This window comes from Camarhynchus parvulus, chromosome 6, assembly GCF_901933205.1.
Source record: "Camarhynchus parvulus chromosome 6, STF_HiC, whole genome shotgun sequence".
Classification (NCBI taxonomy): Eukaryota; Metazoa; Chordata; class Aves; order Passeriformes; family Thraupidae; genus Camarhynchus; species Camarhynchus parvulus.
The window spans coordinates 14,214,956-14,267,872 of NC_044576.1; the positions used below are offsets into that span (position 1 = coordinate 14,214,956).

A 52,917-nucleotide genomic window follows, 5' to 3' on the forward strand; every position below is an offset into this window, starting at 1 on the left:
GGTGGAATTAAATCACGTGGGTGAAGAGTGGCCTAATCTCTACATAGGCAATATGTAAGTGTTATTTGAGGCTGAGCTGTTCTGAAGGGCTGGGAAATACAGTGCTCATTAACATATGCTGTCCAACTACTTATAATTAGCATTGGTAAACTTCATGCCTTAAAATAGATAAGATTAGCACAGAAGAAAGCAAAAGGACTATCCATTAAAGAAAGAACCTACTGCACAGAAAAACAATTAAAAAGAGAATTTGACTCTCTTTATTGCTTTGTATTAATTTATAATTGTGCAACATACGGATTTTATAAATGCTACAGCATTTACCATACAAAGCACAAGACAGGCTCATGATCCTAAGCAGCCTTAAAATTGAACAATTGTTTTTTACCTTTTTTGGTGTAATTTTAACTAGAATGGAAATTTTCACATTAAAAAGTATTCTGATTTTGGCTGTTTATATGACAATTTGATTTGCAGTTGAAATTTTGACAAATCTATGGATATTCTGAATGACAGCAGACTTCACTATTTCTGAAAACTGTGCAGATGGGTGTTTCACTCTGAAGACAGAGAAAGCATGCAGTCATCTGCACTCAACAGGCCTAGTGCCCAGTGTTATGCCAAAACAAGGGGTTTTTCACCATCATCAGGTTGCAAACTTGTTGAAATACCTAGAAATTACAATAATTCCTACAGGAGAGAAACAGGGGATACTAAAAACCCTGCCGATTGCCCACTGATTACAGCTAAAGTGGCCATTCTTTTAGCTATGAAACAGTGAAGCCAAAAAATGAGCTAGGTGACACTGGGGGAATAATCTGCATTTACAAAACTTGGTTTTACAGATGGCTGCCTGCTTCCCGATGTGCCTGGCTGGAGCGTGGCAGCCGGCAGGTGGCTCTGTGCCTCGCGGCTGGGGACAGCCAGCAGCGCGGGGCCCTGGCCGGAGCCTGGCTGTGCTCAGGCAGAAGCCACAACCATGTGCAGCGCTTCGCTGAACTCCTGCCTTGGCCAGGAGAGTGCGAAACCGACCCTTGCCTTTCCGGTTAAACCTTGTAACTACACTTGGAAATTAACTCTTTTACTTATTAGAACTATGTGCAGAAACAGGGATTTGTAGAATTGAGCCTGACAGGTAGTACAGGCAAAGATTTAAGACAAACATCCCTGAAATGGTGTTCTCTTAACAGCAACATTTGATTTTAGACAGCCTTTTATGTGCAGTCTCAAGGCCTCCTTTTAATGCCTGTGAATATACATGTTCCAAACTACGCTCAACTGTTTCTTTCAATCAGGTTCTGTCTTGTAGGGGGAAAGAATTGGTAGAGAATATAACGAAAAAAAATGTGTATAACAACAGTGCGTATGTGTAGTAAGGAAAAGATGAATTTTGAGAACATTCAGCTAACAGAAATAAAAATGTAAACAGGTTTCTTTGTTAATGGAACAGCTGATCACTAATATCAGCTTAAATACAGGTTACAGAGTCCAAACAGTGAAACTGGAAGTTGATCAAGTACTACAGATGGAATTTTCTTGATTGTGCCAACATCAATAAAACAAATAGGAACAACACCTGAGAATGAGGTTTCATGGGTTCTTCATGAGATAGGAATGGAGAGAGTATGTGCATTTAGGGCCCAACCCAGTACTCAGTGAAGTTAGTAAACAATGGATGTTTCTGTTACTGAGCAAACCCATGCCAGCATCAGGACTTGTGCCAGAGGTAAAATAACCCAGAGCAGTACCATATACTGTCACTTCTTGTTTCTGTGGAACCATTTATGTGCAGTTTCTGAGCAGCTACTTGGAAATCAAAGATCAATCTAGAATTAATGCTGTATTTTATAAGAAATATTTCTCCATATGCCTTTATCAGAAATCTGATGTTCAGCATCTTTAAATAAGTTAAATATATAATAAAATAAAGTAAGGATGGCTGACTTAACATGATGACTTTCATCCTGGAGGACTTTGAAGTTGTCAACAAACTGATTATTAAATATTTGTCTGGATGTCAGCCATTGCTGATAAACAAGGCCAAGGCCAAGACCCTTTGGGTTTAAAGGTACAATGTTTTCTGAAGTGCTATATAAGCTGCTGAGGGCACAATATGTAAAATATCCTGCAGAAGTCAAACTTTATGCTGATCTTAAGCAGGTAGGTTTATTAACTGGAGTTTAACTGGATCAGCAAAGCTAATATCACTTCAGCAAAGAAACAGTACAGTTACAAGCTATGCTAAAACCTCAGTGTGTTCAACATACATATTTCAAATCCAGTTATAGAGCTACCTCCTGAGGTGAATTTTTGTATGGTGTTTGGGCTAGCAGACCTCAATGTGATTGTGGCCAACTGAAGTCAGTAAAACTTGTTAAACTTATTTCTTTTCAGAAGTGAAATAACTTGGAATTCTGCATTTCCAGATATGAGTATATATAGAAATTGCAACCTTGTATAGTTCTTCTACTACTTAACTTTTTCTTACACTTCTCAAAGGGGAAAAAATGTCTCAGAGTGTGGTGGACACTGGGCTCTACAGACAGGAATACATTACAAGGCAACAAAATAACTTGAGCTGCTTGTAATCATGAGCCTTCATAGTGGATACAATCGACTTTGACTTTGTTGCACATTTCTGTACATTCTGTGTGCATTAACAAGGGCAAATGGCGAATCTCTATCCCAAAGGTAAACTGCTGCTCTTACACAGCACTCACATTAAGCAATCACAAATTACTTTAGCAGCATTAACTAAATGTCACTCAACCACTCAGGTAAGCCTAATTATCCACTTACAGACATTGTCTTCATTGGCACGTGGGAAAACAGCAGGATCCTGAGAGATTAGGAGTGACCAACAAAACCATATTCACATCAGTGGCAAGGATCACACATGGTGTACTAGTAATCATCAGAATGTATCCTCTGTCACAGGAGAGAGAAAAGAAAAGCAATTATAAAAGGGAAGACAGTTTTGAGCTCTCAGTCAGAAATCAAAAATTGTTTTTCAGTTTTTCTGTATTGATTTGTCAGAATGCACAACAAAAATAACTAAAAATAGTTACTTTCTCATTTGAGAAATAGCCAAAAGCTGCAAAGAGCTATTGCAGAGACATGCCAGTTGGCCATTTACAAAGCCTCATGCCATGTGTTTTCCTCTGTTTCTGGACTCAGATCTCTAGTAACAAAAGGCAGTTCTTGATTTATGAAAGGGCAGTATGTAATACCCTGGAGGCTCCTTTATCTCAGCTGCTGTAAATTGGATCTCTCAGAGATGAGATGAGATGCGAGTGAGGCAAAAGTACAAACTTATGCAATCTGTGACCATAGCACTATTCTCTGAAGCCTGCAACAGCACTATGTGTATTCCTTTCTGTTCTGAAAGGAGAAGTTTTTATTTGCTGTATTCTTAGAAAAAGCAGATCTGCTTCCTTTATGCTGGCTTACTTTATGCTATTCTACCACTTTCCTCTAGGCAGTGCTATCCAAAGAGTTACCCAGTTGTGAGCAATTCCATCAAGCTGCAGGATTTATACACTGAACTCAGATACAGTATACACCTATGTAAACTCTAAACTCATGAAATTAAAAGAACACAAAGCAATAAAGAGAAATGTGAGACAAACAATCTGAATATGAGATAAAGATGAAAGGAACATGACCTAAAGCTTTAACATCAAATCTATTTTTCCTCTCTGTTTAGGGTATAGAATGTTTCTGAATTTTGCATGCTCATTTTATTCCTCAATCTGTTTGTTAAATGAAGGCAGCAAATATGCTAGGTACTCCTCTGGGATACTTTCCTTATTTGCTGTCCATTCTGCTCATTAAAACTCTCAAAACTCAACTCCAAGAGAAAATAGGCCTCTGTTTAAAATTAAAGCTCTTAAGTATGTCCCTGGACACAAAAAGATGCTAACCTGTTTTGCTGATTTGGATCAGCAAATGAAAAGGGGAAAATATTGCCCAACCTGTACAAGTCACCCAAATGGGAGACAGTTTTCTACACTGGTGACAATAGATGCTCAATGGCTGAGGACTTTCCAGAGGTAACTTCTTCCTGCCATGCCCTCTGCCCAGCTCTGTCCCAGCTTTATGGACCTGAGAATTATTGCAAATACAATAAATTTTCAGCCATAAATTAGACATTTCTCTCATGCTCAAAATTTCCCGTTCCCACCAAAATTCTTGTTACTTCAACATTGCTGTGCCTCTAGCACTAGTGTACACGGGAAGAGACAAGTTATTTAATTTTAATGGAATATTTCATAAATGTACTGCTCTTTAAAGCCTATTCTGCTGGCTCAGAAGGCAGATTTCTCCCAGTACCCTGTCTTATGTCAATGTCTTGCCAAGGAGAGGGGACTGTAAAGAAAAAATTGAAACTTTTTTTGAACCGTTGAAATGACTACCCAAATTGGCACGCTAAGATAGACCACCCCAGGGCAGTTCTCATCTTAGAGCATTTGTTTGGAAAATAAATTGTAGTTTTAGACTGAAGTCCTAAACAATCAGAGGTAAAATAGCTGGGGAAAGTTGCTGGTGGCAATTCAGCATCTCAGCAGAATTCCATAGCATTTGCCCAGAGTTCTCTTGCCACATGCATGCATTTCTGGAGAAGGTAATGCAGTGCTGCATCAGAACACCAAAGTTGGGGCCACACCAGCCCTTGTGGACACTCCCACCCCAAACCAGCAGTGTAACCCAGGGGTGAGTTTGCCCTCCTGTTTCCAAAAGGAGACGTGTGCCAAGGACAGTATGGCCTAAGAGGCACGCATTGCTGGCAGGCTCTCAAGTGTCAAAATAGAGCCAGCGCTGCCAGCCGCACGGATCCTGCACTACGCAGGCAGCACACAGACAAGGAGAACAATCCAGTTGTTGGGTGGAAAAAGAGGCTTCCCAGGATTGCTCTGACCATGGTGTGATTGTGATCGATCCACATTGGCAAGTATCACCTTTCCACGTGTGTTTCGCCTCCCGCAGGCTGCCTGCGGAGAGCAGCCCAGGCAGGCTGATGCATGCTTGTTATTGCCGGCGTAAATATCTCTGCCTTGTGCTATTGTGGCACAAAGCAGCTGGACCATTTGAAAATCATTTAAAAAGCACTATAAAATTAGGGCTCCAGTGCTCTTATTTTATGGCTTTCACGAGCAGCCATTGCCTAGAGAGAAATTATCCTCTTTATTTTCAAGGCTAAAGGTTCTTTTAACATTCATCAAAATCAAAGTGCACCCTTGGTAACACATAGAGCTGTTACTTATTTAGTACAGACTCTACTTTCTGCATAATATCACATTTGAGATCTCAGTTCTTCATATACAACTCATTTCATTGTGTCTGCTGTTGTTTTCACCAAGTGAATTTGCACAGTTTCAAGAGAGGCTGGATGATGCCCTGAAACATATTCTTTCCATAATTTTTTTTTTAATGTTTAGAACAACAGCCTGGAGTGTTTTTGTTTCTGATCTTTCTATAAAAATGTCCAATTACCTTTAAGCAATGGATTTGCATAGACCAATTAAGCACTGTAAGTGAATGATTTTCAAGGGCAGAAATAATACTTAGGTGCATAACCTGATAGACTCACTGTAAAACATCTCTTCCCTGTGTATATTAAAAATCTGTCTTTAATAATTTTATTTTTTTTCCATTCTTGTTTTCACAGACAGTTTCTTTACCAAACTGAAGAAAAGGGTGAGTGAACCAAAGCAGCATGAAAAAATGCAAACAGTACAAAAAGAAAGCCATTTTTTTTAGAAAAAAACCCCACAGCTGTATCAACCATACTTACAGCTCATCTCTGAAGGGCTTAGGAAGAAACACAGCATGAAAGCATCCATTGGCCACAAAGGTGGCAAGTGGGAATGGCAAGGCCCTGCACATGCTCTGTGCTGCAGCTCAAGAGAACCACTGTGTGCCCTCTGTTGTTTAACCTGCCTTACATTTCTGTAAGAGACCGGGTCACCTTATTATCCAGACATCAAATACAGACTGAAGATAAACATTTACAAAGTCATAACCTTAGCTCTGTTCTCATGGTTCCCTCTTTGTCCAGGATTTTGTCTTTATGTTCTCTAGGGACAGCAGGCTCATTCCTGTGAAAAAGGCAGTACTCTTTCAGATCCCTGCAAGGGGCATGGTTGGTGCCGATAGATCCTGCTGTGAAAGCATGTGTAGCCACCCAGAGCAGCTGTAAAGTCAAGATGCACCATCCTGCCTGGAGGAGATGTAACCAGACAGAAGGCAAGGCTGCCTGTGTGCAAGGGGAGCTCCATCACCATACCAGCACCTCTGAGAGCAGAGGGAGTTTGAGTTTTTAATGACAGAGATTTTGCCTGTCATCACCCAGTCTGTGATCCATCAAGGGAATGGTTAATCTAATAGAGAGATGGGATGAAGTTACTTGGTAATCAGTATTGTTTATGACCCTAGAAAGGCAGAAAATGGGACAGGCATGACAGACATCTTTATGGAAGAAGGAGGTGGGATAGACATTAAGTAAGTCAGGATAAGAAAAGCACCTCAGCTCTGTGACACATTTTTCTGTTCCAACAGTCAGCAGCCACCTTCCTGTGCCTGACAGTCTCAGAAATAGAGAGAAGGGCCCAATTAAGCACACATAGCTATGAGCCCCTGCATTTCAGATCAGATTAGATCTTTTGGGTTAAGACTGACCCATCCAATCTCAGCCCTTACTTGTGGCAATAGTGAAAAGTTGCAGGAGAAGAGCAGAGGTCAGTATAGCCTCTCAAGACCTGATCCAGCATCATGAGTGAGATGATGCCGCCTGTGCAGGGGGTTCCTCCCTTTGGAGCTGACATGTACATGTGTTTGTTTCCTCTCAGGCATATACACCTTGCTCAACAGAACAAAAATGAAAAACTCAGACAGAGTTTTTACCTGGTAGAATAGAATTGAAAATCCCTTAACCCCATTAGAATAGAAATAGAAAATCCCTTCTACCCAGTGATTTCAAATTCCTGGACAGCCCTTGCTTTGTGGATAAACTACCTGTGGTGAATGGTTTCTCAGTATTGTTTTCTCTATAAAAGATAGCAAATTGACACTTGCAGTCAATGCTTTAGTGCTGAAAGGGGAGAATTTTCCTTTCAAGCACTGAAGGGGAGCAGGTGTCTAGAGAGTGTTGTTTTCTCCACACACACATATCTACTAACACCCCCATCTGTAAAGTCTTGCTCACCTCCCATCCAGAGCAGGATTAAGCATACCCTGCAGCTGTTTTGACCTAGATGATCAGTTGCTGAAAGCCTGGCAAAAGGACCCAGGTTGTAGGATGTCCTGCATGAGATAAATTCAAAATAATTTTGTGCTCAGTTTAAACTATTAATTTCAAGGAAGGCTTAATTTACCTTTAAATAGCAGGTGGGATCCCATAACTCAGAGGTGGACAGCCAAAGGGCAAAAGAAGGCTCCTGGATGCTGGCAGTGTTCTTGTGGTGTTGCCAGCAGCTGCAGACCTTCCATCATTTGTTTTCCTCATAAAATGAAGCTGCTAACCACAGAACCAAGCTGGGACCAAAGTAATTTTACGAAAAGAAGCAATACAAGAAAGAATATCTTAAAAATCCAAGTAGGATCAGAATCTGGAAAGGTGTGAAGGCATTAGGATCTGTTTTAGCATCATGTCATGGGACAAGGATGTTCCTGCCCAGGTGATGGGCACCTGTATTATCAGTTCTTTTTCCATCATCATCTCAACAGTTGAAAGCTGCTGTAAGCATTTTGCTTTTGCTTCTTCACTCTTGCTGCCTTGTCATCCTCCTCCATGTTGTCACTGTGAAATGAACCTTGGTTCATAATGACAAATGTATTGCCGGCCTGGGAGGCAGATTTTGGATGTTTGGTGCCCATGTTATAGAATTCAGTATTTAGTAATGAGTAGTGTGGACACAGCATTCATAAGACAGGTGGGAAAAGAGCTAATGCAGGTTGGACCTGAAGGGCTGCCTAGTTATTCATTCTCCATCAGGCCAGAGCAGAGTCTAGAGAAAGCCAGCATAAGAAACAGGACAGCTGTGTATCCTCCAGCTTTTGGCTTTCAACAGATTGGCTACTTCTTAAACCTCTTGATACTTTTAATTACTACAGACTGAATAGAAGAACTGGTCCTAGCACTAAAGTCCCCAATTGCCCTCACGCCCCCAACAAGCCCCTTGCCTCCATCAGTTCCAAGGAGGGGTGAAGGCTGTGGGGGAAAAAAGAAAAGGAGGAATGAAGGCTGGGTGAGGAAAAAAAGGTGAATGGATAGCTGAGGAGGAGGCTGGGTGGTGAGGAGGAAGGCTGGATGGGTGAGGAGGAGGCTGGATGGATGAGGAGAAGGGTGGGTGGGTGAGGGGAAGGCTGGGTGGGGGAGGAGCAGGCTGGTGCTGGAGGAGCCTCTGGGGAGGCCACTGCCATGGGGCAGCACAGATGCCATGACCATGAATTTTGTCCCCTCCCCAGACAAACTGCAAAGGCACTGATGAATCTCCTCCATGTCTCGGTGAGGGAAGGCCAGGCCGGGTCGAGCCAGGCCAGGCCAGGCCAGGCCATGTGGGGAGCAGTGGCGTGGCAGGGCCAGGACCAGGGCCGGGGCCCACTGGGCCTACACAGTGCTGCCATGCACAATTAACTTCTACCAGTTCATGAGCTCCTGCTGCACAATAATCTTTGTGAGTTTTCCACAGCTTTCTTTTATCTGTCAGAAGAATGGAGGGGAACAACCACACTGGCTGCTGAGGAGGAATGCCTCTGGATAACGCCAAACCCCCAGCCTGTCTGGTTGTACTTTTCAAACCAATTTCTGTTCTTGTAGAGGGTTTATTTCCTTTAAGAAAAGTATTTGAAGTGAAAGCAGCTGGGGAGAGAGCATGAACAGCACAGACCCCTCCCTTCCAGCCCTCTTCCAAAGCCCCAGCAGCTCCTGTGACACCCATACAGACATTAAGTAAGTCAGGATAAGAAAAGCACCTCAGCCATTGCATTGAAGGGCCAGTTTTCCCAGGAGAACAGGCAGGAGGGACATTTGACCCCAGTGCCCAGCCCAGCAACCCAGTGCCACAGTCTGCTAGCACCCAGGCATGCCCTCCTGCCCAGCTGCTGTCCGTCAGTTCCCAAAAGCCAGAGCAATGTCCTCTAGCTGGGCTCTTTTTCTACTATGGCTGGAGGAACGGGAAATGGGAAGAGAACCGTATTTGGAAGAAGACAGTATAAAAGACTAAAATAATCACCCTGCTTTTTACTTTAGGTGAGTGCATTATGTCTTGGACAGGTTTATACAACAGATTTTGCCAGCAGAACAAAACCAGGCCAAACTGCATAGTGTACAGGAAAAAATGAGCACTGTCACAGGCTTTTCTTATACACAAAACCTGCATAGGAAAGGGTACGGTGTAGATCTTTTGATGTATACACCAATGTCAATACCAAACTAATTAATTCCGTACATTTCACATTTTTCTTCCACCCAACGTGCAGTTTCTTGCAAGTTCTCTCTTTAAATGCCAGTCAGGAGTGTATTCCGTTCTGCGAGGCCCATCTCTGTGTATTTTTAAATCCCCCAACATTGTTTTTTCCTGCCATCTTGTGGCAGCAGGAAAAATCACAGCGTTTCACTAGCCGCAGCGCTGCCCACTGGCCTAAGACAAGGGTTGTCAGTAGAACAGTCTAATCTAGAATTAGATTAGTTGGCATCACTGCAAAAAATACAGCCCCTCTTGCATATTTAAATGCTTGACTAATTTTTCCAGCTCCACTAGTTGATCTTGTAGCAGGGTTTCTTTGGTTATCCCTGAGCAAAGTGTCTGTTTTGTAGACCTTTGTGTTTTCTGCTGTCTATAAAGAGCAAAGGAGAGTTGCATAACAGGTGAGACTTAATCATGTTATGACAAGACTTCATCAAGTGAACCCTAAATATTTTGAAAAGGCTCCTTTTGCCAGTGTTGCTCTCAGGTCTTCATAGCTCCTTAACAAAGCCGTCTTTGTTTCCTATCAAACAGTAGGAAGATCTTGTCTGATTGGCATGTAAAGCTTTTCCTTTTACTGCAACCAGTATTGCTGTCTGGTCTCTCAATGTAAACACCACAAAACCTGCTCAAACATCCTGCATTATTTGCTTAATTCTAAACCAAAACACTTTCATTATTTTGTTAAAAATGCATGTAAGAGTTACATAAGACTGAATCTAGGTTCCTGGGTTTTTCCCTCTTTTCCTGCAATTGCACAGAGGATTTTTGAAAATGAATGCTTGTGATCCCAACTGTCCTGCCACAATAGCTCTTCCCAGACAGATGAGGCAAAAATATGAAAATTATATTGGATATCTTTTTTTAATTCAAAAAGAAAAAAAAGCCAGAATTTTCCCTTAAAATAAATGCAAAATTCAGAGTCAATAAGAAAAACTAGTCACTACTTACTAAGAAAATTTCCAGTCTGCAAAGAGAGTGTAAATAAAAGCTCTTCAAAGCTTTGTTCATTTTCACTAGCACCCGCAAAAATGACTGCTTGGATTGCAGGCTCAGGAGAGAAAGGATGTCAGTGCTATTTATAGCTCACAGGTGACTCCCATTGCCATTGTACCCGAGAACATCACGTCGCAGTCCTTAGTGCATTCCTGCTCCCAGCAGCTTTCTCAGGCAGGGGACAGCCTTCCCAAGGCTGTGCTGGAGGCACAGAGGTTTGCTTTGGGAAAATGGACTGTTCTGTTTGTTGTGTGTTCCCAAAGTGTCTGCTGTAAACCACCGGCAGCAGGCACAACCTCCTGCAAGTACAAGCTCCTTCCTTCTAGCTCTGCTCAGCTCTCCCTCTTGGGAGCCCTGAGGCTGCTGCTTTGCTGGAGGCTCTTCTCCCCTCCATCCCCCTACCTGCCAGCCTTGCCACCCACCTACAGTCCACACCTAGGGCATGAAACAGAATCAAAAAAACAACAGCATAAAACCTGGCTAGATATAGTGAAATCTGGCAATGAAGTGAAAACACTCTCCAAAAACTTGCTGGGCCTAAACAAGCCTTGCTTCTGCCCTGCCTGACCAACTGCAAGGCTTGCATAGCCTCAGTCTCAGGAGTGGGGCAGCACCGTGCTGCCTGTTTCTCACAGAGGTATTGCAGTAGGGCCAGGCAGGGAAACTCCTTCCTAGTGACCCTGGGACTGGGAGCTCCAGGAAGCAGCAGCATGTCCCCACTGCCCTTGGCCCTCATCCCTCACAGCCTGGAGAGGCAGCTGCACACCCTGCTTTGCCCACAGCCCCTGTGAGGCAGTTCCTACTTCACTCTGATTTACCTGGCACCCTGGTACCAGGGAGGTGCAACAGAAAAACCACTCACTTGTATTTCTTCAAATTTAAGATAAGAAATGAGGAGCAAATACTCATTAGGCACATAATCAAAAGCTGCAAGAGACAGGAAATCCCAGTTCTCTGTCTTAATATCTCCTTTTAGTTATTTTCATGTGCTCATCAGTGGTCAATTCCTTTGTGACATACAATCAGTCTTCTTAAAAGATGACTTAATGAAAATCAAATAATGATTTTAAAGTCAGCAGTTGAAAAAAAATCAAAAGAAAAAACATTCCCCTCTGCCCCAACAGAGCTGAGAATGTCGCTGGAAAGCTCTATGATATGCCTGAAAAACTCAAGTGCCAAAATAGATCTACTGCAGAGTTTTGAAGTTTGCTCTTGATTCCATAGCAAAGAATTTGTACAGCTTTGTCAGCCTTAGAAAAAGGTGCCTTTTTTGTATGTACCCTTTCAAGAAAGGCAAAGCAAGGAGAGCACTTCTCTACTTATGTTAAAAGTGCAGGGAGAGACAGCTCAAAGCTACCCTGCCAAACGACTGAGGAATATCAAAACCCTTTTCTCATGCCTTCAAATATCCTGAAATCTTGCAAACCTGACAGCGTTGTCAATTTTGTATTGATAACAGCAGTCAGATAAAAATCATTTGAGGAGTAAATCAAGGAGAAGAAAAAAACCCCTTTAATCCACAGTCACACAAATCCATACTGCCTGCAGAAGTCAAAGTGCTTTGGAGGCCCTTTTAATAGCAATATATTAACATCCTTGTTTGTCTTTCCTGAAGCTTGCAAGACATTATTTCCCCACATCCTTCTCTCAGTCTAGCCTCTTTGACACCATTTTTATCAGAACTGACCATAACTTACACCTATCAACAGCCTGTGATGCCAGTGAAGTCTTGGCACAGCACTGGCTGTGACAGCACTCACTGAACTGTTATCAATATCAAGGTCATTTTGTTTTTCTTGCTCTCACTGCAGCTGCACCTTCTGTGCCCTCAGGGCATGAGCTGCCCAAGAAAGCTTTCTAAGCTCCTCAGAAGTCACAGCCTCTCTGCTCCATTACTGGTGTTATGTAAGATCAGAGTGAAGTTTCTACTATTAGAAGCAGTTAGCTGCATGGTGATTGTGTGCTCCCCTGACTACAGCATCCAGCACAGTTATGGCTGCTGGCAGCAGGACTTAAGACTAGACAATTTTAATTCAGGGAGAAGCATTAGCACAGTTGAGATGCATAAAAAAAAATCAGTAGTTTTGGAGGGGCTTGAATTCCCAGCTGTACCCTGGACAGAAATGCCCCAGAGAAGAAATAAGGGGAATGCATCACCCTAGGCTTGAAGATATCCACAGACAGTCAGAAATTGTGCTATGAGCCTGTGGAGGGCAGCGCTGTCTTGCTGGGGATGGTTCATTCCATAGCTTAGAGACGCCACCTGCTAAGGTAATTCTTCCTTTTTTATCTCTTTTGAATGTGAAAGCTGCAGATGTAAAAGCTGGCATCATGCCACAGCCATGACCTGTCACTGCCAGCAGGACTCCCCATTTTTCCAACCAGTGCCTTCATTTTGAAGCCATCCTTTCCTGCAGCCTTAGCTACATCCGTGGGCAAGTGCTCCTTCCTAGGCTGTGTGACTCAGATAGGAGGGTTGGGGGAGATGGGAGGGGGCAACACAAAGGTTCTCCCCCCTGGAATGACAATTTTGGGAAAATATGCGCAGGTCTATTATACTGCAAAGAAGAGGAAATATTCTCCAGGAGTGCTTCTGTAAGGTAGCACCCTCTTCCCAAAAACTAGCAAGGTGCAGGTGAAGCTCTCCCCACTGAGCTCAGCAAGCTCTGCCCTTCCCAGGGGCTTGCCTTGTCCAAGGACAACAGTGGCAGTGTGACCTGGGGTGGGGCTGCTGGGAGGCCTCACTGGGGCACCCCGCCTCACTCAGGGGCCCCTCTGAGCTGGGAGACTTGGGCTCCACCTCCACCTGCATGCCTGTGTCTAGCCATGCACCCCCTTGTCTTCCCACTTCACCTGGGACCTGCTTCACCACCAGGAGCTCTTCTGGCTATCCAAACCCTTTCTGAGGCTGATTCCTAGCACCTGCCCTGCCCTGTGATCACTCCCTCTACTGAAATGGCCTTGTGCATTCCTGCCTTCCCCAGGTGGAGGCAGCTCCTGTGGGGCAGCGGCAGTAGCCCCTCCAGCACCTTAGGCAGCCCATGGAACAGGAACAGGAGGGCTCACAGAGGAAGGAGCCTTTAGCTTTCTAGCCCAGCTCAGGCTCCTCGCAAGCAGAAGTTGGTACCTTCCAGCTCAGTTTGGAGAAGTGAGAGGGCCCCATCATAAATGCACAAGGCTGGATGTGAATGGAGATGTCAGGAGGGAGACCAAGCAGTGACGAGGTGTGAAGACTCAGATTTTCTCCACCTTGTAACACACAGTTGCCAGTGTAGGGTGAGGGGCATCTGCAATCTGAGCTGGGCTGGGCTGAGGGGGTGGTCATGGAGGAGGCTTGGAGAGCTGCTCCTGCTCTTTCCTGATGCTGTGGTTAAAGGGCGGGTTGTGTTTTCCAGAGCCCTCGATCTGGCATCTTTCCCAGGTAGTAAATTCTCTTAAAACCTGAACCAAACAGAGCTCTAATTGTACATTCTGCTTTTCTCTTCACTCCAAAATAATGGCAATAGCATTTATACAGTGCTGCGTTGGACGTGAACCTGCACAGAGGCTGAGGGACCGATTCTGCTTTCCATTATTCAGGGGCACTGCCTCTAGTGAGGCAGATCAGAATTTGAACACTGAGCTGGAGCAATGAACTTCTACTATTCCCTGCTGTTTGACTGTGGGCAAAATAAAAGACCATAATATATGATGCAGTCAGCCAAGAAAGCAATATTGCTCTGCCATGTGCACAGTCTACACCAAGACAAGTCCAGGATCTCATTTCTATATTCCCATAGGTACCTCATTTAAACCATCAGCCATAACCTGCTTCTCATTTTCAATACCACTTGGTATTAGAGCTGCAGTGAACTGCTGGTGAGAGATTCTAATTCCTGCAAACAAGCCCCTGTAGGCTTGCAAGGAAAACAGAGAGTTCCCCTCTCGGTTGCCTGCTAGGTTCCCATCTGGCTGTTTTAACTTTGCTATTGCTTTTAAATGTGCCTGTTTCTGCACACCAAGCTTTCAACTCTACCTCAAGAGACTCTTGGGCTCTCTTAGCATCAGATTCTGACCGAAGTGTAGAGACACAGACTGGGTCTTCTTAACAAAAAGGAAGATCATATTTCACATTACAGTATCTACAAGATTAATTCCACTAACATGATCATTTCCTTGTGAAACACACTTCTTTCCATCTGGAATTTTCCATCAGGAGGACAAAGAACCATAGTGTTACACACTACCTGAGAGAAAAGAGAAGAAAAAACAGAGTAGACAGCACTTTCAAATGCATCAAGAGGCTGGTTTTTAATTTTTTTCCCTTCCACATGAATTATATTCTGACCCCATGCTTTGGAATTTTGAACCATTTAGTTTGTCAGGTTTTTGATACAGGGAATTTAGGATATTTGGCTGCAGGAGCTTTCTGTATCACGTTATTGTTAGGTAGTGTTTGTGCTATTGTAGTATCCACAGGCCCTGCTGTGCCTGAGGCTCTCAATAATCTCGTGTAAGGACTTGTTACTGAAAGACACCTGTCCCCATCTGGGCTATCAGCATAACCACAGGCAGAGCTGTGCCAGCCAGGAAGGTGCTAGCAGAAGGGAAGGAGGAAAGATGATTTGGGTCCAACTAATGTCCTGTTAGACTCCTCTTGGGACTCCACACATTCATTTAATCTCTATGCAGCTCAGTTCCATCTTGAGGAGACAAGGGAACAACCAATGCAAAATGGCAGGGAGTTACAGAAGTGAAAATTTGGGCTAGGCAAATAGGTGGCTATTCAGTCTGTGTTCATTGTTAGTGAAATAAAACATACTTTTCTCAACCAGGAGCAAGCCATTTCATCTTGTTTAATATTTTAAAATACTTTATGCAATGCGGGAGAACAAATTGCAAAATAGAGTAACTGAATAGAAAAATGGAAATGGTAATTTTTTTGAAATAGTAAAATTAAATATTTAATATCTACAATATTTGAGTGTTTTCATTTTTACCCCCAAAACTTTGCTGAGTTTTTTGCCACTAGAATCTTCAAATGCAATACAAATCTATTAAGTGCATTAGCCAATTCAAGTCACTAGGGGGTTTATGTGGGTTTTTGGTTTTGTTTGTTTGGTTTTGTTTATTTGTTTTTGTTTGTTTGTTTGTTTGGTTTTTTTGGCAGAGATGTTCAATAGAAAAGGGCAATCATTTCCACCATAGAGAAAGGAAGGAAAAAAAATAAACCAAACCAACAAACCAAAAACCAAACCAAAAAGCTTTGCAGACTATAGCATTCAAGTGGCTGGACAATACTGGGGAAATACAAAGCTCCACTAGGTTGTTGTAGACAAGGTCCTGGCATGACTGAGTCCCTCAGGAGCTGCCCCTGGCTGTATGCAGACAGCATGGAGTCACCCACAGCCTTTCCTGGGTACTCCCTGCAGCCAGGCAATGTTACCGACAGCCACCTCCAGCCTGGACCTCCAGGGCAACTCCTGGACCACTGGGGAAACCCAGGCTCCGCAGGCCAGACAGGAGTCAAAGCTGGCCCAGGCCATTTGGGCTGTGCCCCAGTGCTCCAGGTAGGTGGGAAATGATGCAAAATGACAAGACAATTTTAAAGTTTGTGTGCTACCTTGTATTTTGTGGATTGTCATTAAAATCTCTGTCCAGCCTCAAAAGTCTCCCATAGGTTGAATTGGTTTTTTTCTGTTGTTTTACTTTTAAGCAGAAAAAAAATAGGAAAGAAAGACAGAATGATAAGAAAGAGAAGAAAGACGAAAGAAGGAAGGAAAGAAGGAAAGAGAGAAGGAGAGAAAGAGAAAGCAAGAGAGAGGGAAAGGGGGAAAGAGGGAGAGAAAGAGAGAAGGAAAGGAAAGGAAAGAAGGAAAAGGAAGAAAGGAAAGGAAAGGAAGGAAAGGAAAGAAAGGAAAGGAAAGGAAAGGAAAGGAAAGGAAAGGAAAGGAAAGGAAAGGAAAGGAAAAGGAAAGGAAAGGAAAGGAAAAGGAAAGGAAAGGAAAAGGAAAGGAAAGGAAAGGAAAGGAAAGGAAAGGAAAGGAAAGAAAGGAAAGGAAAGAAAAGAAAAGAAAGAAAAAAGAAAAAGAAAGGAAAGGAAAAAAGGAAAGGAAAGAAAGGAAAGGAAAGGAAAGGAAAGGAAAGGAAAGGAAAGAAAAGAAAAGAAAAGGAAAGAAAGGAAAGGAAAGAAAAGAAAAGAAAAGAAAGGAAAGAAAAAAAGAAAGAAAAGAAAGAAAGGAAAAGAAAAGAAAAGAAAAGAAAGAAAAAAAGAAAAGAAAAGAAAAGAAAAGAAAAAAGAAAAGAAAAGAAGAAAAAGAAAAGAAAAGAAAAGAAGAAAAGAAAAAAGAAAGAAAAAGAAAAAGAAAGAAAGAAAGAAAGAAAGAAAGAAAGAAAGAAAGAAAGAAAGAAAAGCTAATGAGATGGCTACAGTTTAAAAAAAAAGCAATGCTATCCAACTTGCATGGTTTAGATCTCTGCAGAAAATGTTAGTGGCCTTGTAAGACAGAATTTTTTCCCTCTGGTACAGGGATTCCTGTCCTCCTACTGTCACTGTTTCCAACTAGAGCAGCTTCTGGGAGCCACCCAGAGGGAGAAGCTTAGAGAAATGTAATCAGTGGCAGCTCTTATGCTACCTCTGCAGTATCTTAAAGTAGAAGGTGGGGGAAAACCTTCACCAAAGTCCCTGGCCTTCAATTAAAAAATTCATATTGCTTTCCTCATTAGTCCAGTCATCTGCTATAGCTATTTCCAGGCTTACCCTGAAGGCCCTGCAGAGCACTCCAATTTCAGGCAGTGCAATGCAGGTGGGAGCTGTGCTCTTGGGAGGAGCTCACTTGTCTGACATCAGGCATGTGAATAAAACAATGTTGGTACACCTTTTGGAAAGAGGATTGCTCTATGAAATGGAGTTCTGTTGCAAAGCATTTCCCTGGCTGCAAAGGCCAGAGTCATCTGTGAAGTGTCACTGGCACCAAAATTACTAAATTTTGGGAGAACCTCCTCAAAGTCAGGTCTTGGACAAGTGGCCACACAATCTAATTCTCTTTGCTCATCATCTCTATTACTGTAACTAACTGAGAGGTTACAACAGAAGTTTAAAGCAGCAGGGCCTAGGAGAAGTGAAAGTTTGGTATCCAGCTGCTCCACAACTTCAGCCCTTAAGCATTTGCAGCAACTCAGAGTCAGCCACACTGCTCGAAAATGAGCCCATGGTCCTATTAATCTCCTGATGCAGAAGCTGTATTATCTTATTCTTGATTTTCTGTAACTGCTTCAGCTTAATGTTCTGTGTCGGTGAAAGTACAAACAGGTCATCATGAAGATGCTGGCACTAGTTCTTGAGCACAGTGCATGACTTTCACAAGGCAGTAAAACTTGTAGGGCAATGCACACTATCTGTTTCTGTGCTATTCTTCATGCTAATCTGGGCTAGGATTGCACAACATACTCCTTTACCAAAGCTCTTGATCTTATATTATCTGCCCTGAAAAATTTGTGGGCTTTTATCTCTATATTTTTCTCTACTTCCCTGCAGTTCTTTTCCTCCATCATTAAAAGTAAAACCAGTCTTCTTTTTTCTATGTCTCCCATCATCTTTATTGTGCTTTTCATATCTTGCTTATTAAGTAGTTACCCTAGGGAGACCTCTTTCTTATTGGAACATACAAAAAGCTATAACTGCACTTAACATTTGTGGGGAGGAGGAGGGAGGAAGGGGCAAAGGAAGCAAATTTAGACTGAGGACTCAGAAATATATGTGTATGTTCAGTAATATGCCTCACATCAACTCCACTTCTTTTTCTGTAAGCAAAAATATATTCTCCCTTGTTTTCTGCTTATTCCCCAAATCAGCTTACACTGTTAAAAATAATGTACATGGACAAACTTGTTGTTTTAGGAGCAACACCCGTATGGCTGCTGCTGCTGTGGGGCAGGGGAAGACCAGATGACTTCTGAAAGTACATCTATGCTTGTTTTCTAAAATTGCTGAGAAAATAAACCCAAACTTTAGATTTAGGCATTCAGGCTAATGCCTAAATTGAGTGAAAGCTGATGCCATATCAGAATAAACACCATTTACCCTACTTTGGGAAGAGTTCTAGCGTGCCTTCCACATTGATTATGACCTGAGTAAGAACAAGCAACCAAATAAAGCTCATGAATAGTTTCAGGGGCAAGAACAGCAATTCAGGATAATGAGATCCAGGCAGGAGAAATGTTTCTAAAGTCTCAGAGAAGGGACTGCTTGGATGTCTTGCTCTTGACTGAGCTTTGCTTCCAGCTGAACCATCTGACCTGGGCTTGCTGGGTCTAAACCAGCAAACAGCATTGCAAAAGGGTTGCCCATATTCCACAGCATGATTTGTGAGGGTTCAGAGGTCTATAATCTCAGAGACCTGTGAGGGAGCCCTATATGGATTCTCAACAGGACAACAATGCCAGAACATTTAGATCTATAATTTCAAAAATACTCTTTTTTTTTTCTCACATCCTGGGTAAGTACCCTGCCCCTCAGACAAGAAAAATGGCCCCTCTCTGGAGGGAAGTAGCTATCACATTATTTATACAAAGTGGAACAGCTCCCAGAGGAAAGATTGAGACAGACAGGCATAAGAATACCAGTATAGCTGAGTGTCCAGGGATGTTCAACTGAGAGAAAAAAAAACTAGTTCAAATCCTCTCAATTTCTCTTTCTATATGTACAGACATATACAATACATATATGTTTATAGATGCATGTGAAAATCCTTTCCTATGTATACATGTATGTATGTGTGTGTGTAGGTGTGTTTAAATACATCACTATAAATGAAATAAAATTGTATGTACACAATGTTTCTGTGTGTGTACACATGCACCATACAGATGGTGTTCACATACACATCCTAAGATTTTCACTGTGGCCATAGAAACTTTGTAAGTCAATTAATTGATGCATTCAAAAACTTCCAGTCTTAACTAATCAGAATCAAGTGTACACAAATACTCTGGTAGCACTTCAACAAAAAGAGAAATGTTACCTGTGCCTGCAAGGGTCATCATGTCTGCATTCAGGTGGTGCACATGTTCTTTACCAATAGTGTTACTTGACAAGAAATTAAATCACATTTTCTTATGCTGCTTTCTCAGGGGAAAAATTACATGTCTGTAGAGTCCTACCCCTGGTGTCAGTCCTGCTCTCTGGATGCTTTTAGCAACACCTGCAGGCCCTGCTGCACACACTAGTTCTAATAATGTAATCCTATTTGGAGGGTAATGAACAGGTCTACTTTCTAGGGAATAGTATTTCTGTATGAAAATTTCCTTTCAATTCATTTCAGAAAAGCTGTCTCTGATACAGCCTGAGTGCATGCAAAGGAGCAGCAAGATGCTTCGCACCAGAGACTCTTCACCTCTGACTAGCAGCACTACCTACGAAACACCGTCACTAACAGATCTCCAGAAGCTTCTGTGGCTCAGAGGAGGCTCTGATAATCATGTGGACCAAGTCTGGCCAAATATCTACGTGGGAGATGCGTAAGAACTTATGGTCCTATTGTTAACTGTTATCAGTCCCTGGGAGGAGGAAAGGGTGTGGTACTACTGGGGAGCAGCTTTTGGGTCTTCAGGAATGTTTTGGTGATACAGGCTTCCAAAACTGATGATGTAAAGAGCTTGGATGTCAAGAAACATAGGACATGCAAAATGGTGACTTACTCATAGCATGTCTGATTTGGTTTTTTATATTTTTTGAGCCACCATGGATTTAGCAGGGTAAAAATTATTTGTATTTTATACTAAAGTCCTCAAAGAACCTATGCCAAATTGATGTCAATTCTGAGATGCCTTATGTGGCCTGGAAATTGTGCTCTAAGGCAGCAGACAAGAGGCCAGTAGACCTAACACTCAAATAGGAGTAGCAAGATTAAAACCCAGAAGGAGGAATACCCAAATCAATTGTGCAATAGCGATCTTGACATTCCAAATCCAAGCTTTCTTTCAAAGATGATAAAACCGAAAATATCAAACATGAATTTTCATGCAAATACCTTATTCTTGTGACCAATAATATTTATTGCTAGTTCCTTCCAATTGGATTACTGCAGATTACCTAGATCATTAGCTCATTTTTTCCAGCTCCTCCTCCTCATGAATATATCAGTTAAGATTCAGAATTTTGTTGAATGTCTATAGTCCTAGTTTATGGTGGGAAGTGGGGTTCACCTAGCTGGTGAACACAATGCATCCACTTCATGTCCAAACCCGGAACAAAGTGTTGCTGCATCTGTGCAAACTCTCACTCTTGAGATGAGGTACACTATCAATGAGAGATTAGCTCTAAAATTTCCGAAACAAATATTTAAGGAAAATCTTGACCACTTCATACAGTAAGCCATGTTCCCAGGCATTATCTGCTGGGAGGCATTTGCTTAACTGACAGTAACCCACTGGCAAGTCTGTGCTCCTGCTGTTCTCCACACCTCCATATCACATTTTTCAGGTGCAAAGCACTATGTGCTTCTTGAAATTTGCTCCTCTGTAAGCAGGATGCAGTTCCTGCATCCTTCCGTTGTGGGAGCAGGCACTAACTTTAAACCATGCTATTTTTGCAGAATGTTAGGAGCATTGCCAATGTGCCCTTCATGTCTTTCAACAGGTGGGCTGCTAGGAGCAAAACTACACTTCAAAGCCTCAAAATTACTCATATCCTTAATGCAGCAGATGGACCATATAGCATCAACACGGGAGCCAAATATTATGCAGATCTGCAAATAGAGTACTATGGAGTAGAAGCATTTGATGATCCTGCCTTCGATTTAAGTATCTTCTTCTATGATGCTGCCAATTTCATACGCAAGGCCTTAAACTCTTCAGGAGGTAAGAGAGAAGCAAAGATAAGCTTTGAGGGGAAATTTCAACACAAGCCAAATGACTTTTCATTGCAGTAACAGGCACCAACAGAGCTCAGAATCAGCATATGGTTGAAGGGAGCACATACAGAGCCACTGAGCAGAGGATGGAGAAGGGTGCCTATGCCATGTGCTGCAGGGAAGGTGGCTGTGCCAGGTCCCCAGGAGTTGCAGAAGGCTGCCTGCCCCCAGCCCAGCATGGTGGAAAGAATGGCAAGCTCTGGGACTGGAGTGTAGAGGGAAGGGCAGAGGTTATGGCACTGCAGATGCCACCCCATGGGCCCATCCTGCAGGGATTCAGCAGGATCTGTGTGCTCCCACACATCCCTCCCACCCCTTGCACACTGCCAGGGGCTCCAGCTGGGGATCCTGCCCTGCATGCTGCTCCTGCTCCCTGTGGGAGCAGCGGCACTTCAGTGCTGGCTGGAATGCTTCACACGCTCAAGTACTTCACGGAATTGCAGCTTTATTCAGCCTGTCTATTAAGCTAGAGAAGCAGCAGAAGTTAATGAACTAAGTCAAAAACTACGAGCCTGACCTGCAGCCTGCTGAATTTTTGTCAGCAGAGTTTGGATTAGGGCCTAGTTATCATAATTTCCATTTGTTCCAGAGTTTGCTCTGACTCTGACTGGCTGCAGGATCTGCTGCTTTCACTGGAGTGCTTTATTAAATCCTCAGTTATAGCTCACACTGGGCTGCTGAGATACAGTAAATTACAACTCCATTTTTACAGGCAGACTATCCCACAGAGTTTGTGGGACTTGCCAGTGATCACAGTCAGGGCTGGACCAAATTTTTCTGCCAAAACTTTTCTTTTCCACAGAAAACTATACTAACAAGTTTAATCACAGAAAGCTTCTCCTTCCACAGAAAATTTCAACTATTTCAATCTTAGGCCTAAATTAGAAGCAGGAGGTTAGTATGAAATACCACCTTGCCTGAGAGGTGATCTTCCTGAAAGTATGAAGATCTACTAATTGTCACCATTGCTTTCTTAACTTGTTTCTACTAATTTTTTTTCTCCTCCCTTTTTCTTATCCACTTTACAAATAATAAAGCACACTCACCTTGCTGTGCCTTTTTGTTTGCGCAGGTAAGGTGTTTGTTCATTGTGCCATGGGAGTGAGCCGCTCAGCAACTTTAGTGCTTGCCTTTCTAATGATCCATGAAAACATGACACTTGTGGATGCCCTGAAGACAGTGAGTGCTCACAGAAACATCTGCCCAAATACAGGGTTCCTCAGCCAGCTCCGGGACTTGGACATTAAACTGAACGAAGAGAGGAAAAGAAACAGAGCATCTGCTGCCATAGGCCTGTAAGAGAATATTGCTGAAAGAAGGAGGACAAAATCCTGCCTGCATCTCTCCTAGATGAACTGCATTTATAAATTTAGGACACAAATTTATGGGACACCAGGACGCATGCTATTAATAAAAGTAGATTTTGCTTGATCTTTCCATTTTGCAAAGCCTTCCTAGATTTATATTTATGATTGGTTGTATACTTTATCCTTTACTCTCCACCTTAAAACATTGCTGTCTGCTAGCTTAAAAGAAAAAAAAAAGAAAAAAAGAGAAAGAGTTCAGGTTCCACTTCAGAAATAGCTGTGTTTCAGCAACTAGTGGAGCTCATATCACTTTATGAAGTGTTAGGCTATTTGAGGTGAAAGATGCCATATTATTTATGCTACAGTAATGCTTAGAAGTTTTCTTATGAACCTGCCCCCCACCCCTTCACTGTCTGTATCTCAGAGGGTTTGTATTTTGAGACTTGAATCTGGCACTGGTTAGTTCTTGCTTTTACAATTGGTGGAGCTCCTGAGTTGGGGTAAGAGGCTGTTTAAAGGCAGAGCATCTGGGAAACAATGTAAGCCACTTTAAGAAATTAATCCAGGTATCTCTACAGGCTTTTCCTTCTGGCTGTTCATCAGAACTTTTTTCCTCCATGTAAATACATTTCCTTGAGAGGGCATTCAAATATTGTTCATCTTACATACCAAAAATCATCCAGGAAATGCTGCAGAAAATGCTTCTAAAGAAGAAGGTGAGTTACCAGCTAAGGCTGGTGCAGGAAAATATTTGACAAAGTTCAAAGTATTTGTCTGGCAGTTCAAAATTACAAAACTTGGGATTTTCTTTCTCAAAAATAAAAGGTTATTAACATTGCAACATCATATTCTGTGGCAGTTGCTTTTGTGAGGTGGACTGAAGTGAAAACTGAAGACACACAGGAATGGCAAGGGAGGTGTTGACAGGCATCAGGCTTTCATCTTTGTGTCTCTGGGCCACCATAAGAGCACTCAATAGCTACTGTCATCTGATGGATCAGTGCTGCCTGGAAACTATGTGAAGCACATCTGGCTTTTGGTTCCCAGCGGACAAGCATTTGCAGCACAAAGCCAGCACCAAAGCCAGCTGGGCATGGCAGTTTGTATTCCTAGTACCAAACTCAGGAATGCAGAGGCATGAAAACTCCCCACTATGTGAGCTGGCTGCTCAAAAACAGCACAGCAGCAAGGGAAAACATTCCTTGCAATTTCCAGTATTGTCTACAAGGCTAATTTCTGCCTTCAGGACAAACAACTCAGCACCTTTTATAATGCTCTTAGGTGATACCTACATCTTCTTTGTAGGCCAGACTATAGGAGTCAGAGCACAAAGCAGAGTATTTGGCACTGAGGATCTGAGCATCATACCAAGGATGTCTCAGGGGATTTTACTTTGGACTAACCCTGTAGATTGGACATCCCTGAGCAGCAGTAGAGCAGTACAGGAACATTTCTTTGCTTTAGTTCCCTGCACAAGGAAACCTTCTCATGAGCTCTAGGGCTGCTCTACTAAGGCAACAAAACCTCAGTAAGTAGGAGTAGCCAAATTAGTAGTATGCTTCAGACCCAAATCAAAATTTAATATGAATGTTTCCATTACCAATTAAATCTCATAAAGTGATTCAAACTTACAGAACAAGTCAGGGAAAATCCCCCAGTGTATCTATCTATAGAGATCCTCCCAGCCTCAAGCAGAACTACATTTTCTAATCCTTCCCCCTCTCAGAAGCAGGAACCAACCAGCCATTTTCAGGCTGGAGCAAAGGGCAGAGCTCAGGAGTCAATGGGGGTACTAAAACAGGGGCATATTAAACACATTTCACAGGATACAAATTTACCGTGCTTTTAAAACATTGACTGGAACAACTGGAAATCTGGAGTTTACTCTGATGGTAAAAATACTGTAAACACAGCAAAGTGACACACAGAATGCAACTTCTCAGGTTGCGATGCCTTGGGCACGGTTTTTCTCCCAAAGGCACGCTCCGCATCCCATCCCATATCATCCCGCGCCCCACTCCACATCCCATCCGCGCCCGTGGCTCTGGCTGCCGCCGCCAGGTGGCGCGGTCGGCCCGGCGCGCCCCCGGCCGGTCGGGTTGCGCCGTGAGGATCCCGGCGGGGCCGCGCCGAGCGGCGGGCGCTGCCACCCGGCCCCGAGCCCCGGACCCGCCTTGGCCTCTCTGTTCCGAATTCGGGTTAAACCCCGGGGGAAGCGGGGCAGGCGATGCGGGGCCTGTGCTCGGAAACACGGTCGCCCTGTCTCGCCGCGGGCGGCCCGCGCCGCCTGGCAGGCTAGGGCACGGCAGGGACGGACCCGCTGCCTCCCACATGGGCTAAGGCCGGCCATCCCTTCACGGCTCTCAGCTGGGCTGAGCAGCAGCTGCCCCGCAAGGAGCAGCCGTGGCACTCCGCGCTGGCGGGGCAGCCCTCGGGCTCCGTGTCCCGGCAGCGGCCGCGCCCCCGGCCGGTCAGAGCCGCTGGCACCGCCTGAGCCCCGGCGTCCTCCACAGCCCTGCCCCGCAGCTGCCCCGGCTGCTGCTGCAGCTCCAAACAGGGTAGCGGAGCACGGGTTACAATTAACAGAATTAAAAATAGGTTTTGAATAAACTGAACACCCGGAGGGGCTAGAAATTTGTTGTGCAGGTGGCACGTTAGGAGGAAAGTGAGTGGTATTACTCAAACAAAGGTAATCCAAGACACCGCAGCGCGGGAGCTTCGACTACCAGGCAAGTACCTTTAATCTTGTTTACAAACCAGCCCCGGTGCGGTCAGCACCGGCACCGAGCAGTGCGAGCCCCCAGAGAGCTCCGCCAGCAGCGACCCCCGGCAGGGCCGGCCCAGAGCCTGGGCCCTCCTACTCAGGAACTCCAATATTTGTGAAATTAAGAGTTTGCTTTCCAGCTGGACTTACAGGCTGAGGATCTCTCTCTGAAAAAGATGCTAAAAAAAAAAAAAACAACAAGCCCATTTTATTTAAATACCAATCTGGCTTGTGTTTAAATTTCTTACAGATCTATCTTTAAGATAATAGCCGTGAAACATTGGATGTGGGTTTCCCTCCTCTCAGCTGATGTTCACAAGTCAATCCTGGGAAAGGAGAGGCTGTCCAGCCAGTTACACTGGAGAAAATGTGAAACAGACTATGAATAAAATGCTGTGCAGTTCAAAAACCAAACCTGGGAGAAACAAAATGAAAGAGTAAGAACTTTGGGGGGGGAGAGTCTTTTTTTTTAATACTAACTCTTTATAGTTTGGTCTATTTATGGATTATTTATAACTAGGATAGAATTTCCAGACAGAAATTGGATTTTTAATATCAGCAGTCTTCCTCAGAAAATTTTTATTGAGGAAACATGCTTGTATGGCTGTGGAAGCCATTGTGATGATTGGAGTAAAAGAGTACAGAAGGAGAAGACTGGGTTAAATTAATTCCTGCTAAATACCTACTAGAAGACTTGCTGTCTGTATAGGGAGCTGGAGACAGAATTGTACCAGGGTAAAAAGGATAGTGTGGCTATTTATAGTGCTGCCTTCAACACCATAGGAATTCAAAGGAAAACTCCAACTCAGCACACAGTCCTCTCATCATCTTCTTCTGTCAAGATTAAATGGGGCCTGAGATAATTTCCCCTACAAATCCTTTCTAGGAAGGATCTGTTCCTTTGTGCAACAAGGAACTACCATGGTACAAATCACTCCAGAGGCCGAGTCCTCCTCACCCAGCCAAATGTCATCACTTTGCTTTTGGTAGTCGGAGGAAGAGGAGAAGAAGACTCTTACAAGCCTCAGCACTTAAGCAGGCAAGACCAAAACATTTTGCCTGCTGTGCATCCTTTCTCCCCAAACTGTCCCCTGCCCTTCTTACACCGGGTGCTCTGGGGATCTTGCAAACAAAAGGGCAAATGTAGCTCCAGAACAATGCCCGTGCCAGGCAGCAAAGAGAGGAGTAGTAACACAGTACTGGCACACAGTCGTGGTCATTCCTGGTGTCACTTGAGAGGAGGCCCTTACCTGTGTGCCCCTCTTGCCTCTGCAGAACCATCCATCTCTGGGAAGGAATGGGCTCCAGTAGGTGTGTGAGGCACCTATTTATCAGTAGAAATTAGCTCTAATATGGAGAGTACAAATAAAAGCAGCTTTGGAAAGGGTATTAGCAGAAACCTGACTGCCACTCTAAAAAAAACATACACTCCTGGAGTTCCTTAGCTCCACTCTTCTTCTAGCATCATGGTGCCTCAGATCTTTCCTTCTCATCTTCCACCTTCCAGTTTCTTTTTAATAAGAGCTGCTTTTTCATTCTTCACAAAGCACTACGTACTCTCAATGCTCCTCTTTTGTAATTCTGTTACCAAGCTGTCTGCTAGGTGGGGAGCAGAAGGTGCAGGACTTGGTGCTGCCTTTGAGGTACAGGTAATTATTATGTGCATCTGTTATTATGGTTGCTGCCTCAACAGGTGGAAAACATGCTGTTCTCTGATAGGTTTGCAGCACTCCATGCTCCTGCCTCGTCGTTTCTCTAAAGCCAGTCGTGTGATGTTCCTAAAATAATAAACACAGCCTCACTGCTGCCACAAAAACCCCTGGTAAATATATTTTTATGGGAATGAAGTATTAAAGGATTTGAACACTTACTCACTGAAAGCAAAATATGAGCAGTAAGGTTGGGTAAAGATTCAAAGGCTGGTTTGCTTCCTTTCCCTGGGGCACATCAAGGCTGTACTGTTTGCACTTCAGAGATGGATAGTGGGGAATTACTTAACCTGAAATGATGGAAACAATTCAGACTATAATAATACAGCATAAGAGTTTCTCATATTACATCTATTCCCCATACTGCTGGCTATACTCTGCCTTCAGATTCACGTGCACAACTCTCATTGGAATCTGGAGGAACTGTATTTGAAGCCAAAATGCATTTCATTGTCTTTCTGAAGTCTCTCTGCAGCTTAGTGGCTAAATTCTGAGCTCAAGAGCTGGGAACAAAGCTTGTCTAAACATTTCCCAGTGTCTGTCTCTGTGAGATTCCCATCTGTTGTGTTTTATTTTGAATTTCATCTTCCTACTTTCCTAAAAGCACAAAGCAGAAACACACATTTCCTCTGCCCTGGAGTGAAGGAGTCACCTAATTTCCCAGCAGGTTCTCTTAACAACATACAGTGGATCCAAGTTTGTCTAAAAATGCTACAAGCCCTTTGTGGAGAAGAAAGGGAGGAGACCAGAAATGTGGGCCAAGTTTCTGAGTGTTGTGAAAAGCCCTTGCCCCCCAAAGGGACTCCATTTCCTGTTTCCCCTCTCCCAAAAATGTCACCTGGGCTTGGGTTTTGTTAAAAGAAATATACATTGCTCAAGTCCAGGATCTAGGTCTTTGGTTTGTGCTTCCTGCTGACACTGCAGAGACTACAAGAGCCATGAATGCTCAGCCTGACTTTGGGGATTCAGATTTGCAATTGCAGAATAAATTAAATGGAGAGCATGTTAAGTGAGTTGGGAGATTGTTGTTGACCAACAAATCTTCATTAAGTTCCCACACCAAGCTGTGCTGCACCTCTAATGAAACTGATCATTGTTTTTCCTTCCATGTTTCAACTATTTTGCCACCAGGTTTGAGAGAAATTCAGACTTGCTTGAGGTTTAATTAGAGATAAAACACAATATGAATCCATCTTGCTCCATACATGCGCCCAGTTTGGAGCAGTTGATGCATCTTTCAAATAGGCCAAGTTTCATTCTGTTCCCCACCTGTACTTACTGCCTTGGTTTTTGCTAGTTCTTTTATTTACATCCAATGACTCATGGAGACTTTGTTCGCTGGTTTATGGTGACTTTCTGGATCACTGGTTTGCATCACCATTAGTGGTTTGCATCACCAGATGTTTTAGCTCAGGAGTTGCCAGCATGAACCCCAAGAGTTCATATGACTTGCACCTCCCAAAAGCTAAGCCTGTGCCCTGAATAGCAAGCTTTCACAGGATTACAGCAAAGTCCTGTTCTGATGATCTTTGGGACTGAAGGGAGGCTACCACAGCTGCCTCTGAGAGCCTTCCCTGCAGACCATTAGAGAAATATGGCTCCATAGGTATAACTCAGATACCAAGTTACTCTGCTGTATGGCTTTAAAAACACTCTGTCCAGTTTAGGCCAGAGAGGTTTAAGGGAAAAGTACAAAGTAAAAATGAGGAAATACTCAGCAGTACTGAGAATGACACAGCCTAAGCAGAGCAGGATCCTCTGCTCCAGACTGTCTTTGCCATGAGGGAAGAAACAATTACTGTCTCTTTTAAGTATAGCATAAGAAACAAAATGTACATGCAAATATAGCATAAATGGGGAAGTTAGCCTTCAGTATTATCCTTTGACAGATACCCTTCATGGTGGCCAAACTACTTGTTGGCCATGGAGCTTGGCCATGCCCCATACCACACTGTCCTCTGAGTCAGATAGCACTCAAAAATTTAGATAGCCCTCAACCTTTTCCAATCATAAAAGAACACGTCAATTATTTGGATCTATGCAGTAGCACCCCAGCACACAAACTTATGGGTTTCCAGCACTTGGGCACCGCAGCCTCCCCTTCACAAAGGTTCCTGTTTTGTCCTAGCTTGCACTGAAGAGTGCAACCACAACAGCTGCTTTTTAATAGGATTTGATTTTTATCTCTTTTTTTTGTTTTTTTGGTTTGTTTTGTTGTTTTTTTGTTTTTTTGTTTTTTTTTTTTGTATTAGACTTTACCTGTTTGCTATGCTATGGAAGAAAATACGTTCTGTTTTTGTAGTGGGTGATCTATGACATTTGGGGACATATTTTTAACCACTAGCTTGTTTTAGAAAAATTGTAAGAGTTAACCTGGAGGACAAATTATCAGAAATACCTATAATCCCAAGAGCTAACACAATTGCTGGGAAATTCTAGACCTCAAATCAGCTCTGCTACAGAATATGATGAATTTCTATTTTTTCCCCTCCACAGACTTAGTAGCAAGATTTTACAATAAGAAGAAAGCAATTTGCTTAGCTGACTTGGGATTTAATCTTCCCTTGCATCTCTTAGACTATACATACATAAGCAAGCAAGTTTCAGCTGTGTTCAGTCTCACTCTGACCTCTGTCCTAACTTGATTTACTGGTTTTAGTTCTCAAATAGTGTATTACGTTATAACTCAAAGGATCTGATTAGAACTAGCCGGTATTTTAATGATTTGTGAGGGGCATCTGTGGCTGCATGGGTAGCATATACATTGTGTCACTGGTGTAGGAGGAATTTGCACTGATCATACCAGCATGCTCCAAGACAAGAGCGTGTCAAATTCCTATCAGCCTGAGTTCACAAACTTCATCTGACAGGTGGCCAAGCTTGCACTGGGACTGACCACAGTTCTCATGGTGGGAATAAAACAAACCAGCTGGATTGCTTCTAGCCATTGCATTATGAGCAGATTTCCATTCCTTTCTGTTGTTCTGTCTTGCAGTGCTTAAGAAGGTGTTTATCCTTCCCAGTTTTGTAGCCAGGAACCTGGGCCACAGGAACTTGCAATCAGCTCTGTCTGTGGTTTATCCTTCTGCCAGAAGACACTGGTGTGAAATACAGGCTACTGGAACTAACCTTCCAGACCTCCAAGTCTTGCCGTGGCTATCAAATTGCTAGCAAGTCTCAGATCAGAGAGGCTGGGGTGTGAGAAAGATAAAGAAACAATTAGACAGCACAGTTGCTTTAAGGCCATAACGTCCCTGCATTTAATAAGAGATTATACTATTTTTTTAATTAACTGTAATAAAAAGACTTGCAAGCACAGAAAGAATGGTTTTAGGAGCACAGTGATAAAAGGGTTTCTTATCCTTGGTTTGATTTTATGTGTTCTGAATTCTCTTTTGAGTATTGAAGTCAATATCTGCCAAAGCATTCCTAAAATCCTTGCCCCAAGAGCATGGAAGTCCAACCTTGATGGTTACTCACCTCCTGTTGTAAGCTGCCTTTTGCTCACTTGTGGTGACTAAAGGCTTTTGACTCACGTTAAACCCAAGGGCAACTCTTCACTCGGGTCCAGCTATCGCTAGCAGGGCTTGGCAGCACTCTGCCCTTCAGCTGCCTCCAGCTCAGACCTGGGGAGAGATACAAAAATATCATCAAGCTTAACTTCACCATCTGCCCCTGTGCAGTGGGAACCGCCCTGTTCCTCACAGGATCACTGAAGTAACATGTATGAAAGGCATTCCAGTGCCCAAGAAACACCAGGGAATCTTGGCTGTCTGCCTCCTGCTGTTTCCCATCTTACTTCCTAACAGGTTACTCAGCCCTCCTGCTATGCCAGTGTAGGGGATAAGTGTCTGCTCTCTCCTCTAAGTTGGGTAGCATAGAGCTGTCTTTGTAGTGTTGGTAGAGACCACAGGACAAGAACAAAGAGCAGTGAAACTTCTAATGCCCTCAAACAGAAGAGACACAAGAAAAAAAAAAAAAAGAAAAAGCAGCAATATATTGTTTTTGAGATAGAAGAACATACCAGAGCTAGTCACAGGGGAGAAAGGCTTTGCATTGTGCCATCCTTTTCGTTAGATCCTTGGGGCAGAAACCATTCATTTGTAATGGGATTCTTTGAATTCTGAAGCCTGATGTTTTCAGTTCTGGGCTGGAGGACACTGCTGTATTAGTTATTGTTAACAGCAGCCTCATTCACCTTCAGATGTGGGCTGCTAAACTCTCTTGGGCCACAGGATGATGACTTAAGGGGCTGCATTCCAACTGGGGTTTTGTGCAAGGCACAGTACAGGAAATCCTTGGCCTCTAAACCTTGCCAAAGCAGGAAAGAAACATGACTTCAGGTCATTTAGAAGGTGACCTGGGAAAATTAGGTGAGGCTAGACTAAGAATATGCAACATGGAGTAAATCTGAAGAATGAAACCATAGCTGAGAGACTGGAAACAACACCCAAGTGACACTTTGTCCTCCTTTGAGCGAGCTGGATGCAGCACACCCAGCAACCCACCTGGCTTTCTCACTTTGTGCTCAGTTGGATGTTTGCTGTCCAAATCAACACCCCTTACATAGCAGACTGTATACAAAGTAGTGTAGGACTTGGGCTCTGTGGTAGTTGCAATTTCAGCCCAAACAGCCATGGAGATGGAGCAGAGCTTGTGCTACAGCAGTAACAGGCTCTGTCTCCCACACAGTGACAGTGTGAGGCTGAAGAGCATCACAAAGGTGAGCCTTCAGGCCACCTGGTCTGCATCAGAGAACAGACTCAGCACATTTCAGGCCATCTGTGAAGAAATCCAAGCTTGTATGTCTCCCCAGGGTCATGCTGTACTAACATCATCCAGTAACGAGAGCAATGCACGCTCCCTGCAAGTGCAGGCAGCAAATACTGGTAAAGCATTGCTACAAGCCATGAGAAAGCAGCTAGGATTTATGTTGTTCAGGAAGGGTGAGGACTTTGGAGTACTTGTACCAAAAAACCAGTGTCAGCCAGACAACCCAGCTGGTTCTGACTGGCAGCTCCAAGAGAAAAAGTGGCACATGTTGCTCCTTATTTAGAGCAACCTGCATCAACTTGCCAGCCTGTCTTTCAGAAATGTTTCATCCTTCAACTTTTCAGTAAGCTTCGAGGGTGCTTTTAGGAGGAAAAACAGAGTTTACCAATTGAGAGAATACCAGTTTTCACCCCCAACATGTTATTGCTGGAGGCAAGAGAGATACAGTGATGTAACAATTCTTGAGCCCAGAAGAAGAGCCAGCCTTAACACAGAACAACTAAATTTTAGGTAAGCTTGTCTTCAAGTGTAAGCATAGTGATATCAAGTGTTTCATAGCATGTCTAAGAACTGTTTAGTGCTATAATGCTATAGATTGGGATTTCTGTTTTCTTAAGAAGTAGTGAAAAATGTCAGTATTGAATGGAGGAAGGAGTTAGAGACTGTCAGAACTGACAGTGAAGTCTGATGGCTGAAGTCCATTGCAGGAGAGGACACCAGCAAAAATATTTGAGTAGGAGCAGTAGCCTGGCTGGGAGCTATAGAGACTCTCAAATGTGGGCATGGTGCTGCAGTCATAAATAGCATGGAGATGTGGGAGATGCATTTTGGACCAGCTACTATCTTTGGGTCATATGAAGTGTGTCTGCTGGTCTGCCAGATCAGGTTGGGTTAACAGGGGTAAGGATGCAGTTGGCAGCTGAGAGCAGAGGTACCAATGGGCTCCAGAGGGCCTGGTTTTGCAGCTGAAGTGTGCTCACAGCCAAAAGTCACATCTTTGCTGGGCCTAGGGCTGGAAGGGAACCAACTTTGCTTTACTTGCTCTTGCTTGCCAATAGCCAAGTCCAGGTCCTTAGAGCTCTACAGTGCTCTTGCTCCAGCTGATGACTCATGAACACCTAGTGCTGGGAGCAACACAGCTCCCTGTACAGCCTTAAACTGTTTCCCTGAATATGGAATGACATCATTGCCACCTGAGGGCTCAAACTCTGGTCTTGGCAGGTAAAAGCCTTTTGGGTAACCTAACATTGGGGTTCTTGCTCTCAATGCATATTTATGTAATGATTGCTGGATGTCTGTAATTAAATGACTGTAAAGCACTACCTAAAATGCACCAGTAATAAATTCTTAATAGCTGATGCTATAACAAGCAGTTACACAAAAGAATATATCGTAACATGCAGATTGTTAACAGTGTCTGGGCCTGTTTAGTGCTCAGCTTTACATAGTTACAATGCACACTATTAAAGAGCACGTAAAATTTGTAACTAGTAAAAAAAGGGCAATTCAGAAACAAAATATACCCAAGCTTCAGTGGTGAAGAAGGCACAGAAGAGCTTGGAGTGGATAAACTACCTGTTATCTCTGCAATCCTTGTGGTGGTACTACCTATCAGCCATGGTTTCTGTAAAGCATACTACATGTAGACTCCTCTGCCTGGCAGAGATTCTGTCCATGCCTCTGTCCTGACTCATAAACATGGTTAGGATCCCACTTACATTACAAATATGTGACCAGGTACAGCAACTCATTGTTTTCCATTTTGTGAGGAAAGGATGGGTTAGGGAAAATTAATTTTGCTGCTCATATTTTTCACTTACCCACTCAAAGCTGCTGTGAGAGCAATAACTCTACAGAGTTGGTTTCCCATGGCTAAAGAATAAAATAAACATACCTTCAAAACCCAGAAGAGTTAGCAAAATCAGCAGGTGGCCAGGTTTTGCGCACTTGGTACAACATTGCTGTACATCAAAGGATGGCTCAGTCTGTCTAGCCACTGTCAGGAGCTGCACACATGGCTGGTAAATACAAATGTACTAAGCAGCTGATGACAAGAGAATATTTTATACTACAGTCACAAAAAAAAACCTCCAAGGCCACCCTGCCTTAGGGCCTGCATGCTAATGTACATCCTGAAACAGTCAAGACTATTAGGTTTGAGAATTAAGCCTAGCCCAGACATGCTATGAAAAAATTAGACATTTTTGAGGCTTCTGAGGCCTGGCAATCCATAACATCAGTGGAAACAGTGGTAAATTCAACATATTTGAGAACCAGGATGGGTTGATTAAATTCTTCCTTACACTTGAGTTGTGTTTTGTATCAAAAATGTAGCTGCTGATTTCCCTGGATGGCACACAGAGAAAATTTTACTTTGACAGTGGGGAAGCATGATAATTCCTCTAAAGTTAGGACAGAAAATGTTCACTAATGCAGTACTGAGAGGAAAAAAGTCAAATGTTTTTGCCTTCTGCTGCTCAAAGCTGTCCAGACTAAATTTCTTTCTGTAAAGAAAAATTTACTCCGCTTCTCAGCATAGGCCTGTGAGCTGTGGAGAGCAAGTCCATCTAATTGATTTTGCCTCATCCCACCAAGTGGGTGCATTGCCCTAAATGCATAGCTGGGTTACACTTAAGGGTCTGGAAGCCTCCACTAAATTTGGAAGAGCTGTTCAGATTACATCCTCCAGCTGCTGAAGAGATTTTGTTACAAACAGTTGGCTACTCAGATACCTTGTGCCTCCCTAGACACTGCCTCTGTCTCAGCTTTCAAGTCCAGCCAGCCCTACCTCAGTCATTGCAGTTTGATTCATACCATCTATATCTCGTAGTGCTCCTAGCAATTGATAAATTATGACTCCAGTGAGACTATTGGGTTAAACGCTGAGGAAGAAAGAATGATGACAGTAATACTTGTCATTTGTGTGGCCATGTAGCAACACAAAACCTCTCTCAAACATAGGTTAGCTTGGAGGAACCTTTCCAGGGGATAGGCTTTCTGAGAAATGTTTATGGCTTTTGAATACGTGATAGGCATGAACTTGACATGACCTATTTGGCCAAGCCCTGAGCTTCAGCCTGGTCTTTTACCACCACAAATCAGTGTATTCGAAGTATAGCCAGACTGATATCTTCACTGGGATGGCAAGGTTATAGCACATCGCAGCTTGAGAAAACACAGGATGGAGGCTGCTTTGTTCTCAGGATTTAAAGACTTGGAAATATTTTTACTAATGTCATAAGAAAATGGCTAAGTTCTACCCATACAGAAAAGCCAACATAGGCTCTGGGATGATTAAAATATTTGACATTTGATTGAAATGAGCACATTAACATCCTTCTAGTACACACAGATCCCTCCTTTATCTTGGCATTAGAAAATGCAAGGTAAAGGAGAGGTTGTAAAGGCTTTCAACTAGATATCCTAGACACCAGAGTTGCTTTTTCCTCCTGACTTACCACAGCATCATGCTGCAGGATTTTCTGCTGCTTCATCTCAGCCTTCATACCATCGTCTCAACTTGATCTTGTATCAAGGTAATGTTAAATTGTCAAATTACGCTGACTTTTCATTTTGTTGTTTAATTAAATATCACAGAATTGGAGAAATTGTATAAAAGGTGGCATATGTTTCCAAGGACTGAGACACCTGTAAAGGAACCTAAAGTCTTTTAAAGGCCCTCTCCCCAGCATGGCACTGAATAGCACCAATTCTGTTACAGATAAAGCTGCAGACACTGAATTCACTGAAACCCAACCAAAGGTGTATGCAGTCTATAGGGACATTTCCTTCTGGGCAGACAGGAATCCCAGTCATGAAGGAGATGTTATCTACCTCTCACAGGACTACTGTCCTTTCTTCCTGGGATAGTTGATATATAAGGAACCAGTGACCTGGTTGCTCTCATCACCCAACTGCAGCAAAGCCACTAACACACATCAATCCAGGGAGGTGGCTACAGGGACAGGCAGGGATGGTGGCACAAACAGCCTCTGTCATACTCTGGGTCACTCTGCATCATCAGAATGACCTGCTTGCAATAGGCCTCTGATTGCAATCCTCCTGCTAGCTCTAATTAAAGAAATTCTATTGCATAGTACAGGTACAATTACACTTGCAGAACCTGCCAATTCAAAATTAATATAAATATAATGGCAACATTCCTCATTTCTCCTATGTAATTGAATAATTACCATAATACAACTCCAGTAGAGCAAAGATCAGGAATGTTTCATGTCATCGTCATCCAGCATCATCATCCAGAAACCAGCATTTTAAAACTGCATTGCCTGTTCATACAACACTCATCTTAGAAACAGATCCACTACAAAAAGTCAGTATAGAGGAAGTGAGCTGAGAATCATTAAAAACATATTTTTTAAATTAACAGCCATCACATTATTACAAATAATCATTTTCCTTTCATGCTAATTTTTTTAATCTATCCATGTTCCTTATAAAACATTACACATTACATAGCATTCTTTTCCTTAAACATGTGCATTTCAGTAATGACACTTGCATGTATAAATTTAAGCTATATTTAAGATGTTAGACTGATGCCAGAACTGACTAGTCATTTATTCAGAAAAAAAAATCTTGTTTTTCTGTCTGTAAATTTTCTATGTAAAGCTATTCTTTTTTCAGTGCATTCAATATTCACCATATTAGTTGAATAGTCCTACTGAGGCCTCTCTGATTTTGAATAATTCACAGCCTGTTAGTTACAGTTATTTCACATTTGAAATTTGAACTCTAGTCCTTCCTTTTTATTGGATGTAGACTTTACACAAACTGATGCTATTCTCCAGTTAAAAAAATGTGACCAGAATGAAAATGAAACAAGTTATGAAACATGTTCCCTTTTAGAAACAAAACAAAACAGTCTTGGAACGAGCCCTTATCCTTAGGTCCACTATATGTCACAGTTATCTGCCCAGCTCCTGTGAGGCTTAGGAAAGCAAGGCTGACAGTAGCCTTCAGTCCTCTGAGGTAATAATTAAACTATTTATACAGTGGAAAGGGTAAGAGAAAAGGATAACAGGCAGTACTGAATAAGAAAAAAACAAAACAGTTTAAAGCAACTTTATAGGGAGTGAGAAGTGCCCTGGAGTGGCCATTAGACACACTGCAAGGAATTAGGTACATCAAAAAAGGGGAACATTTGCTGCAGATATTATGAGGTGGGAAGGATTGGAGAATGTTGTTATTCTTGAAAATACTTAATGAACTGGCAGATGGCCCTGTGATCAGGGCACAGGAAATCCAAGTCCCATTTCTGCTGCAGATCTCCTGTGTGGGATCAGAGAAGTGTCCAAGATCACCAGCAGGAGCCAGGCAAAGCTGGCACAGGGGACACTGGGGTGGCCAGTGTCAATGCAGCGATGAAAATTAATGGTTAATGTCTGTTCCAGTAGGGAATTCCTCCATGTCCCCTCTTGCATAAAGCCATCCAAAATGGGCAAGAACATCTGCTTTTGTTTTCCCAGTAAAAGCTGACACTGGAGGAGATATGCACATTTGGGAGGGGAGCACATTCCACAGTGGAGCTCTTTGTAATGCTCTTGTAACAATACAAGACCATTCTGGGAACATCACTTGGTGAAAGCTTACTGTGTCCAAGAGCCAGAGCTGCCATAGAGGTGGCGGGAGAAGGTATATTGAAATGACAGAGGGCTCCTCTTGGCAACTGAGTGGCAAGGCAGATCACCCCATGCATGGCAGAAGGGTGACTTGTAGGGACCACTCTGTGGCCTGACACTTCCCTCCTTTTCTATGGATATTTCAGGGAATTAGTTGCTCCATTTGCCCTTCAGCAAGGCACATATTAATGTGAAGGTGCAGTGAGCTCCCACAGCAGGCTAGCCTTCAGAGCCTCTTGCTCAGTCTTTGTGCATACAAATAAAATTACACTAAAATGTGAACTTAGGGCTAGAGAAAATATCTGGATGGGAGACTAGGAGAACATTTCACTACAGTTGGTGTTTGAAGAGAAATGGTCAATGTGCTTGAACTTAAATACAACCTATTTGTTAACAATAGATATGTTCGGCAGAAAGATGCAAGATTTCAGGTTTGCTGTCCTGGACTGTTTTACTCCAAATTACCCCTCAAATCATTTATGTACAAGACATGCTTCAGGCAGTGCCAGAGCAAGACTTTGACTCACTGACTACAATTTCACCCATGTCCTAGACAGGTGCTTCTGGTCTAAGACTCATGAGTTGACAGACTTCCTACTATCTCTGTAATGCAGATATTTGGGTCATTTTTAGCACATGCAAGAAAAGAAGTATAATATTTTCTTAGAACAGAACCCTGGGAAAAATGTAATTTCTATTACCCTCCTAAAAAATCCTCCCAACAGTTCAAATCTACAGCTAACACTGTAGAGGAACCACTATTTCAAAAGAAATGTACCATATAGAAATAGAGTTATTCCAAAGATAAAGTGATGCCTAAAAAAAAGTGTTTCTCCTTGTAACTGAAGTACTTGCTTCAAGATTAGAAATGGGATAGCTCTTGGAGGGAGCAGAGAGGAGAGGAATGCAAATTAAAACAACTTACTAAAAAGATTAGTCAATGCTCATATAAATGCTCAGCTGGAATCACTGTAACTCATCCAGATTTTTCTAACATGAACATTTCTCATGAGGACAACCAGTATGGCCAGTAAGTACCATTGGAAAGAACCAAACTACTCCTTACAGAGTTTTCCCCATTGAAGTTGACAATTAATAGCTAACCAGTGAATAAGATTTTGCATGACCGATTCTACTCAGTCCAGATCAGTTTGTTGAGCAAATCAGAATACAAATCAGATTAGGTATATATAAGAAAGCCTTAGTTACCTGGTTAAAGGAAAACCTCAGCATACCAGGTTAATTCTTTGTTTCTACACCCTTTGAGTAGATATATTTATACAAGACATTTTCCATAGCATTACCTCTTTCCATGTGAAAGCAGAAGCCTTGTGCTGGCACATCCAGGGCTGGGCTTTTTCTCTGTGCTAATAATAGCATTTAGAATCCCAGACAGTAGTAGGAACTTCCCTGTTTCCTATGAAGAAAATAATATTTTAAAATATAATGAAGTTTTAATCAACTTTTCAACAAGGTAAGAGAAAGAAAGGAACCTGTCAGAAATATCTCTGGCTAGTGGTGAATATCTTTTCTCACCTTTCAGGATGGCCTGGGACTCCTTGTGCAGCCATGACTTACGGCGGCCTAGGATAAGAAGTGCCTCAAGCGGGATGTCTGACAGTGGGAGCAGCACTGGGACACCATCCCTGGAGGAGCTGCGGCGCCTGCTCTGCACACGCACACACCCCACAGGGCACGTGGATGAAGTCTGGCCAAACCTTTATGTGGGAGACCTGTAAGAGACATGAAGGGCTGAAGGTTATTGCAACTCTTCTCCCAAATCTTCCACTCTTTATTTAAAAACAGACAGCTAGGCAATAATCTGGGTACCTCTCACAACAGGTCTAAAGTGTTGAACAAGATTGAACTATGCATAGGATGCTGCAGCATAGAGAAAATGCATCCTAGCTGACTAAAAAATATCCTCCGCCTCCTGGTTTCTCCTCCTGCATTAGTGCAGAAGTGACACACTGCAACAGCCCACTGGAGCTGAGGCATTGCTACTTCAGGCAGTCATGCCAAAGCTGGGTGAAACAGGATCGAGCTCATTTTCTCCTCACTTTGCCAGATGGCATCAGCCCTCTGAACTGATGAATACTCAGCAGAGGTGACTTGGTGAGAAAGTCTTTGAAATCAGAAAACCCTTAGCTTGTACAGAAATATCTCCACCACCACCTTTCATCAGCTGAGAATCATCTAAACATACGTTTGGGAAAAAAACTGAGGGAAATCTAAGAGTTAGTTTCTTAACAAGTCGCTTCTGTCTTAAAGCATTCTGATGAACACTTTGAACCTGATCAACCTGTCAAAAAAATAGCCACTACCACTTCCTGCAATTGTAACAAACTCCCCATCAGCAGCACGTTCTTCCCTGCGTTGCAATGCACCAGGCAAATCTAATTCCCCATCTTTCCTCCAGGTATGTCGCTCGTGACAAGGCGCAGCTGAGCCGCCTGGGCATCTCCCATGTTGTGAACGCCGCTGCCGGCAGGTTCCGCATCAACACTGGGCCCAAGTTCTACAACGACTTGCCTGTGCATTACTACGGAGTAGAAGCAGAGGACAACCCAAACTTTGATCTCAGCATTCACTTCTATCCAGTTGCTCACTACATCAGAGAAGCACTGAATTCCCCAAGAGGTAACTAGACCATCTGTGCATGTTGCATATTTTCTGCATAGTAGACAAGCAGGGAAAGGTATTAAATATTATTTAACATAGACCAACTCACCTGCATGTGGGTAAGAATGGAGATACCCAAACAAAGTAGCATCCTACCTGCCTCCTGAACTCCTACTGGTAGTTCTCCTGTTTCACTGAAACAGGGAAGGATGCACTAAACAGGCTTTTAAAGGGGTTCTCCCTATGCCTAGTGTTATTCATCAGCAAAAGACAAAATAGCAAGTGTCCTTCATTACCTACAGTGACACACTGACCTGGGAAGAAGCACATTATTTGATATTTTCAAATTAGTGATGGGATTTAAAAAAAGACAAGGGCAAGTGTCATATTTGAGTAAAAAGATTCAACAACAATGCTACAATCTGTGCAAGTCCTACAAACAGAACGGGGAAGAACTTGCTAGAAAGCAATTCTATAGAAGGGAGATCAAGCAACATCACCAGCCTGGAATAATGTCATGCTGTTGCTAGAAAATAGGAAGACAACCCACTAAATCCTTAGATTCACTAAATACATGCCAGGTGCAACACAGAGGCTTGGGGCCAATGGGAGATCATTATTATTAAGGGCAAACCTTCACAAAAGCAAGTCATCACTGTGCCATAAAACTGCACAGATACTACTCAAAAGTAAGTGATTTAATAACAGTTGTACGCTCAGTAAAACTGTTTGCTTGCATCATGGTGAGCTTTAATTGCAATCAGGTTCCTAAAGTACTAACTATCCAGCTTAATTGTATGCATTGGTAGATCTGATCCACACCCTACTAGCCAGGAAGGGGAGGCACAGTAACTGCAAACAGGGTACCTTCATGCTAGGTACCTGTGCATTTCCTGCTCTTTGGAGGGCTTGTTCTGTTCTGTTAGAAAATACTTGTCCTTGTGCAACTTAGGGCTGCATTTGGGGAATTTGGATTTTCACCCATTTTTATTACAGCATACGCTATTTGCAACTGAAGTCATTATTGGCAGTGCTCCAGAGAAAGGTAAGATCCAAAATCTATTCATGTGTGTAAAGGCAAAGTTCCAAATCAATTGACAAAAGACAGAAAACAGCAGATGAATTGTAGAAGCCAAAATAGCAAACAAAACTAGTGCTTTGCAAAGTGCATGCCGAAATACTAAGTTATGAATGCAGAACAAGTTACAGCTCAAGGCATATTTATCCCTGCTCCCATGCTTTTAGTATTGCTTTACTGAACTCCATATGGAAGTGGAGTTCTGGGAATGGAGACAAGGTGAAATTTAATCATATGCTGTCCAGCTGTTGCTGACATTCATCATTTTGAGGAAAGAGCAACAGTTTAGAAAATACATAAACAAGATGTTCTGGAAGCATAATTTTCTGAGGTACAGAAATTTAGCAGCTAAATACCCATGACCTGTGCAGGGATGAGACAGGGAAGGGATTGTTATTCATATCATTTAGAATAAGAAAAAAAGTGGTGTTTATTATAAGCAGTGAAATTGAACAACAAAACAAAATATACCAGGTGACAAGAGGCCTGTCCATATTAAATACAGGAAGTAACAAGGTACTACTGCTTGGTTCAGAAGTCATTTAAGACTGCTGCTTAACTGTTACAAGCAAGTTCAACATCAATTTTTTTCTTTAACATAAATATATTATCCTTTTTACCTAAGAGGACAAGTCAAAGTTAAGACTGTATGAGGCACAAATGTATTTAAAACTAAGAATCAAGTACTCATTAGAATTAGATAAGAACTGTTATTTCCATCATGCTAGAAAAAGAAATCTGATGCTTTACACTACAAGTCCAGAAAACAGCACAGACAGATTTATTCCAGATTCCTACCTTAGCTGAACAGAATATTATCTTTGATGATGTAAGGAGTTAATTTTTAAGGCAGTTTCTTAAAACTGAGGTGTCAGAGTGTGAGCAAAAGGAAGCAGAGACTCGCTCCTACTTGGGAGCTGTTCCTGTCACAGTGGTCAATGGCTGGATTGCACCCTGACTTCCTTCATAGTCTTTGTTGCAGAAATTAGACAATATGTGCACTACTATTGCAGCCATGCCATATCAGCATTATTTTATGATCCCTACTTCCTTGACTGCCTTTCCTTCAGCACAGCCTGGCAGTTTCTTTGCCATGTAACAGAGCTGTTTGGGAAGGCTCAGACAAGAGCAAACAGATACACAATCTGTCCCCTTCCTACAAGGAAACACATGGAGTTGGGAAAGTACTAGCCTTCTCCCTCATGGTCACGCTCAAAGGACAACACCTTGAATATCAGTCTTGACCCTTTGAATGGCCACCTGTGCAATTTTCATTTCTTTGGAGTGCAGCTAAACCTGAAGTAAATCAGCAGGGCTTTGTGAAGTCTAACAGAAGGAGGAGGGAAAGAGAACTTGATGAAAGCATGTCATGAAAACAATTAAACTAAGACTGTGCTGAGACAAAGATTCCCAAGTAGAGAGCTTTGCCTTTTATTGACCTCTGAACATGTTTAAAACTATCAGGTTAAAACCACCCATTAAAATCTTGAAATGGCAGACTCTCCAAGTCATTTCCCTTCCTCCACTTCAGTAGAGCAAATGAAAAGCTAGGCTCGCTCTCCTGTCACGTTCTTGTTGTGGGAGTTATGAAAGCTGCTTAACTTTGGAGAAAAGGGTCTTCTTGCTTGCCTCCACTGTAGGTGCATTACATACATCAGTCTGACCTCCCACTCTGCAGCAGATGACAGCTCTTACCTGCTCTGACTTTCCACTATTTAAAGCTCTCCGTAGGCTTCTTGCTATTTTCAGCTGTGACAAAACAGATACTGGATTAATCAGGAAATAGGCAGTGGATTCTGCACCTGGCTAAAACCTAACAGGAGATGAGAAAATAGTAGAACAAGCCTCTAGGGCCCATTAGCCCAGCTGAGCTCTCCTGCTGAGCAGAATACTTCAGCTGGATCCAATGGAGTGAAGGCAGCTGGGACATTGACTAAGGGTGACAGATCTGGAGCCTTGTCTTAAGCCAAATTGAATCCATCCTGCAAGAAAGCAAGGGCTAGTTTAGGACATTTAGCTCATTTAATGATGATTAGCAAAAGGACAATAAGTTATTATGTGTTTTAATGACTGATCTTGTTCAACAACATTGAATTTCCTAACTTGAATTTGGCCAACAAAGTTGAATGTGCAAACTTTATCCCTAGTGCAAAACCTTTGATGTTAGTAGAGTTACAGCAGGCTTGAGCTGGATAGAATATCCATAATCCGCTGTTAAAAACCAAGTATTATTGTTCTGCACAAATCCCAGACAGATGACAGTTATTGTCTGCCTCTGCAAAAAGTAGCTTGAGATGTGTGGTGCAAAATTTCAAATAAGGATTGCAAGATTTAATAATGCCAGAAGCTAAGTGCCCCTACTTCTCCTCAGTTAATCCCATTATTCCTAAGGGATCCTGTTTCATGCTCAGAGAGGAGGTTGCAACATGGTCCCCTAATGTGGGACCAGTCCAGCTTCTTTTTGCACTGTATGTTAAATCAGATGGGGGTGGGGAAGACAGAGTTGGAAGCTGACAGCTCATGGCATGGATTCTGTGGTGTGGGAGATGTGGTTATAACCTCCTTGCCTACCACACGGCAGGGGAGCTCTGTGAGCGCTGCTCTCCATGGCGGGGGCTCCAGCAGCCGCCCAGCAATCCCAGCCTGAGTGCTGGGACCTCTCAGCTGCGCCAGGGGCCGATGGAACGGCTGGAATCGCTCACCACAGCCAACCCACGATGGAATGTGTGGGAGCAGATGTGCCTCAGGCGCTGGTCACATGCAAGATGCCACCAGGGGTTCAGAGTGTCACTTCACCCATTTGCAGCCACTGCTAAGAGACAAGAGTCTGACCCTGTAAACAGAACCAAATAGCAACACAGCTTTTGTTTCCTTACTCAAGTTTAACATTCAATTTGTTTGCTAAAAATAATCAGACAGTAAATTCAAATCTGCTTTCATTAGAGCAATTTTACATTAATTAAATCATTTCACATGACTGATTTATCTGCAACAAACAAGTCATTTTATTGTCGGTGTACCAGCATTTATCATAGCCCTTGTTTCACTATGCACAGAGGTTAACAACGTTGGAATACATATTGCACTTGTAAGAGAGATAATATACCTACATCCTCATGGGAACAAGAGAACCATGCAGATTAGGACCAAGGTCAATACTTGGGGCTTGTCCAGGTTTTTGCTGAGACACCTTCTAAAGCACTTTGCTGATAGAAGAGAATTCTTCTGAAGTGCAGATAAGCCAGAGAAACAGGGAAGAAAATTCAGTGTATTCTTTTTGGACACAGTCTTCTCTGAGACAGAGACACAAAACAATAGAGAGCCAGCCTGTACAAGCAGGAGCCTGGCATTTGTTCTGCTTTCTGTGCCTCTAACAAAAACACAACAGGCAATATTTAACAGCAGCATTTATACCTGTGCTCAGTTTGGTCTTCAGTTCAAGACTGCTAGTGGGGCAGAGCATTTTCAAAGGCAGAAGTCTTCATACAGGTGAGGGGGGAAGGACTCAAACAATTTTACAAAAATTAGATTCAGGACATCAAGTCTCCTGTCCCCCACCCAGTTTATGCACAAATTTATATTTAATTTCAAAATATATAGTGATGCAAAATCAAATCTAACATCAAGGCCAGTTCTTTCTGGTTTTTTTTTTGTTTTTTCTTTTTTGTTTTTTTCCCTTATGATGCAGTTCAAACCATAAATTCTTTTTCTTTTAGTTTGAGAGTGCTGGTAGCTTAGAAGTTTTCAGACAAAGACAAAAAAAACCCCAAAAACCCGCCCCCCCAAAAAAACCCCAAAAAACCCCAAAAAAACAACCAGATGGAAAAGAGTGGTTCTGATTCCAAGAAAAAAATTCAGAACGTTTTATTTCTTGGCTTCTGTTATTTGGGGTGCACATTTTGGGTGAATGTCTGGATTTCCCATTCCTGCCAACACACTGCATTTAGGCCTCCTGCAAACTACTGAGGTAAAGATTTTTCAAAAATCTTGTGGCCTAGCCCTTTTTGTAGTATTCTTCAAGGTGAAATTGTGCTCCTGATTCCTTTATGCTCCTCTGAAAATCTCAGACCAGGGTTATTTGGATCCCAAGTGCCTCCTCTGGGGAAGATAATGCAGCATACATACTCTACAACGTTGGTGGAAGGGCTAATGGAAGTGCAGCGCACCAAATAAGAAGTCTGATAGAAATTCAAATTAGCATTATCTTTTAGCAGGGGTGCAAAACATTTCTCCATATGCCCATAAAAAGCAGGACTTTACTTCCAAGAGTTTACATGAAGTTAATGGAATTGACAGATATATGCAATTTAACTTGAATAAGGGCATTAATATGTCAGTAAATTCTATGAAACGGTATCTGGATGAGAAAACACAAATAGAAATTCTGCGAAACTGGCCTTATATTGGAAAACCTCTTCCTTCCCCAAAGGTTTTGATGCCTGGTCCAAGTCTGCTGTCACCAGAGCTGTTTTTGCCACTTCCTTGGAGACTATATTTGTCCCTTTATTTCTACTGAAGACACATCTATCTTTAGAGCTGTGCTCGGATTTCTCATGCCAGGATAATGAGAGGTGGCTGTGTCACATACATTGTGGAATTCAACACTTCTCTCAACCTGCTGGCCAGAGCAGCCTTTCACAACACATGCTCACCCTCTCTGAGCATGTGGCTGTGCCATCATCATTAGTCAGAACTAGAATGGTTGCTAAATAAACACTCTGTCATAAACAAAATGGGATTTAAGATTAAAAGCTGTGCACAAAGTACCCAGAATTAACACCTAGGGCGATGGGGGCCATCAGTCTGAGGGTTTTGTCTGGATGTAGGCTCATCATCCAACAAGGATATTTTTGTCTTGCTCCCTAGTAATAGAGAGATTAAGATGCTGTAAGCACAAACAAAACAAGGTACTCGCCCTGAAAAGCTGTCTGTTCTTTCTACCTCTCCTTACATTTTGCAGAGAAGCAGGATCTGAGATAGTCTATTCCATATCCAGAGGAAAAAAGTATCCTGGGATTGTCATTGCTGATTTTTCATCTTTTCTGGATATAAACTGTATTGCCACTAAATTGCATTTTGTACAGCTATACAATGAACCAACAAGAGACCACAGTTATGGGACAGTTTTAAAAATTAAATTTAAAAAAAGTAGAAAATACTTTGTTTCAAACTTGTGAAGATTTCCAGTGAAGAACTGTTCAGAAATTTCCATGCTAAAAAGAGATTTTCATTAGCTGCTTTAATGGGAGGTTGTCCATTTGGTAGTCAGAAGTTCATATCTGCTTCTAATCACTTGTTACTCTACTAATGCTGAGTTGCTGGGCCACAGTCTCTGTGAGAAAAACAGATCTGATTGCAGCAAAGGACAAGAGAGCTTGAAAATGTTCAGGCATGGTTATAATTGAGTAGAACAGTTATACAACAATTGAGTTTCACTCTCAATTAGAAATTTCTCATTTATCTTACCATGTTTGTGAAGCATTTTACAGTATTTACAGGATGCTAATTTTCAGGTTTCGGAACGAGCTCTTTGTTTCTATCTAGAGGGAAAGGACCACAAACCTGAATTCTTCCATCTGAGAGCAAAATTTTCCTTTAATTAAAAAACTTTAATTTCAAATAAGACAATTTTAAAAAATATTCATCTCCTTCCAATGGGTCAAAGTCACACATTAGAAACCTAGGAGGCAGTTGCAATACAGAATTGAGCTTCTTGGGCTGCTTCCATTCGTGATCACAGCAGGAAAACCAGAAGCAGAACAGAGGGAATGAGGGAGTTACCTCCTGGATCCCTGGAAGGTGTTCCCTGAGGCTTACTTACAGCAACAGGGGAAGGACTCATCATGTTACTCTTAATGAACTCCTAATGAAGATGCACAACTTGCACTGAAATCTCTGGAAAACTAAAAACATTTCATAAATTGTCTTCCTACTGGTCACTTAATAAACAGGGGAAAATAGAGGCTTTAGAGAAGGACAGTGATTAGTATGGGGGAGGCTACAGAAATAAAAATGCATTAGTAAGCTGATGCAAATGCCACATACAAACAGCTGTTCTTAATGATAATGCCCATTTTCTTCACACACTTCCAAAAAAGCCTGGGCAGCAGTCAGCACCCTCAGAAAGCATTACTGCCCCAAGCAAGAAGAAAGAAAAATTTGTGGAAAACCAGGAGCGTTGCTGTAACAGCAGTGAGCAATCCTGAGCATTGCACTTGTAAAATCCCAAGTTTCCAAGCCCTGTAGTAGTAAGTAACCTGCCAAGGCTGCTTCCCACAGCACAGCCATCAAGGATGAACTCTTGAAACTCTGCCAGCCAAGCACATCACTCCCAAAACCACACATGAGCAAGCAGGGACACAACGGATGGCAGGCTGGGCAGGAGGGATAAGGGTGTGCTGTCAGGCTGGCAGCTAAGCTCAAACAAGTGACCATGGATCCTGGAACACAATTAGGAATTTTCTGTCCCCAGCCAGTAAAAACCCCATGTTCCCCAACCAGGGGAACTACACCAGGGCTGCTCTGCAGGGCTGACCACATCTGCTTGCTGATCTCTAATACCAGCTTCCATCTCTGCTCCAGCACAATAACCCCCAGCATGAGGCCTGCTGGCATAATTGCAAATCTCTCTCCTTTTCCTAGGCAAAGTACTGGTTCACTGTGCAATGGGAATCAGTCGGTCTGCAACTCTTGTCCTGGCTTTCCTAATGATCTGTGAAGGTCTGTCCCTCACCACCGCCATTCAGACTGTGCGCTCCCACAGAGGCATCTGCCCCAACTCCGGCTTCCTCCAGCAGCTTCGGGACTTGGACCTCCGGTTAGGAAGGGGCACGGGCAGAGGAGCAGAGGCCTGCTAGTGCCAAGAAGAAGCTTTGTCTCCTGGCACCAGCCCAAGAGGTGTTGCCCTCTCTGAAGAATGCAAGGATGCTGTCAGGACTGCTCTGTAGCTGCATGGAGAAACTCTGGGGGAAGGCCGAGCATCAGCAAACTCTTAGAAACTGTCAGGCATGTATTTTTTGCATAAGCACACTAATTGGAAAGAAAATGGAATAAAGAAGGATTCAAGCTGGCAGTTTTGCTCACCTGGGCCTGTTTATTTAACTACTTGTTGGGCAGGGCACAGGGAGCAGCTGGGTTTTCATGCAGAATTAAAAGTCAGCACAGTCGACTTGAAAAAATACTTCTTACTTGCTTATAATTGCATTTATTTGGCAAGAGGGAAAATGACTAAGCTAGTAAAATAAAAGGAAATCATAAGGCTTTTAAGCAAATCTTTAACATTTCACATCCAGCTGGCTTAGGGTGAGACTGCAGGTTTTGCAAGCTGACATGGTCCTTTGGTCTGACGTGGTGACACTAGTCAGGATTCAATTCAAACCATGGGCTCCTTCTGCTATAAGCCATGAAGGCTCTTGCTGGATCTTCACAAGTCCTTTTTGCTTCAAATCTATGGCAAATACTTGGAACTTAAGGACCATGAAATCCTCAGGAGCCAACTTGAGCTCTGAAGCAGAAGCTGCACCCTGGGGCCCAATTGTCGACAGCCTCTCTGCTGGTCAGAGGGAGGAAGGTGTCCCCTTGCACACATGGAGCAAGGAGCACACCCAGGGCACACTGCCCGCTGGCACACTGCAGGACAGCGCAGTGCCAGACAAATATCCTCCTCTTAGCTTGCAACCCGACGCTTGAAATCACATTCCCCAGATTTCCCTGTTTTAATGGAAAGTCAGAACCTAGCGTCGTCATGTCAGAGCAAAAATGAGCAATGCCTCTAAAAAATCCAAAGCAGCAGCTCTGCATTTCAATTACTCTTTTACGCCCAATTGGCCACATTTAATCTTGTGAAGAACTCGAAGCAGATATTTGCTTCAGTGCAATTACAGCCACATACAGAACATTGGCAAATGCAAACAATATAGAATTTCCACTTGACGGCAGATTAATTTGGTGTGATGTTTTCCCTCGAGAAGTCTTAAAGGCTCTCAGTTCTGAAAGTACCCTGCAGTTTGTATTTATAGCACCATGGATGTTGAATAGAAAGAGGGAAGCATATACTTCTTCTGAACTGAAGTTTCTTTTACCGCCATACATTAAAAATATTAACTGAGCATAGCACACCTTTGTTGCATTTCTCATAATGCAATATGGAAACATGATTTCCCTGCAGAGTCTATAGAGGTATTCAGGTGGTATTTCCACTTTCATAAACATATTAAGCAAAGCATAGCAATGCTACAGACTAATTTCCTCTCAGGGAACAGAGGCACAGGTCTTCCCTCCAGAAAGGGTCCCATCCTTTGAGACTAGAGTAAGCAGTCAGAAGCGAGGTCATAGCTAATGATGGAAAAAATCAGGTTATAGTTTTCACAGGCCTCTTATTGCCTGCCACAGCAGGGAGATTAGATTTCAGTAAGCATGGTGACTGAACCACTCCTGGCACTTGGGTCTCTTCCACCTTGGTCTGTCTGGGGATTCTTTTTTTATTGCAGACCATGCTGAAGCTGTTTTCTGAATGGTGTTTTCAGTTGCCTTACTAACCACTCCCTTCAAGCCTCTGTAACTTGATCCATGCCAATCCCTATATTAAAGCACAAGGGTGTATGCAACACAACAGTCCAAAATCTCCATGCATTGAGCCCATCAGGACAGGTCATAATTTCCAGTGCATTGCACATCTGGAAACATATGTGGCTGCAGGGCAGAACTTAAAGTGAACAACTTGTGAGACTGACTGAGCCTAAAGTTACCCCAGATGAGGCCTGTTTGCCGTTGTATGACTATTTTAGCCAGCCAGGGCAGGCCATAGATTTCCCTGCCACCCATGACTTGCAGCTAGGATCAGTACGTCTGTCTGGAGCTGCAGCATGCCAGGTAAGCTAGGGCACTAGCAGAGCAGGGCTTCTGGCTCTTGTCACCATTACACGTGTACGGTAGAAGCTTCCTCTTCAACATGGGAAAAAACCCAACCAAACAATAAAAGCAAGAAGTGCAAAAAACTCAAAAAGATCCAAAGAGAATAATCCAATCTCAGAACAAAAAAAATCTTTTTCTAGATGTGCCTGAGCTATTCTGAGTGCTTTGCATAGCTGTGAAGTATAGACAGTGAGAGGCAGGTCCCCCATCTCCTTCCAGGTTCTCCACCCTTGAGGAGACCATGTTCCTGAGCCCACCATTAGCTCCCCTCTCTGTGAGGGTGGCAGCACCATGGAGTGGCCTAGCAGTGGCACATGGACAGGGTCTGTATTGATGATGATTGAGTCCTAACCTCTGACCCGTATGTCCTGCACACTGAGGTTTATTGCCCCTGTGCTTAGTTAAACAAAAGCCTCTTAAAATTGCAGCTGAAATCAAGGTAGAATGAAAACAATATTGAAGGTGGTTCCAGATACATATTTTGGTATAACTTCAAGATCCAGAGTGGTAAACAACCAACTCAGCCTGAGAAATGAGGAATAACTTCTTTCCCCCACAGCCACCCGTGCTAGCATGAGGTGTTTAGTCCTGGCTGCAGCTGTCCATTGCAGTGCTGCTGAGTCAGCTGGAAGGAGCCCCACTCAGCCCTGCAGGTTTGGTGCCTCTGTGGGACTTGCCCAGTGCCCTGGTTAAACATTTCCTGCCCAAGCCACATTGAGGCCATAGGCAGGGTGGAAGCAGTCGGAACAGCAGAGATGTTAATGGGCAGACTGGCAGTGACACCGCTACCATTTCCATGAACACCTTTACCTGGTGCGGAGCAAACACTCAGGTTTATTTATGAATACCTGCCCATTCTGTGCTTATGAAGGAGAAACCTTGAGCACTGTGGTGGAGCTGCTATACCTCCCTCACAAAAACTCTGCCAGGAAGGATGGGTGCCTTAGCCCCCTTTTGCAGACAAGACACCTGACATTTGCCTGAGCTGCAGCAGGATGTTTGGGGGAAAGCACAAGAGGATTGCTCCCCAGCCTCCAGAACTGGCACAAAATCATGAGAGGAGTTTTCTCACTTGAGGTATCTTGCCTTCACTAGCTTTTCCTCTCAGACTTGCAGCAGTGATACAGAGAATATTGCCATGGGCATGTCTGCACTGTGTTATTTATCCTTTGGATTTGTGCTTAGGGTTTTATTTGTAAAAGGAAAATGAGACCATAAATCTGCTGTGCAAGGAGCCAAGGGAAGAGAGGACAGAAATTTTCAACAAGTTTCATGCAAAGAGATGGTGCCAAGGACCGGTTTCCCATTGAAAGAAATGCCAGCCAGGATATTGTCCAGGTACTCACCATGTGTAGTGGCAACAGCGAAGAGCGTCAGCCTTTTTCTTGCAGGTGCATTGATTCATTCCTCCTTGCACGGGTAGTTTGGAGCTGCTGCAGCAAGGATGGCTCTCCTATGGGAGCATCTTCATCCATAGCTTTTGCTTTCAGCACACACGGGACTGCTCTTTGAGTACAGCACCCTAAATAACCCCCCATGGCTGTAAACAAGGGTGGCGGGAAGCAGTGTTGGGCAGACGCCAGTTCTGCATTACACTGCCCTGTTCCAAGTTAGCCCTTTAACCTTGGCACTGCCCACCAAGCCCAGGCAACATTCTCCTGCATTGCCCTGATGCCTAGACCAGATCTGCCCAGCTCCTGCCAGCTCCACCAGAATTGCAAAGCACTGCCAAGCCCACTTGTCAGACTTGATCCTCCTCCCATTGTCTTTTGTCCTGTATTTTTCTGATAACAATGCTATGTGTTACTGTGGAAAGGGGCTTTCAAACAGCTTATGCTTTGCAAATTAACTTCGTAGTCTAAGGTTCAAACAGTATGTGCAGTTTCTGAAGCCAAGTCAAACAGGAATCTAGGGCCTATGGGACTTTAAGCATTTAAGTTTTCTTTAGGCTACAATTATTTTGCTTAGAAACTAGACCCTTGATCTGTTGCAGGAGGCTGCAGTTTAATAAAGTCAAACAGTTTGCTCTTTGCAATGTACTATTTGCAGTACAAGTATCATTGAGTTACACTGCTCCCCCTCACCACTGCCTCCTGGAACCTCAACTGTTTATATACAGAAAGCACTCTCAGGAAGCACTCCTAAAAATACCCAGCAATGTTAGCTGAGGATTTGGCTTTGTCTCTCCTCCGCCTGCTTCTGCCTCCATAACATCCTTCCATCATCTTGATGCTCAACAACCCCAGCTGTTCAAGCAAACTTTTCACTGCCTCATTCTCTAAAAATTGTCCTTTTTCTTCCTCCTCTGCCAGTAGCTATTCTCCACCCTGCCACAGAGCAGCTTCTGTGATGTTGCCATATCATGTCTTATCTAGAGTTTTCTCATTTGATTACTAAATTAAAGTCCATAACAATTTCTCCAAACCTTTGAGCTCTGCCCACATTTCAGACAATAATGTGGTAGCAACTGAGGGTGATAATAGTACCTGAAAAAGAATCACATCTTTTACCTTACTTTGTAAACGGGCATCTGAATACTGCAAAACAAGATGCAGTATTCTCCACAGATTAACTTTTGAAACCACTCTCAGGGAAGTTACTCTGAAGACAAAGGCATATCCCAATGGAAATACCATTTCAAATAAAAATATTTTCACAATAGTACAAATAGAAAATCTGCACAAAAAGTCCAGTCAGCTGATAAAAACATCAGTTCTTAAACATTAAATTCAAAAGCAAGACTGGGATTCAGCT

At 43.0% G+C, this 52,917-nt stretch overlaps 2 protein-coding genes across 2 annotated transcripts; both read left to right on the forward strand.

Moving 5' to 3' along the window:
• The first annotated feature begins 19,812 nt into the window (after nucleotides 1–19,812).
• On the forward strand, nucleotides 19,813–22,654 carry LOC115905212 (dual specificity protein phosphatase 13-like). The gene is made up of 3 exons (XM_030951343.1): nucleotides 19,813–19,961; nucleotides 21,082–21,302; nucleotides 22,428–22,654. The coding sequence occupies exons 1-3, from the start codon at nucleotides 19,813–19,815 to the stop codon at nucleotides 22,652–22,654; spliced, it is 597 nt and encodes a 198-aa protein (XP_030807203.1).
• A 2,136-nt stretch (nucleotides 22,655–24,790) lies between these two features.
• Nucleotides 24,791–48,250, forward strand: LOC115905033 (dual specificity protein phosphatase 13-like). The gene is made up of 4 exons (XM_030951079.1): nucleotides 24,791–25,391; nucleotides 39,094–39,285; nucleotides 39,970–40,190; nucleotides 47,893–48,250. Exons 2-4 carry the CDS (start codon nucleotides 39,095–39,097, stop codon nucleotides 48,105–48,107), a joined length of 627 nt encoding a protein of 208 aa, XP_030806939.1. The 5' UTR covers nucleotides 24,791–25,391; nucleotide 39,094; the 3' UTR covers nucleotides 48,108–48,250.
• Nucleotides 48,251–52,917: the final 4,667 nt, after the last annotated feature.

What these genes read in the sequence shown, in the direction of transcription:
- LOC115905212 (XM_030951343.1), top strand. Translation starts at nt 19,813, where the DNA reads ATGCTTCGCACCAGAGACTCTTCACCTCTGACTAGCAGCACTACCTAC. An exon ending in AATATCTACGTGGGAGATGC is followed by an intron (nt 19,962 to 21,081) that starts GTAAGAACTTAT and finishes GTCTTTCAACAG; the next exon opens with GTGGGCTGCTAGGAGCAAAA. An exon ending in GGCCTTAAACTCTTCAGGAG is followed by an intron (nt 21,303 to 22,427) that starts GTAAGAGAGAAG and finishes TTGTTTGCGCAG; the next exon opens with GTAAGGTGTTTGTTCATTGT.
- LOC115905033 (XM_030951079.1), top strand. Translation starts at nt 39,095, where the DNA reads ATGGCCTGGGACTCCTTGTGCAGCCATGACTTACGGCGGCCTAGGATA. An exon ending in AACCTTTATGTGGGAGACCT is followed by an intron (nt 39,286 to 39,969) that starts GTAAGAGACATG and finishes TCTTTCCTCCAG; the next exon opens with GTATGTCGCTCGTGACAAGG. An exon ending in AGCACTGAATTCCCCAAGAG is followed by an intron (nt 40,191 to 47,892) that starts GTAACTAGACCA and finishes TCCTTTTCCTAG; the next exon opens with GCAAAGTACTGGTTCACTGT.